We start from the raw sequence: 72,089 nt of genomic DNA on the forward strand, positions 1-72,089 counted from the left end.
TTTGTACGCTTACCTACCGTATTACTAACTATCCAATATATACATATTTATGTTTAGAGACAATATTCCTTATGGACCCATTGAGACTCTTGGGGATATACAAACTCCATCCATGCCATGCCCTCCTTCCGTTTGACCCCGGTTGGGACTTCGTTTGGCCCCGCCTCCTCTGCTCCCTGGCAGGACACTCGCTGCCGCCGTTTGGGAGCCTCACATGCCCTGGTCTTTGGCTATGTCCATTGGTGAGTATGGGGTTTTCCATATCAAGGACCACCCTTACCCTGTGTCCTTTATATCATACTACATACTTTATCCTTTCATTTTAGGTATACCATGAGCATCTACCCCTGAAGAGCAAGCTAAGCCTCGTGATACGCGTCGGGTATACACTTAATGCTTGTGTGTTTTAATATGGACAGTTACTTGCGATATCATTTTACCTATTTTCTGTATTCTGTATGAATTGGCTTATGTTCATGACATTAATGTATGTACTGCTTTTTACGTAAACATATACTGTAATTATTCCTGTTATTTTATTGGCTCCACAGTGCTCACCTCATTTAAAGTCCCAAGGGCGAATGTTTATTTTTTTGATCTATACAAGGGGGTCTCCAAATTTTCTAAACAAAGAGCTAGTTTACTGTCCTTCAGACTTTTGGAGGCCGGACTGTGGCCATCAAGAGTAGAAATTATCCTGGCATTTGGTACAATGCATCTTTGGTATTAGGGGGAAGAATAGTGCCCCATCATTGGTCTCAGTGGGAGGAATAGTGCCCCATCATTGGTCACAGTGGGAGGAATAGTGCTCCATCGTTGGTGTGCGGTTGAGTAATAGTGCCCCATCGTTGTCTTCAATGAGAGAAATAGTGCCCCATTGTTAATGTCAATAGCAGGAATATTGACCCTTTTTTGGTGTCAGTGGGAGGAATAGTGTCTTGTATCCATCGTTTAAATTTAAAACAAGATTGCTTTTTTTTAACCTATGGATAAATAACCGATGGAGCCCACACACGATCAGTTTGGTCCGATGAAAACGGTCCATCAGACCGTTCTCATCGGTTTGACCGATCGTGTGTACGCGGCATCACAGGTTTTCTTCTAAGATTGCTCTGTATTTGTCTCCATCCATCTTCCCATCAACTCTGACCAGCTTTCCTGTCCCTGCCGAAGAAAAGCATCCCCACAACATGATGCTGCCAGGGTGTGTTCAGGGTGGTGTACAGTGTTAGTTTTCAGCCACACATAGCATTTTGATTTTAGGCCAAAAAGTTTAATTTTGGTCTAATCTGTCCAGAGCACCTTCTTCCACATGTCTTCAACTTACTGCTTACACTAATATACAATGAGCTATAGGTATAATCATTTTAACCAGACTTCAATGGCATGCAATACCCCCTTGCGGCCACAGGTGGGGGGGGCGCCGGAGAGCCTTGGAAACAGCTGAAAAGGCCAGACGACAGCTCGTCTGACCTCGGCAAACCTCGGAAAGGCTCGAAAACAGAGTATTTCCGTGTCTTTACAAGCATTTCCGAACGGCGCAGATCGGCTGGGAACGGCACCCCCCACCTCAAGCCATATGCAGTACTACACACGATTTGGCCTGAATCCTGCTCGTGTTGGGAAACAACACCCGCAAACCAAGTTAGGATTTTTAAAAATACAGTGCTCGTATTGCAAAACGCTTGTTAACCGTGTTACTCGCAATCCGAGGTTCCACTGTATTGAAAAAAAAAAGCATTTGTGGGTTTACCCAATCATTTTTGCGTATTTATAAACTGAAGGGGAGGGCATTGCAGGGGGGAGGGAGGGGGATTTGCTTACTTTGAATTAAAATATATCCCCTTTCTCACTTCTATGAAATCTAGCTAATCTAGATAGCTCAAAAAAAAAAAAAAAAAAAACAGATACAAAAAAATGAACATCGAGCGCTACAGGATTGTGCTAGTTGTTTCCTGCCAGTGGTTAGGCAGGAAAAAGGCCAGTGCCTAACTTCTGTAAAATAGAGAATTGGTGCTAATTCACACTGGCCACATTAAGGGTGTGATCTTCAAAAGGGCAAAACTGCATTTATTTCACACAAGTTTATGTCTGATTTACTAACATCTTTCTCTAGCAATGAGAACCAGCAATGTCTATATACTGTGATATAGTGGTTTTGCACTCTTCAAGTGAGTCATGCCAGTCTGAACCGTGGTTAAGGATTTGTCAGCCCACTTTTATTGAAAAATGTAAAAGAAAAGTTCAAAACAGAGGTTGCCTACGCAGGGGTGTCAGCTTCATACAGCAAAACCGTCAATAGAAAATGCTAAGCCATCTGGCTCTCTTATCAGCAGCACCACTGCTCATATCACTGGTCTCTAAGACTGTCTCAACCAGCTTCTCCTGGCTTTCTTGGCTCCCTCAGCCTTTAGTCACAGCTCCCAGCTGTACGCCACAATAGGGTTTACTTGCTGCTCCCTGCAACCACTGTAATTCCAGGTGTCAGCTGGTCAGTGCAAACATGCACTTGCTCCCTGCAGCACAGACACGCTCCCTGGCCTCTTATTGGGTGTTCTCCTGACACTCCAGGCTCTCTCACTCCTCTGAGACTTATGCCGTGTACACACGATCGGAATTTCCGACAAGAAAAGTTTGATGTGAGCTTTTGGTCAGAAATTCCAATTGTGTGTAGGCTGTTGGAATTTCCAACAGCAATTATTTGAAAGCTGGTTCTCAAATTTTCCGACGGGAAAAGTTCTTATTGGCAATCCCGATCGTCTGTATGCAATTCTGATGCGCAAAAAAAACATGCATGCTCGGAATCAATTAGACGCATGCTCGGAATCATTGAAGTTAATTTTTCTCGGCTCGTTGTAGTGTTGTACGTCACCACGTTCTTGACGGACGGAATTATGTGTGACCGTGTGTATGCAACACAAGTTTGAGCCAAAATCACGTCTGAAAAAAACATGGTTTTCTTGTTAGAATTTCCAATCGTGTGTACGCGGCATTACAGATTCCCTCACTCCCCTGGACCCACCTAGTTGTCCTGACTTTCTCAGTCTCCCAGACTCTCTCTCAATATCCCAGGCTTGCGTAGCCACCTCAACTCTCTCAGTCCAATGGAAAATCAATCTCTCCAACATGGAGTACAGTTAGGGTTGCCACCTGTACTGGATTCACCCGGACAGTCCAGGTTTTTAATCATGTGTCCGGGTTTCAGTCCCTCTGAAACCCGGACACATTATTTAGAAAGGAATGTAGCTTCGAAACAGGGCCTGATAGGAGGGTGAGGGGACACTATGTGCCCCACATTACTATTCTCTTTGGAGCACCCAATGGTGTCCCAGGTCTTTTATCCCATAGTGCAGTGGTCCCCAACCTTTTTGGCACGGGGACCGGCTGCGTGGAAGAAAATTGTGCCAAGGCCCGGTTGGGGGGTTGCCACGTCACCTGCCACGCTGCCTGCCACAAGATTTAGAATTTCACTTGCCATGCTGCTTGCCATTGCATTGGTGGCAGCACTGGTCATTTAAGCACAGAGGGGTGCCCAGTGAAGGCAGGAGAGCGGTGATAGATGATGTCATACCTCCGACATTGAGGCTGACTGGGCAGGGGGCGGAGAAAGATGATGTCATCTCTACTTGCCGGCTCGCTTATGTCTCCTACCGGGCTCTCTCATGCCACCCGCACCCGCGGGCCGGCTGCAGAAAGACCATGGCCCGGAAGTGGGCCATGGGCTGGGGGTTGACGACCCCTGCCATAGTGTACACAAAGAAAAAAGAAATGTTGCTGTGCGCCGCTAAATGTTCGGGTTTGGCTTTAAGAAAATGTGGCGACCCTAAGTACAGTCTCCTGAGTAGAGATCTCTATCTCATTCCAAATGAAAGCACATAGCTTTATGCTGATGGGGGCCCTGAGCTTCAGCCAGTTCCTCCCTTATACACACACCTGCACACTCACACAACATGTAGGTAGGTCTCCAGTAAGACCTGGACACAGGATTGGAGACTTCTTCCCACCCAAATCTCTTTGACATTTCCAAGCTCCAGACCCTGATCCAGAACTTCTAAACCTAGGGAAAACTGAAATCCCAGTCTTCACTACTCAGAAACAATACTCTAGAGCAGGGGTAGGCAACCTCTGCCCACCAGCTGTGGTGAAGCTACAAATCCCATAATGCCTCTGTCTCTAGGAGTCATGCCTGTGATTGTCAGGGTCTTGCAATGTCTGATGGGTAGTTTCAAAATAGTTAGAGGACCGAGGTTACCTACCCCTGCTCTAGAGCTTTGCACTTAACGTTAGTGTGAACCTTATGTCACTTTTCCAACTATTTTCACAATGGCAGAGCCTCACGCTGTCACAACAGATAAAATGCCATTTTATATAGTTTTGTGTTCCTTTGAAAATATTTTGTGTTTTTACATACAACCTCCATAAGTATCAGAATCTGTGTTTGTATTAGCTTTAGTCATCCACTGCAAAACCCTTTTTCATAGGGGCATAAAGAAAAACCTCTTTTAGGCCTTATTCACACAGGCATACACCACTGTCAGGGCAGAGCGCAGGAGTCACCGCTGGCAGGAGAGAGGGCAGGAGTCAACATTGGCAGGAGAGGGGGCAGGAGTCAATACTGGCAAGAGAGGGGGCAGGGGTCAACACTGGCAAGAGAGGGGGCAGGGGTCAACACTGGCCAGAGAGGGGGCAGGGGTCAACACTGGCAGGAGAGGGGGCAGGGCTCACCACTGGCAGGAAAGGGGAAAGTGATCACTGCTGAAAGGAGAGAGGACAGGGGTCACTGCTGGAAAGATAGATGACAGGGGTCACCACTGGCAGGGCAGAGCATAGGGGTCACTGCTGTTAACAAAATGTTGTACCCAATAAATGTTATACTAATGCCCTGTACACACGATTCATTCAATCCGATGAGAACGGTCTGATGGATTTTTCCATCAGTTAACCGATGTGGCTGACTGATGGTCAGTCGTGCCTACACACCATCAGTTAAAAAAACAATCATAAAAAAAGGGGAGAAAACTCTGCACTAAACCCACTTACAAGTGAGGAAAAATTGATATATGACCTCTAAATAGAGGAAGGAATGAAAAATATGAGTGAAAAAATGAATTTAACCACTTGACCACTAGGCACGTAAACCCCCTTAATAACCAGACCAATTTTCAGCTTTCGGTGCTCTCACAATTTGAATGACAATTACTCAGTCATACAACACTGTACCCAAATGAAATTTTCGTCCTTTTTTTCACACAAATAGAGCTTTCTTTTGGTGGTATTTAATCACCGTTGGGTTTTTTATTTTTTGCGCTATAAAAGAAAAAAGACTGAAAATTCTGTAAAAAAAATAATTTTTCTTTGTTTCTGTTATAAAATTTGGCAAATTTAGTATTTTTTCTTCATTCTTTTGCATAAATGTGAAAGATGAAGTTACGCCGAGTAAATAGATACCCAACATGTCACCCTTCAAAATTGCACACGCTCGTGGAATGGCGCCAAACTTCGCTACTTAAAAATCCCCATAGACGACGTTGCAGGGTATTGCGGAGTATTGTGGGGTATTGCGGAGTATTGTGGGGTATTGCAGAGTATTGTGGGGTATTGCAGGGTATTGCGGAGTATTGCGGGGTATTGTGGGGTATTGTGGGGTATTGCGGAGTATTGCGGAGTATTGCGGGGTATTGTGGGGTATTGCGGAGTATTGCGGGGTATTGCGGGGTATTGCGGAGTATTGCGGGGTATTGCGGAGTATTGTGGGGTATTGTGGGGCATTGCGGGGTATTGCGGGGCATTGCGGAGTATTGCGGGGCATTGCGGAGTATTGCGGGGCATTGCGGAGTATTGCGGGCATTGCAGAGTATTTTGGGGTATTGCAGAGTATTTTGGGGTATTGCAGAGTGTGGGGGCATTGCAGAGTGTGGGGGCATTGCAGAGTATTTTGGGGTATTGCACAGTGTGGGGGTATTGCACAGTGTGGGGGCATTGCAGAGTGTGGGGCATTGCAGAGTGTGGGGGCATTGCAGAGTATGGCTGGTACTGCAGAGTATTGCACAGGGAGGGATCGATGGCTGGATCTGTGACTGCATGTGTCACAGATCCAGCCCGCAGCAGCAGCAGCGGGCTGGACGGAGCGATCACGTGGTAAACCGCCGCTATCAGCGGCGATTTACCGTGATCCGTGATCAGCCGGGTCCGGGAGCGTGCGGGAGCGCGATTCTGGGAGGACGTACATTGACGCCCTCCCAGAGTTAAGCAACCGCCTTGTAGACGTATTTCGTCTATAGGGCGGTTGCTAACTGGTTAAATAGGAGAGTGCTGCTGCCTATTCAAAGCTCAAATACTTAAACTTCAAAGACATACATACAAAAAAGAAATAAGTGCGCAACTCCAAACATTTAAATGTGCAATCACAAGGGAGTGAAATAATGTTATATCAAAACCATAAAGTGATGAAAAAATTGATGTGTTGATACACCCTGTACCAGGTGAACAAAAAAGATATAAATAAACCCAAAATTAATAAAGAAAGAGGTAATTGAGTGATCAAAGTCCTCCAAAAAATATATCAAAGAAAATCCTGACCACCAGATACTTCCAAGCAATAGTTCATTAATCGCTGCAGACTTTAACCCAACATCTTGAAGAAACTTGAATCTTTATATTCAGCTGAAGAAATATAAATACTGACTCTTACCCAATCGTTGGACCCCGGTTTTAAGGAGGTCAGATGAGCTTGTGCATTAGCCTGCCGGACCCAGGTGTATAATCAAATATCTTGGGGAGGAGTGCTTCTATCTTGCAGTATTCATTATTTTCGTTTATGTTATTTTCGTTTTTTTTTTTTGGGGGGAAATTCGAATAATTCGGGGTTTTTTTTTGTTTTTGTTTCATTCGTTTTTTTTTGCTTTATCTGTAAATTCATAAATTCGGGAAATTCGAAATTCGAAAATTCGGAATTCCGAATTTTCGGATTTCCGAAAAAGCCAAAAATGAATAAAACGGATTTTTTTTTTTACGAATTTTCGAAAAAAAAAACGATTGAAACGAAAACGAAAAAAATGAATTTTCGGAAATTCGGACATTTTAAAAATCCGGAAATTTCCCATTTTCGAATTTTAGATTTTTGAACTTCTTATATGCTATGAATTAGACATGTGCAATTCGTTTAGTTTCTAATTCGTTTTTTAACGAAAATAAGGAAATTCGTTCATTCCAAATTTTCGTATTTAATTAATTTTTTATTTCCGAATTTTCGGACTTACGAAAATTTTGAATTTACGAATTTTCGGATTTCCGAAAATTAGAATTTACGAATTTTCGCATTTCCCAATTTTAAAATTTCCAAATTTTCGGACTTCCGACATTTCGAATTTATGAATTAACGTATTTGCAAAAATTTTTAATTTCCGAATTTTCGGATTTCCGAATTTTCGGATTTCCAAATTTTCGGATTTCCGAATTTTATAATTTACGAATTTTCATATTTCCGAATTTCGGAAATTCGTAAATACGATTTTTTTTAAATTTTAGTATTTCGAATTTTCGAAATTCCGAAATTTCGATTTTTTTGAATTTTCAAATTTTTTAATTTTCGAATTTTCGGATTTTTCAATTTTCGAACTTTCGAATTTTTCAATTTTCGAAAATTCGAAATTCGGAAAAACGAAAATTCGGAAATACGAAAATTGAAAAATTCGAAATTTCGAATATGAAAAATTGGAAAAATAAAAAATTCGAAAATTCGATATTTCGAAAATGAAAAAAATAAGAATTTCGAAAAATGGAAAATTCGAAAAAAAACTAAAATGAAAAAATAAAAAAATAAAAAAAAATCGAAAATTAAAAAAATTCGAGATTTCGAAAATTTCTAAATTCGAAAAAATGTTGTATTGCCGAATTTCCGAAATTCAGATTTGATTTTTAATTTTCGAATTTTCGTTTTTCCGAATTTTTTCATTTCCGAATTTTCGTTTTTCGGAATTTCGAATTTTCGAAAATTGAAAAATTCGAAAAGTTCGAAAATTGAAAAATCCGAAAATTCGAAAATTAAAAAATTCGAAAATTCAAAAAAATCGAAATTTCGGAATTTCGAAAATTCGAAATACTAAAATTAAAAAAAAATCGTATTTACGAATTTCCGAAATTCAGAAATATGAAAATTCGTAAATTATAAAATTCGGAAATCCGAAAATTCAGAAATCCGAAAATTCGGAAATCCGAAAATTCGGAAATTAAAAAATTTTGCAAATACGAAAATTCGTAAATTTGAAATGTCGGAAGTCCGAAAATTCGGAAATTTTAAAATTCGGAAATGCGAAAATTCTAATTTTCGGAAATCCGAAAATTCGTAAATTCTAAATTCGGAAATAAAAAATTCATTAAATATGAAAATTTGGAATGAACGAATTTCCTTATTTTCGTTAAAAAACGAATTAGAAACTAAACGAATTGCACATGTCTAATTCATAGCATATAAGGTAAGTTAAGCAGATCACCTAAGTAACACTAATGCTCTGTACACATGAGCGGAATTCGTGTCGGGAAAAAAGTTGGATGGTTTTTCCGATGGAATTCTGCTCAAGCCTGCCTTGCATGCACACGGTCGCACAAAAGTTCTGTGAACTTTTTACTGCCAAGAACACGGTGACGTTAAAAGACTACGACAAGCTGAGAAAATGAAGTTCTATGCTTCTGAGCATCGATTTGTTTCTGAGCATGCGTCAGAATTTTGCGGGTCGGAATTTTGACACACGATAGGAAATTCGGATTGGATTTTTTCCTGATGGGAAAATAAAGAACCTGCTCTCTATCTTTTTCCAGCAGTTTTCCCGTTGGAAAAAGTCTGATGGAGCATACACACGGTCGGGATTCCCGACCAAAAGCTCTCATCGGACTTTTTTCAACGGGAAAACTGATCGTGTGTACGAGGCATAAGGGCTCATTTACACCCGGGTTGTCCAGTGCACTGCATGTACAATACTGTGCATTGCATTAAGGCAGCCCATTAATTTGAATGTGCAGCAACGGACTTGCAGCATTTTTTCTAGTGTAGGTTATGTCACTTGACATAACAACATACAACACATATTTTAGGCTTTTGCTAAAACAGGGCCAATGCAGGACACCACAAGGTTTCAATCTGTTAAAATTCATGAAAAATGTGTTTATTAACTCACAATGTCATACAACCCTATTCAAATTCTGTGACAAGAACACATATACAGAGGGCAAGTGTGCAAGTGTGCAAAATCTGGCGCAGCTCTGCATAAAACCAATCAGCTTCCAGATTATATAGTCAAAGATTCATTGAAAAAGCTGAAGTTAGAAGTCACAATTGCACAGCTGCACCAAATTCTGAGTGCTCCAGCTTTAGAAAATCTCCCCCAGTGTGTTTTCTGTAACGCTTATATGTCACTTTTTAGATTGTCATAATATAATATGTGAGTTTTCCCGTATATTTAAATCGCAAGCTGGCATCACTGTGTTGCCTGATATCTCAGGTATTGTGTTTCTAGCTGAACAGGATGTTTCTGTTTTGTATCCCTCGGTGTGCACTCAGTTTTTCTCTTCTATTTATTTATTTATTTATTCTTCAGAAATTTCGGAAAAAAGGACTGAAACTCAAATAAAATTTTACATTAAACTTCAGTCAAATTGTTATTAAAGTACCATTTCAAAATAATGCTGTTTTTGTTAAGCCAAAGGTGATTTAACCGCTTAACCCCCGGACCATATTGCTGCCCAAAGACCAGAGCACTTTTTGCGATTCGGGACTGCGTCGCTTTAACTGACAATTGCACGGTCGTGCGACGTGGCTCCCAAACAAAATTGGCGTCCTTTTTTTCCCACAAATAGAGCGTTCTTTTGGTGGTATTTGACCACCTCTGCGGTTTTTATTTTTTGCGCTATAAACAAAAATAGAGCGACAATTTTGAAAAAAATGAATATTTTTTACTCTTTGCTGTAATAAATATCCCCCAAAAATATATAAAAAAACATATTTTTTCCTCAGTTTAGGACAATACGTATTCTTCTACATATTTTTCGTAAAAAAAAAATTGCAATAAGCGTTTATTGATTGGTTTGCGCAAAAGTTATAGCGTTTACAAAATAGGGGGTATTTTTATGTCATTTTTATTAATATATTTTTTTTACTAGTAATGGCGGCGATCAGCAATTTTTTTCGGTACTGCGACATTATGACGGACACTTCGGACACTTTTGACACATTTTTGGGACCATTGGCCTTTTTATAGCCATCAGTGCTATATAAATGCATTGGATTACTATAAAAATGGCACTGGCAGTGAAGGGGTTAACACTAGGGGGCGGGGAAGGGGTTAAGTATGTTCCCTGGGTGTGTTCTTACTGTGGTGGGGGGTGACCTCACTAGGGGAAACACTGATCTTCTGGATCAGCGTTTCCCCCCCTGACAGCTCCCGTTCCCTGCTCTGTAACGAGCAATCGCGGGTGCCCGGCGGCGATCGTGCCCGCCGGGCACCCGCACGGGAGTCAAGGACGAGCGGGGGGCGCATGTGCCCCTAGTGGCCACTAAAAGAGCCGACATATAGCTACGGGCTCTCGCCCAGGAGAGCGGACCTGCCGCCATAGAATGACGGCGGCTGGTCGGCAACTAGTTAAAGAGTCATTGCAATAATTTGATGAAGATTTTTTTTTTTTTTTTTCACTTTGCTGCATTTAAATCAAAAACAATATAACATTTTCGTTTCGACTGATTAAAAAATGTATCGATTTGATCGCTTTGAAACTAAAAAAATCGGTAAATTCAAAGAAAAATCTAAAATTCCAAATACGAATTCCAAATACAAATTCCGAAAACGAATTTCGAAAACAAATTCAACGAATCAACCGAATTTACCGTATTTTCCAGCGTATAAGACGACTATTTGGATGCAAAAAAAATGCCTCAAAAGTCGGGGCTCGTCTTATACGCCGGTACCTGTCTCAGTCAGGCTGCAGGCATCCATATTCAAAAGCTACGCCTCCTCCTCAGAGTGTTCCGTGATAGGCGGAACACTCATTTTCCCAGCAGGGCCTCTGTTCAGTGTTCCGCCTATCACGGATGCCTTCTCATCCTCGGACGAAATAAGGCCTCATTTCCACTGGCGTTTTTACAGCCACGTTTCTGAGCGTTTTTTACAGCTTAAAAACGCCTGTCCATGTTATTCTATGGCTTCATTCCCACATAGGCGTTTTTGAGCTGCAAGTGGCATAGACGTTTTTGAGCTGTAAAAAAACGCGGGACCAGGGCGTTCTGAAGCTCCAGAGTAGAGCTGTAAAAACGCCAGACGTTAAAAAACGCTCAAAAACGCGGAAAACCGCTCAAAAACGCGACCGCGGCATTTTTAAAGCTGCAGCTCACAAAAAAATATATATATATTTTTTTTTTACAAAATAAACATGGACAGGCGTTTTTAAGCTGTAAAAAAGCCTAACAACAGTGGCTGTAAAAACGCCAGTGGAAATGAAGCCTAAATGCCCGCAGCCTGAAACCCAAAACCTGAAAACAAAATAAGGTAGGGCGATCGTCTTGGCCGGCACAGTGAGGCCGGCAATGGCACAGTGGAGGCGTGTAATGACACAGTGGAGGCATGTGATGGCACAGTGGAGGCATGTGATGGCACAGTGGAGGCATGTAATGGCACAGTGGAGGCATGTGATGGCACAGTGGAGGCGTGTGATGACACAGTGGAGGCATGTGATGGCACAGTGGAGGCATGTAATGGCACAGTGGAGGCATGTAATGTAATGGCACAGTGGAGGCATGTATTGTAATGGCACAGTGGAGGCATGTAATGTAATGGCACAGTGGAGGCATGTAATGGCACAGTGGAGGCATGTAATGTAATGGCACAGTGGAGGCATGTAATGGCACAGTGGAGGCATGTAATGGCACAGTGGAGGCATATAATGTAAAGGCACAGTGGAGGCATTTAATGTAATGTAATGTAATGGCACAGTGAGATTTGAAAAAAGCTGAAAAAAGCCTGTTTCTGTCAGCGGTTGTTCTGGCTCCCCCTCAGCTTCCAGACTGACTAGTAGGAAGGGGGTCGTCTTATACGGCAAGTATATCCCAAAACCAACATTTTTCCTGGAAAAATAGGGGGTTGTCTTATACGCCCAGTCGTCTTATATGACGGCAAATACGGTAACTAAACAAAATAACTAGATTAACGAATAGAAATTAAACAAATGTTTTCGTCATGCACATGTCTACACTGCATTCTGTGTGCAAGGACATATTGCTGATTTTTGTTAACCACTCTGGCGGTAGTCCCGAGTCTGGCTCAGGGTGGAAATCCAGTACCATAAGTGGTATCCCCAAGCCAGACTCAGGATCGCAGTATCCAGGCGGAGATTACTTACTTTGTCCCCTGGATCCTGTGATGTCTCCCTGCTGTGTGATCAAGCTGTCTCCTCGCTCGATTCACACAGTGCCCGTGTGCCGCTGAGCTCCTTTCCTGCGACGTTACGACGCACGGGGGCGGAGATCGGCGCCAAATTCAAAATAATGAAAACACAGTACACATACAATATACTGTAATCTTACAGATTACAGTACTGTATGAAGTAAATGCACACCCCCTTTGTCCCTAGTGGTCTGCCCAGTGACCTGCATGCACTTATATAATAAAGACTGTTCTTTCTGCCTGGAAACTGGAGATTGTCCATAGCAACCAAAAAGTGTCCCTGTATGTCTAAAGTGGTTTTAGAGCTAGAAAACAGCGATAATTAATTAGAATCACTTGCAGAATTGAGCGATAGCGATTTGTGGGGAAATTCGTCATCAAATACTGAAAGTAATCATTTTTATTATTATATTATTATTTGTTATAATTATTTATAGTTATTTATATATATTATAATTTATGATTTTGTGTTTAAAATTTATCATACCCGGGATGTCTACTAGACTCTTGTTTGGACAGATTTAAGTGAGTTATTCCTAAGAATTGCAAACCTACAATATAAAATGCCAAATTTCCATGCAAAATAATGGTACCGCTTTCAGCACCTAAAATCTGAAAGAATCATACCGCAAGGGAGGTTAATGGATGCCTTCGACATCAATCACTTGCCTGCTCCAGCTATCTAACATAAGAGCTGTACTATATGTTAGAACACACCCAGGGAACGTACTCAACCCCTTCCTCGCCCCCTAGTGTTAACCCCTTCCCTGCCAGTGGCATTTTTATAGTAATCAATGCATTTTTATAGAACTGATTGCTATAAAAATGCCAATGGTCCCAAAAATCGCTGATCGCCGCCATTACTAGTAAAAAAAATATATATTAATAAAAATGCCATAAAACTATCCCCTATTTTGTAAACGCTATAACTTTTGCACAAACCAATCAATAAACGTTTATTGCGATTTTCTTTTTACGAAAAATATGTAGACGAATACGTATCGGCCTAAACTGAGGAAAAAATTTTTTTTATATATTTTTGGGGGGATATTTATTATAGCAAAAAGTAAAAAATAAAAAAAAAATTCAAAATTGTCGCTCTATTTTTGTTTATAGCGCAAAAAATAAAAACCGCAGAGGTGATCAAATACCACCAAAAAAAGCTCTGTTTGTGGGATAAAAAGGACGCCAATTTTGTTTGGGAGCCACGTCGCACGACCGTGCAATTGTCAGTTAAAGTGACGCAGTGCCGAATCGCAAAAAGTGGCTTGGTCTTTGACCAGCAATATGGTCCGGGGCTGAAGTGGTTATATAAATGTTATATATTTTTGTTCTGTTCTATGTTGCTCATTATGAGGTGGATGTGCGAATTTGGATACATTCAGTTACTATTTGTATTTCAAACATGTATTGTCTGCAAATACTTAATAAAAAAGATTAAACATAATATACATAACCATTTGCTATAGACCAGTGAAAATGGGAAATGTTGGTCACTGTTATTTTGTTGAAACATTTTAAGATGGTAATTTGCCAGTCCAATACCAATACAAATGATTGTTTAGAGTCAGGGCTGGACTGGGACAAAAATTTGGCCCTGGACTTCATCCAGACTGGCCCACTTTGACAGGTCTCTCCCATGGCGGCTGGACAACTGCCGCACCCCCCCTGCCACCCAAGCCCCCTCTCCCCCTTCACTAGCCACTCTACTTTATTAGAGTAGAATGGCTGGTACTGGTACTCTTATAGGCAGTACCAGTGGGGAAGCTAGACATTATTTTACCCGGGGCAAAGAATCAGTTCCCGCCTGCCCTTAAGGGACAAGATTAGGCAGAAGTGAGAAACTCCCAGGCCATAGCTGTTGATTCAGCTGTCTGTCCCCTCCCCCATGCTCCTCTGTCGTCCCCCCTGCTCCTCTGGTCCTCCCCCTGCTTCTTTGTTCCCCCCAGGTAAGCGCTGTGGGGAGGGAGAGGAGGTGAGCGCTGCGGGAAGGGAGAGACAGAGGAGCAGAGGGGGGGCGGCGGTCTGCTGTCACTGAAGCCGGCCCACTGAGCCATCGGCCCACCGGGAAACTCCCTATAGTCCCAATGGCCAGTCCATCCCTGTTTAGAGTAAAGGCAGGGCCGCCATCAGGGGGGTACAGGCAGTACACCTGTAAGGAGCCCGGAGGTCCCCAGGGGCCCGCATGGCAACCCCCTTTTAGGGGTCCAGAGGATCCCAGGGGCCCGGAGGCCCACAGGGCCCCAGATGGCAACCCCCCTTTTTTTAACTTATTTTTTATAAAAAAATATATATATTTTTTAATATATTTTATTTTATTTTTTATTAAAGGGCCAATTTTTTGTTCTTTAGGGGTCAGGAGGTCCCCAGGGGCCCGGAGATCCCCAGGGCCCTGGATGACAACCCCCCTTTTTTATAAAAAAAAAAAAAAAAATTATATATTTTTTTATTTCTTTTATTTTTTATATATATATATTATATTATTATTATTATTATTAAAGGGCCCAGAGGGCCCCGGATGGCAACCCCCCTTTTTTTATAAAAATGTTTTATTTCTTTTTTATATTATTTTATTTCTTTTTTATATATATATATATATATATATATATATATATATATATATATATATATATATATATATATATATATATATATATATATATATATATATATATATATATATGTATATATGTGTATATATATATATATATTTTTTTATTAAATGGCTCAGAGGTCCCCAGGGCCCCATGTGGCAAACCCCCCTTTTTTTTATTTATTTTTTATTAAAGGGCCCAGAGGTCCCCAGGGCCCTGGATGACACCCCCCCCCCCTCTTTTTTTTATAAATGTTTTTTTTATAAATGTTTATTTATGTTTTTTTATTTATTTATTTTTTATTAAAGGGCCCAGAGGTTTCTTTTTTGTATTAAAGGGCCCATAGGTCCTGGATGGCAACCCCCCTTTTTTTGTAATTTATTGTTCTAAAAAAAAAAAAATTGTGTGTGTGTGTATATATATATATATATATATATATATATATATATATATATATATATATATATATATATACATATATATATGTGTGTATTTTATTAAAGGGCCCAGAGGTCCCCAGGGCCCCAGATGGCAACCCCCCTTTTTAAAAAAATAAATAAATTTAAATATATATTTTTTATATATATATTTTTCTTATTTTTAAAGGGCCCTGGATGGCTACCCCCCCCCCCCCCCCGCTTCTCAATTCGTGGCAGCCTCCCGCTTAATTTCAGGCGGCAGCACCCCCCCGGTTCTCTTCTCCAGGGGGCCCATGCCTGAAGCTGTGTAAGGGGCCCCATAATTCCTGATGGCGGCCCTGAGTAAAGGGCATTGACAATGTAGAAGATTTCCATTATTTGTTAAAGCGCAATAACATCCAAAAGCAACATATCAGCCTGTCTGCATAGGAATTGCAAAATGATTGCCAAAAGTTCTACTAATGGTGTTTTTCTTACGATCCCACTCTTTATTTGGAACTTCTGAAAAATGTTGGCTTCTTCCATTCCTCTTAAACAATACAGTGTGTAAATTCTTCTAACAAGGGAAGGTAGGTTATGTCCCTCCTGGATGGTGAAAGATCTGCCTGCTATAAGACTATGAAAAGATGAAAAGGTCCACCTTATATTAACATTAATCTTTCCAATCTATCACAGAATTAGGGCAGAGGAAGTAGTAGCCACACATTAGAGTTTCACCATTTGAAAATCAATTTATCAGAAAATAAAAATTGTAATTGTGTATCTTACCTTCTGATTGATGAAGTGCCAGGTATAACATGACAATAAATATCTTGAAATTCTGCATTTTCTCATTGATCGATAAAATTGTACAACACTAATAAATCAGTCCAAAGGCGATGACCTACATTTTGTTGGTTATTTTCAGTAATATCTGTGACAAAATGGAATGTGAAGTCACCACAACCTCAAGAGTAGATATGCAGATGCTTAGCTGGTCTTGCACCTCTGACTTCTCATTCTTCTTGTGTGATTGTAAAGAGGAAGTGTATTATATGAAAACCATGCTATAGAGAAGTAACTTATACACCGCTGTGGGTTACAGGCAGCCTTAAAGCATTTCTCACTTACTTCTGTAATTTACAAGAAATAAAAATATCTCTGTATTTTCTGTGTAGGAACAAAAGAAATGCTATTGTATTAAAACTAGGAAACTTTTATTTAGCAGTGACTGGTCCATAAGGGGGGCAGGGGCACCACACCCCTAATCTCAATGCGTTGCCCCCTAATCTCCATGTGGGGTACCGGACACAGATTTCTACAAGTTTTTTTTTCAAGCACATGATTAGAGCCATAGGCTGCTCTGATTGGCTTCAAAAAGGTTGGGCCCGGGGCACAATGCTCTGCCCACCCACCCACTTGTGACATTATCTGCCGTATTCAATCAGGACAGGAAGTGGGTGTCAAGTCTCTGGTGTGAGGCCGGATTGCTGAGAGGGCGCCCCTTGCGGCTAAGTGCACCGCACCCCTGGGGATGAGACAGGGAGTGCGGGGCCCAAAGGTGCATGGATTGCCGGTACTGCTGCTGACTGGGTAGGCAGAAGGTAGCTGGGGTGCGCTGGAAGAGCGGACTCAGTAGCCGTGCAAGGAAGGGTTCTGGTGTGGTACCATAGGTAAACCAAGAACGGAGTCTGGAGCCAGGCCAGGGGTCATACACAGGAATCAGTCCAAGGGAATTTACAGTAACAAGCCGGGTTATACACAGGAGCAGAAGATAATAGAGTATTCAGCCAAGCCAGGGTCAGATGCGAGGAGATGAGCAGAGTAGACATGTGCACAGCAAAAATTTTCGTTTATTTCTGTTTCGTTTCTGTTCGTTTATCGTGATTCGTAACGAGTCGTAATTTCGTAAGACGTTAGTTATCGTATTCGTACTCTTTAGTATTTTCGTAACACTCTTTTTTCCGTTTCCGTTTTTTTTTGTTAGTTTATTTTTCGTTGAATCGAGATTCGTATTTTCGTTATGTTTTGTATTCTGCTTCGTTCGTATTTTTTGAATGAATTTATTTGTTTATTCGTTTTTACGTTGGTATATTTTTCGTTTTTTTAGATTCGTATTTACATTATATTTACCATCGTGCCGCATTCGTATTTTCGTAAGAAATAGATCTTCGTTGTTTTATCATCATTCGTATTTTCGTGTCTTGTTTCATTCAATTGTAAAAACGTGCTTTAGTAGATCTTAGTGCATTCGTAATTCAGTTAAAATACATTTTACGTTGATTCAACACACTACTCATTGTAATTTTGTAAATCTAACTTGACTGCGATAGACTACTTGACGGTCTTACTGATACTGACTGATTATTACTTTCGTAAGATTGTTTTAGTAAATTTGTAATCGGGCCTTAATTCGTTATTTTACGCAATGTGTCAGAATTGCTCCGCTAACGCTGCTAATGTGTGTTGTAAATCATTCGTACTTTCGTAAGTACATCGCAGCAAATCTTAACCATTCGAAAATCTCATACTTTACTTTCGTTTTCGATGCGCGGCTTATAGCCTCCGCCCCTGGACTCCATTTTGAGACGGTGTATGAGTGCGTGGTTTGGCGAGGGAGGAACAGAGAGCAGGGCAGAGGTGGGCTTGTCGAATTTCGACTTGTTTTTGTGTGGTGGTTTCACTGGTTTGCTATCTTTTGGGCAATTAAAATCATGTATAGGAGTGAGAATGGACATGTGAGTGTTGAGACTGAGAGTGAGAATGTTGGTGTTAGTCAGTGTGTTGATGTGAGACTTGTTGGTGTGACTGAGAGTGAAGTGGAGGAGAGGTGTGGAGCAGATGAGATGAGTGTGGTGGAGGAGAGGCATGGAGGGGAGAAGAGGCATGGAGGGAAGAGGAGGCGTGGAGGGGAAGAGAGGAGTGGAGTGGAGGACAGGTGTGGAGGAGAGGAGAGGAGTAGAGTCGAGGAGAGGCATGGAGGGGAGAGTAGGCATGGAGGGAAGAGGAGGCATGGAGAGAAGAGGAGGCATGGAGAGAAGAGGAGGCATGGAGGGGAAGAGAGGAGTGGCGTGGAGGAGAGTAGTGGAGTGGAGGAGAGGAGCGTAGTGGAGGAAAGGCGTGGAGGAGAGAGGAGGCGTGAAAGGGAGGAGAGGAGGGTAGTAGAGGAAAGGCGTGGAGGAGAGAAGAGGCGTGAAAGGGAGGAGAGGAGGGTAGTGGAGGAAAGGCATGGAGGGGAGAGGAGGCGGGGAGGGGAGGATTGGTGTGGAGTGAAGCCGAGGCATGGAAGGGAATGTGGAGGTGTAGTGGAGCGGGAGCATGGCAAAGAAAGGAGACATGTGGCCCCTCCTATGTCAGATAGTGCGGACTCAGATGTGCAGCAGAACAAGCGAACCAAGAGACAGAAATCAAGGGGACCCATATATACCAAAGAGGAGAATGCTGCATTGGTTGCTGCAGTATCAAAAGAAAAAGTGACACTCTTCTGCCAATCCGTGCCAGCATCTGAGAAGTCAGCAGCCTGGGAACGAGTCCGGGACTCCGTGAATGCGGTCTCCAAGTTTCACAGGCCCACCAATGGCGTCAGACACAGGTAATTAATATTAAAATATTCTTTCACTCTTGTGTAAAAAATACACAGTTTTGTAGTCAATAACAAAAAAGTAACAGTTCAACGTAACCAAAAAATTTATTTGTCACAGCCACATGCTGAACAGTATACATATAACCATCACAATGTGAAAAGAAATGTGGTTTTCAAAAAACATTAATCTAAGTATTTGTTTTTTTATTAATGTAATTGTAATGTTTATGTACATTTGCAGGTTCTATGATTGTCGGGCAACGGTTACAAAGAAGATGCAGAGGCTTCGACTAGGACAAAACCGAGGAAAGCCTATCAAGTTGCGAGAGTGGGAGGCGGAGCTAAGAGATGTCCTTCTGGCAGAGGATGTCCCTGGATTCAGCAGCAGGGGTCAAAATCATAGAGCTGGTGGTGAGGAAAATTAAATATATCATTATAATTTATATATATTGCAGTTATAATATATTTGTAAAGCTATCTTATTGTTTATGATGACTACACATGTATGACTTTTATTTTTATTTTTTTACATTCATGTTTTCCAGATCAAGAAACATCATCCTTGGAAGGATCAGCTCCAACTCCAAGTACATCCTATCAACAACATTCTGGTGGTGAGTACCCAACACAAAGGATATCTAATGAACTGCTATTTACTACTTGGACCAAGTCACTGTGCCATGCAGACCGTCACAGTTGAGACAATTAGGTGCCGTTTCTGTCTCCCTGGCTACTCAGCTTTCACTATCACAGTCGAGAGCAGAAGGCTCGTTATGCACAGTGAGCCGAAAAAATAGCAATGCAAAATAGTGGGCAGCAATAGAGCAGCTGAAGAGAACTTTTTAAAATTAACCAGCAGGTGATTGGTTGGTTGCTATGCGGCCCTAACAAACAACATTATGCTGGATAACTTCAGCAACTTCTGCTCCACCCACTATAGTATTTATTGTGTCTACGGTTCTGTGTGCCCAAGCAAGGTAGCAAGGTCAGAGCTGTGGATGCTGAATTGTGACGGGGGCAGAGCTGCGGGGGGCTGTTAGGTGAAGGTGGGTCAAGTTGCAGGGTGGGACAGAGAACACAGCTGTTCACATGTGCTGTGAAGGTGGGTGAAATTTACCACTGTGAAGGGGGTTCAGATCAGAACATAATTGTGAAGGGGAAACTGTCATGTGAAGGTGGACTGAGGAAGCTGATGTAAGAAATGTGATTTTTAAATCAAAAGGTGGGTATAGTAGTAGTATGTATGCACCCTTCCAAATTCAAACTTGCCTGCTTTCATTTTGTGACTAGATTTTGAGGGATGCCGAGAAAGGGGTGAGAGCTCCGCCAACAGCATAGTTTGAAAGGGAGTCCTTCTCTCATCGATCACAGGGGGGGAAGAGAGAGGAGAACACATCGATAACAGCTTTGATTTGACATTGCCGTGTTCCCCGCCGCTTGCTGCCACATACATCCCCTCCTCCGGGACTTTTATCCTGTCCAATCCCAGGACGGGCGATCTGTAAATTAAAGTTTCCTGGCCATGGGGCAGGGCTGTTTAGTAGCGGGAAAACATCAATTGAAATGAAAGCGTTTATCGCTCTTTACCTGCAGCACATGTAGGCTGCATGGTGGGCACAGGGTGCATTGGTGGGCACAGGCTACATAGGTGGGCACAGGCAGGCTTCATTGGTGGTTTTGGATAAAGTTGGTGTTAATATTTTTTTTTAATATTTTATTCTGCATAAAACAATTTTGTGTCATTTAATGAGATAATTTATGAGGGCGTGTTTAGGGGTTGAATTAGGGGTGGGGCAAGCTAAGGGTTGGGTGTGGCAACTAACTGTTGGCTAGTAACCCTTGAGGCCTGGCTAGTAGCTAATTTAGCCCTGGTACTATGTATATGGGGGTTGTAGTAAATGATATGTAGATACTTGATAGCATATTTTACATATATTTTGTTAATCTTAAAAATTGCCAGAAATGTAACATCTGTTTTAACACATCAGCAACTTCTGATTATATTTTACATTTCCTCAGTCCATTTTTGGTTGAATATTTGATTTCATAGTAGAAAATATTGTAGTTATACGACATATCTCAGGCAAAAATTGTAAATACAGCTGTTGACTTTTTCATGAACATTACCTTGACTCTTCACTCTTTCTTCCGTCTTTAACAGAAAGCTGCATTCAAGACCCTCCAGCATCGGCTTCTGGCAGGACCATTGCTCCTCCTCAGGGTAAGTGCATGATCTGGGAAGAAACAGGACACAGCACTAACTCCATTATCATCATCATCATGTACCCTATTTACACATAGGCATTTTCATGTAATACACCTAAAAGTTCAATTTAAAAATTCGTACAAAAATGACACCTCATACCTTTAGAACGTGACTGTGAAAGGGACACTGTGATTTGAAGGGGGATTGATATATCAAGGAGGACTGCGCAAACTGTGGAAATAAATGAGAGTGGCTGTGATGTCAGAGATTCATTCCTATCACAAAGATTTTTTGCTGAACTCCACCGTGTTGAAATTTTTTTTCTGCCTTTGGTTCTTTTAATGATTTTGAATTTAGTAGCCCTTATTGAAAGGTGTTCAACAGCTCTTTTGCGCTTTTTTTTTAAACTACCGTTAAGCCTATAATATCTATACATAATATCTCTATAACCTGTATGGTTTAGAAGATATTCGCCCTGCAAACCTAGCACGGCACACTAAATTACTTACAAGGTTATTAGCTCATAATGAGCTAGTATGCTGTGCATACTAGCTCATTATGCATTTGCTTTACAGGTATTTTTTTTATCTTTTAGTGGGTATAAAAGCGCTACAAAGGTTTTTGCAGTAGGATATCAAAAGTACTACGATAATAAATTTAGAATACATATGCCCTTTTTACCTGCAACCTACTGGGACCCTTTAAGAACTTTATCTTCAACATTATCTTCACTCTTTCTTCCGTCTTTAACAGAAAGCTTTTCAGGAGTTAAATGTGCGTGTCATATGCTGATAAATATGTTATCTAATAAAGAAAAAAGATTTTCTGTTTAAGGCATTTTCTGTTTCTGCAATTTTTATATTGTATTTATTTACTTCTATAAAGGTTATTTTATTAAATAACCTTTTAAATTTTTTTAACTTTAGGATATAAATGCAATGTGTAGATTTACCTAAATAAGTTTAAATTGATTTTTTGTTTTCTCTCAATCATTAATACAACTTATCCCCCCTCCCCAACTCAATCTTTCATTTGCTCCATTATTCATTATTACTACTACATAAAAGTCTAATCTGAATAAATTCATTACTATGAACGCTTTCATCATTCATCAAACTTTGCCTATCTTATCTATTTCAGATCAGCAATACCACCCTGAGAGGAGAGTACAGTGCAGCCCGCACTCTCCTGTTCTTCTTTTGGAGAGGCTGGAGATTCAGCCAGAGATTACCCCTATCATTCCCCAGACTCCTGATTTCTCCCCCGGCCCAGAGGAGGAGCACAGAGGACAAGGTTCATTCATTCAGCCACCCCATGCCCTGATGCCACCTACTGCTGTACCGCCTTTCCCAACTGTGCAGGAGATCATTCTGAGGGAGCTTATAGAATTAAGGTGTGACAACCGAAAACTACAACGAAAGGTCAAAAGGCTTACCCGGCTTACCCATCAGTTGAGCAGGCAGCAAACTGAGAGTTTTGAAATAATTTTGGCCCGGGCAAGCCAACAACACAATTAGGCATTGGACCGAGTATATTTTGTTTACTTGAAGATATTTCCAGACACATTGCTCCAATGCCTGGGAGCTACGATGAACATATAACCAACAAAGACGTTTTGAAAAATGAAGGCTAGACCTTCCTCTGCCCATCTCATCGCAAATTATTATGCAGAATCGATCTTTTTACTGTTCCTTGATTTTGGTAGAAACGTTTTCTTATGCTGCCAAGTTACACCTACCCAGCATGTGTGTTTGTAATTTCTATGAAAATATTTTTTTTTTTGTGAATATAAAACTATTTTTGGTCTAATATTATTATTATTATTATTATTTATTTATATACATCATCACATTATCTGCTAAATTATTATGTATTCATTTCCCACACACAATAGTATTTTATTCCGAACTTCAAACTCTAAGGGCCAGATTCACAGAGTAGATACGACGGCGTATCTGCTGATTCGCCGTTGTATCTGTTGTTCTATCTATGCTATAGATAGCCATAAGATCCGACAGCTGTAATTGTTTTACACTGTCGGATCTTAAGATGCAATACCGCGGCCGCCGCTGGGGGGGAGTTTGCGTCGTAAACCAGCGCCGGGTATGCAAATTAGGAGTTACGGCGATCGACGGCGGTTTTTCGCGTTCGCTACGTCGCCGCTAGTCTAGTTTCACGTCGCAAAGTTAGTCGTTTTTTTTTGGTGCCCTAACTTTAGTCAGCAAGCGTATTGCTGTCTAAAAGTATGGCCGTCGTTCCCGAGTTGAAATTTTAAAAATAACGTCGTTTGCGTAAGCCGTCCAGTAATACGGAATTACGCTACGCGCGTCGCCGTTCGAAAAAATGACGTCACGGCGCGCAATGCACGACGGGAGTTCGGAAACGGAGCATGCGCGGTAGGTCCGGCGCGGGAGCGCGCCTAATTTAAATGGCACACGCCCATTTAAATTGTCCCGCCTTGCGCCGGAGGCCGCCGGCGTAGGTTTGCATCGCAAGTGCAAGTACTTGCGATGAAAAATTGCGGCGGTTTAACGTATCTATGATACGTTACGCCGCCGCTCTTCTATGTGAATCTGGCCCACACAGTCTACCTTAAACTATTCATTTATATTTTAATGTTTCCCCACTGTTAGTGGACACTGGACAGTAAAACAACACAGGAAGCAGGGGGGGGGGGGGGGATACTAACAGCAGTGGGAGTGTGGATACTGGAATAAGATAGCCAGGGTGAAAAATTATAGACCGAGGGGCTAGGGAGGTAGCGGAGGACAATATAAGTAGACATTAGGGAAAAACATGGATCCCACTATCACATCTTGTAAAGACACGTGGAGGCATTTTGCAATTTTGTATCTTCAAATGGTATGCAGCAGAGCTGAGTTAGGCAGAGAATGTACCCGATCGGCAGGGATGGACTGGGACAAAAATTTGGCCCTGGACTTCATCCAGACTGGCCCACTTTGACAGGACAACTCCCGCACCCCCCCCCCCCGGCCACCCAAGCCCCCTCTCCCCCTTCACTAGCCCCTAGCCGTTCTACTTTATTAGAGTAGAACGGCTGGTACTGGTACTCTTATAGGCAGTACCACTGGGGAAGCTAGACATTATTTCACCCGGGGCAAAGAATCAGTTTGGTGCCCCCCCCCTTATGGGACAAGATTAGGCAGAAGTGAGAAACTCCCAGGCCATAGCTGTTAAATCAGCTGTCCGTCCCCTCCCCCATGCTCCTCTGTCGTCCCCCCTTGCTCCTCTGGTCCTCCCTCTGCTTCTTTGTTCCCCCCCAGGTGAGCGCTGTGGGTAGGGAGAGACAGAGGAGCTGAGGGGGGCGGCGGTCTGCTGTCACTGAAGCCGGCCCACTGAGCCATCGGTCCACCGGGAAACTCCCTGTAGTCCCAATGGCCAGTCCATCCCTGCCGATCGGTAAACTAATGAGAAAATATCTGCTTTCGCTGCAATGGAATTTTAATCACTATTCCAAAAGATAATACAGTTCCCAGTCTCCCTGTTCTTACCTTGCATGGAGCTGAGCAGCATTCAGATCCCTGGTGGTCAGAATGGAATCAAAATACCAGGGCCAAGATAGAGCATGAGTTTAGATTTGTAGCTCTGGGAAGTGTGGAGGTGATACACTGACAATGGCATAGAAGAAATTATTTCGATGTCAAAAAACCTAAAATAAGTAACACAACTGTATTCCATATATACATCAAAATAACATTTTTGCACATTATGCATTCCATGACACACACCAATATACTTGCTCACACCCACTTAAAATATACATATACACAGTGACACACACTGACCCATAAAGACGACACACACTTTAACTGACAGACACACTGGCCAATAAATGAAGTGCCTTGTAAACAAAGCCAGACTGACCCAGACACTTAATCACAGAAAAACACAGACATACTCACATTGACCCTTAAACACACAGACTAACCCCATACTCACTCACACACAATGACAAATAAATGTGATTTATTTAAAAAAAAAAGTCATACAAGTATATCATTATAACATCCTAAGTGGGGTTTACTCTTATGCCGCGTACACACCATCGCTTTCTGCGATGGAAAAATGCGACGCTTTATGTGCTTTAAAAAAACGTCATTTTTCAAACTTCAATTTGAACAACGACGTAGCATACACACCATCGCATTTTCACAACGCTCTAGCACAGCGCAGTTCCGTCAATCACGCACGACGTCACTATAAAGGGTCGTTTCCATGCGGAAGACGGCCTCTTTTGCTGATATCGTGTTGCTGCGTGTTAGTAAAAGTTTGGTGAGATACGATTCGTGATTTTCAGTGACTGTGCTTTAAATTTCGTTTTCTGTCGTACAGTTTGTCTATTTGTTGTCGGATCTGTGATACAGTGCTTGTACTAAGGACGTATTTGTTTAGGCATTACGTTTTGTGTGCACGGTGCTGTTTAGCAGGTCGTTCTTCAAAGGCCATTCTTTACTTCAGGGCGTAATTTTTAGTCTGATCTGATTTGACGACCGTTTTCAAGCCATGTTGCGGGTACGAACTCGTCGCCGAGATCGTGCTGTGCTTGTTGTTAGGATGTGTGCTGCATCCCAGCGACGGTCCATGAACAGGGTGAGGAGGAGGTTGTGGACCAAGAACTGGTTGCTACGCAGGGACCAGTTCTCTCATATGCCTCTGCTGCGGGAGATCCGAGAAAATAACCCTGATGATTTCAGGAATTTTCTTAGGATGTCTGACCCCGTATTTCAGCAGCTTTTGGCTTTGGTGTCGCCATATATCACCAGGCAGGACACCGTTATGCGGGAAGCCATCACTGCTGAGCAGAGGCTAGTTGCTACGTTGCGCTACCTTGCAACAGGGAGAAGTCTGCAGGACTTGAAGTTCTCGACGGGCATCTCCCCCCAGGCTCTGGGCCTCATAATCCCGGAGACCTGTTCGGCCATCATTCAGGTCCTTCAGGAGGACTATGTTAAGGTAAGTGGTGTTCTTTCAATGGTCAAACTATGTCCCAAAAAAAGTAATAAAAAAATGTTTCTAATATGCTCAGAATGCTCACTTTGTCTCTATGTATGCTGTTCTACACAATTTGTAAAGCCCTACATGTTTATTTAATTTAGCCAACCTGTCCATCATTCTATGTTGTGGCCAAACCCACCTAGCATAGTCCCTATATCCCCGTTTATTTGTGGCCTCCATTGTAGTGCTGCATTTTGTGTGTCCCTATATCCCCGTTTATTTGTGGCCTCCATTGTCCAAACCCCCCCCCTCGATTTTTCAACTACATACTAATAATTATTTTTCTGAGTTTGAATTTTTTTGGGGGGTTGTTTCTCATGTGAGAAACTCATCTTGAGCCCCACTCCCCCTAAATCTTTTTTTGCAACATCAGAGGGGGGTGATTAATATGCTTAAGTGTTCACATGTTATTTTTTAATACTAACCTTTTTTGTGGAATTGTTGGTGGGATCCCTTGTAATTTTAGCTATATTCTGTTCAAAATCTTTGTTTTAATGTATTTTTTATTTTCTTTCTATCCAGTTCCCCACCACGCCACAGGAATGGCAGACTGTGGCAGCGGACTTCTCCCAGCGTTGGAACTTTCCGAACTGCGGAGGAGCCATTGATGGCAAGCACATCCGCATTGTGCCCCCACCCCATAGTGGATCCCATTTCTTCAATTACAAGGGGTTCCACAGCGTTGTTTTGATGGCGGTGGTCTCTGCAAATTACGAGTTCTTGTACGTGGATGTTGGGAAAAATGGCCGGATGTCGGACGGCGGTGTCTTTGTGGAGACGGAGTTCGCCCAACGGCTTCGGTTGGAGGACCTAGGATTGCCACCTGCGGAGGAGAACGAAGAGGGTCTGCCCTTCGTGTTTGTAGCAGATGAGGCTTTTGGTTTGGGTCCCCATCTCATGAGGCCATTTCCCGTACGCACCCTCACCCATGAGAGGAGGGTTTTTAATTATCGGCTGGCCAGAGCAAGACGTGTGGTAGAGAATGCCTTTGGAATCATGGCCAGCCGATTCAGATTGTTTTTAACAGCAATAAACATGGCGGAATACAAGTGGAATTACATCATCCTATCTTGTTGCATTTTGCACAATTTCTTGAAACGAAATTCACAAACTTACCTTACGGTATTGCCTGATGAGGCTGATGTTGTGGCTCCGGAGCCGGGACATCAGGCTAGCCATAGAGGCTTGGCCCCCCAAACCGCACGTGCAGTGCGTCAATCATATGTGGACTATTTTATGGGGAGGGGGGCCATTGAAATGCCTGATCTTGATTAAAGATTAAAATTTACTTTTTGTTTGATGAAACAGTGTTTATTTTTTTGATTTTAGTTATTTGTAAGTTTTGGGGGGTAATGTTTCTTTTTCCTAGGTTCTCATCCAGCCATGTGTTTGGTATGTCATAAATTCCCATGAGTGTTAAATCTTAATAACTCTACAAATATGCCTGAGTAATTGAATGAGTCTGCATTGATACCAATAACTACACACAAATTGTTTGGAGACCAAAATGTTATTTATTTCTTACTTTTTTCTTTTTGATTAGTACAACAAAAATTTTTTTTTTATATTTTTTTGGTCTTTTTTGATTATTACAAAATATCATTTTTTTATATTTTTTTGGTCTTTTTTGATTATTACAAAATATAATTTTTTTATATTTTTTTGGTCTTTTTTGATTAGTACAAAATATCATTTTTTTATATTTTTTTGGTCTTTTTTGATTAGTACAAAATATCATTTTTTTATATTTTTTTGGTCTTTTTTGATTATTACAAAATATCATTTTTTTATATTTTTTTGGTCTTTTTTGATTAGTACAAAATATCATTTTTTTTATTTTTTTGGTCTTTTTTGATTAGTACACCAATTTTTATATTTTTTTTTTTTTTTTTTTTTCAAATTCAAGGCAAAAAGAAAATACACAAACAATTAAACCCTCCCCAAAACATTAATAAAATTTTTAAGCTGCCGTTCCAGCGTCTTTGCTTTGTGGCGTATTTCACGGCAGGCCAGACGTATGTCCTCGACTTGGGCCCTGCAGGTGAGAACCTCGCCGATGAGGAGCTGGGCACTATACGTGTCCAGTCCCTGACCAGCCCGATTTCCTCCTGAAATGTGGAACCAAAACATGTGTTAAAAGATTGTATGCCTATATCTATATTCACAGAAAATGTGGTAGATGTTACTTTACCGGATGTTGAGGCAGGTTCCTCTTCCTCTACATCCCTCGGGGGTGTGGCTTGATTGGCTCGTGCCTCCTGCCTTTCTGCTTCATTGTGCCCTACAAGATTGAAGAAAGGGAAAACATGAGGTTCAACCATTACGAGCGGCATGAAATGACACCCAAAAATTAATACATGATAAACAAAAGGTCACTATTGTTGATTTTTAAACAATTATCAAGAAAATAGACCAGTATTTAATCCATTCACAAAGTAATGTCAAATCTGTTAACCCAAATTTTTTTTTTAGATATGTAAGCTAAACAAGTCTCCCCTGGATCTGCTCACCCCTGTGTGTGACCCAACATAGGTTGTGATTGTGACAAACAATTGTGCTACTGAGTACACATGTTCAATAAAAAAAGGAGTAGCAAACGCTCCTTTTTGTGAATCTCAAGGTATTTACGTTTCTTCTAAAATAAGCTGAAACACATTTCCATCTATTCCAGAATTGAATACACCTTTTTTTAAAGCCCCAAAAATGTCACAACTTTCATATTTGTGTCGACTAATTGGTCATAGGAGTCGTCGTTCATTCGCCCACAATTCATAAATTTACGATTTTTGTTCAGATACAGTGCTTCAACTCCCCTTTGCACATGCAAACTAGGCATGATGCCATTTCTCATTAATATGGTCTTGGATTATTGAAAGTCACCGAATGAACGACGACTGCATCATGCGTCCACATTCATAATATTCATTTTATGGTCAACCTGGCAAATAAAAAAATGGCACAAAGAACACACCAAAATAATTAAATACACATGGAAAAAACTTACTTCTTCTTCGAATCACCCTATTAATTCTGTAAAGTTGGTGGGGTTCCCTTTTTTTTAAATCCGACCACCTTTTGCGCAGGTGCTCTCTGCTCCTGGTTTTCCCAAACTTCCGCTGGAGCCTACGGATGACCTTCTCCATAATTTGGGCTTTTATTTTATTGGGATGCATGTAGGGGCCATGCTTGGCATCATAGTCCTCCCTCCTCAATATGGTGACCATCTCCACCATTTCTTGAAAACTCATATTGGAGGCTCTGCACCGGAATCTGCGGCGTGGTTGGGCCTGGCCTGCCTCCTGGCTTGAGCTAGAATACACCTCCATGTTGTCCATCTTTTCTCACTCACCAAACGACAGAGAAGGGGCGTGGAAAGGACGATACCGAACGTCAGGGGCGGGGTGTCGTGCGGAGCGTCACGCGTGCGTAGTGTAAAAGGGATGGGACGTGTTTGTAAACGGCGTGCATAGTCTGTGGAAGAAGGCGTAAATCACGATCTTTCCTAACGACGAGACGTAAGTTTTTTATTCCGACTTTATTATAGTGAATAGGGAATGAGTTTGTGGGCTAGTTAGGGGAAGTAAGCTAGTGCCTTTAATTACATTATGTTTTGGCTTCTGTTTCATGTGCAGAAAGAATGGATGCCTTCAAGGATGGGGAGTTCCTGACAGAATTCATCGAAAAATGGAAGGAACATCCAGTTCTGTGGCAAACCAAAAGCACAATAAATAAAAACAAAGATGCCAGGGAGAAAGCTAGACAGAGCATGCTTGTTTTTGTGAAAACAAGGGTCCCCAACGCCACAACAGCCACTGTGAAAAACAAAATCAATTCCATCAGGGGCACCTACAGGGCCCAACGGGTCCAAGTCCTGGCCTCAATGAGGTCTGGGGCTGCAGCTGACTCCATATACAAACCAACCCTGTGGTACTATAGTCAGCTGCAGTTCCTGGACGACCACATTGAGACCAGGACATCCATGTCTACCCTTCCCCCAAGAGGTAGCTCCCAGCTTCCCAGCAGCCAATCCTCCAGTGTTCCCTGCAGACAAGAGCAGGCAAGCTCGGAGGAAGAGGAAGAGTTCCTGGAGGACCCCAATTGTGAGCCATGGAGAATGGTATGTGTTTTTTGTCTGAATTTAGTTAGTATATGACAAGTATAGTAATAATGGTAAATGTATGTTACTATTGTTCTAAATTCTATGTGAATCTCGTAAGTTTAGGGATAGGATCAATAGTCAGTAGTGGGAAAACATGATGGTGTCAAAATGGGCAAATTAATAATGTTGATGAAGGAGTGGGTGGCATTTTCAGATAGGCCAGTAGGGGGGAGTAACGCAATACACCTGCAAGGGGTCCCAGATGGAAGACACCCTTTTTGAGTACTATCTAGTTGACACTAAATTGAATAAATTAATTTTTGGGGAAAAGGCCACTTATTTACTAAATTAGGCATGCAACAACCCACATAATTCCAGGGGGACCATGTCTGAAGGTGTTTAAGGGGCCACATAATTAAGGATGGCGACCCTGTGTGTAATATATATTGACATTCAATTTGCATCACTCATGATTGTAAAAATGTGTGTGATTAATGACAAACACTAATAACATATGTTCCTTTTTTTGATACACAGGCAGACCCAAGCCAGGAAGAGCCAGGGCCCACAGGGAGCCAGGAAGAGCCAGGGCCCACAGGGAGCCAGGAAGAGACAGGGCCCACAGGGAGCCAGGAGGAGCCAGGGCCAACTGCAAGGCAGGAGGTGGCAGAGCCCACTGGGAGCCAGGAGGTGGCAGGCCCCAGTGGGACCCAGGAGGCACGCCGGCGGGATACCATCTCCCGGATCCCTCCATTCCGCAATCCCAATAAACGGCTCAGGAGTATGCGACAAATGGAGGAGGAGACCCAGGGCCTGCTTCGCCAAGCTACTGCAGCCATCCGAGAGCCACCCAGTGAAGTTGAGGGGTTCGCAGCGCTCATTGCAGCCAAGATGTACAATCTGGAGCAGAGCCAGCGTGTGCGCTGCGAACTCCTCATCTTCCAAGCCATAACCATGGCATCCCTGGGGCAGCTCGATGACGACACCCACATTGTGCGGATTGCTCCTCCTGTCCTTGCTGCTCCTCCTGCTCCTGCTCCTGCTCCTGCTCCTGCACCTGCTCCTGCTCCTCCACCTCATGAGGCTGCTCTGGCTCCTGCCACCTCATCTCCTCCAGGAACCCAGCCCCCAAGGACTCGGGCTACCGGGAAGGCTGCAGGGAAGACTGCAGGGAAGGCTGCTGGGAAGAAAAGGGCGAAGAAATAATACGGTGCCCCTGATGGAATTTTAATGTGGACTCACAGGCTGTATTTGTGGCTTCGGGGACCCTTGTTTTCAGAAAAAATCAAGCATGCTCTAAAGTGCTGCCTACCTTGGCATCTTTGTTTTTATTATGTTGTGTTTTTGGGTTGCCACTTTTTTTTTTTTTAAATTTTGATGAAGACTAAAATAAATATATTTTTTTCTGCCAAATTTCAACATGTTTCTTTATTGTAGATTTGAGAGATCAGTATTGAGTGGGCAGACCCATTACAAAATAAATAATGCAAACATTAACAAGGTAAAAAAACATGCTTGTGGGTGAGTTAACTAAAAAATTAGGTTGTTGCAGACACTTCACACACTCCTAAATAAAAACAAAATAGAGATTACTAATCAAATTGGTGACAAAAAAAAAAAAAAGGTGGACCAATATATATATTTAAAATGTTTAAGATGGAAGATACAACTAAATAACAGAACACAAACATAAACATTATCAAACAAGAAAGAAACTAATTAAAAGCTTGTCATAACTATGTAACAAGATCAGCCGCAACAAACGTCCATTTCTGGGTAGCAGTTAAAAGCAGGGCTTAAAGAAGCGCTTTATTTTCTTGTCTATAAGCTGAAAAACACCTTAACGAATGTGCTGATTCCATTCTGAACAGTCGTTTTACATGAATGAGCGCTGCCGTCTCCTAACTTGCTTCTGAGCATGCGCGGGCTTAAATCGACGTTTTTACGTACACACGGTCAATGTTTAGAACACAGAAAACGACGTCGGCCAAAAACGACACATAAAATTGAAGCATGCTTCATTTTTTTTCTGTCGTTTTTTAGAAGACATAAAACGACGTTTTTGCCCACACACGGTCAATTAAATTGACGTTTTTGAAAATGACGTTTTTTTCCATCGCAGAAAGCGATGGTGTGTACGCGGCATTAGTCTTAATACTTACTATGAAGTGCTGAAAAAACCTCATGTGTTTTTCTATTTGCTTCCTCCTCATCCACATCCAGGTCCAATGTTAGGCATGCATGTGAGACATGACGTCAGTAAATTGCAACTGCAAAAAAAGAGAGAGGGATATAAATTAGAAGAAATAATTAATGGAATGATGGAAGGTGAGTAGGGGAAAATTGATAAGCCACTCACGTGTTTAAGGGTGCCACAGGCAACATACTTAACCAGGATTAAATCCATAGTGTGGTGAGATGTCTTCCAAACGTGAACTGTAATATTTCTTCTTTGAGGGCAGGTGGCAGCAGTCTGCACTGCAGCAAGAGCACAGTAGGAGGAGAGCCCCAGTGTTTGTGGGAGTATTGCGAGCCGTGGAATTGTGGAGTAGGTTTCTTTATGGAATGGTAGCTTTTTTTTTTTTGTGGCTTAATTTTAGAGCCAAGGAGTCAAAACATTACTCCAAAAACGAATGAAAAATAAACAAACTAACCCCAGCTTGGGTTGATAACATTCTTGCAAACGGTGGTAGTAGATATTGGATTTGTGAATGTAAACAAAAACTATTATTATTTATTAATTATTATTATTATTATTATTATTATTATTATTATTATTATTATTATTACCCTTATGCATAGATCTACTTCAATTCAAACTTTTGCAAGTTGTAAGATGTGATGGGAAATAATAAAATCAACAAAAACAAACATAGTGCATGTCAGGATTCAAAATAGATATATCAACAGAAATGAATAAATATATAGTACTTTTAGCTACCTGGAAGACTATATTAATGCTTACCTGTATGTAGGTGCTTGAAATACCTCCATTCATGGTTTAGGGGATAATTTAGAACGATCGTGCATTTTCTTAAGGTGGTCATGCCAGGACTGGCAGACCTGCGTGCATAGCATAGAAGCTGATTATGTAATACTCACCTGCGATCAAAGCCCCCGCTGCAGTGGCCGACACATCATCGGGCAGCAGCATGTAGGCCCGGAGTTACTTCCGGGTTTTGCGCTGTGATTGCCCAGAGACGCTAAACCTGCACGTTTAACAGCGGGATTACATGTCGCCAGCCGTTGTGTCGGCCACCGCAGCGAGGTTTTCGCCGATCAGTGGTATTACATAATGAGCTAGTATGCTATGCATACTAGCTCATTATGATATAGTATGCAGGTATTTGCCTTTGTCTTGCACGTATTTTATTTTTGTATTTTATTTAAAGTGGGCTTGCAACCACATTATTAAATATTTGTATTTCAAAAGCTAAAATCTCAAAGTTAGAGATTGAGAGCCTAACAAGCTAGGATCACCCTTACAGTATAAACTCTTTTTTCATGTTTACAACCTCTGAATTATTTGGGGGGGGGGCCTGGGGTCAGGAAATTATAAAAAAAAATAGTAAATAAAATGTTGAGGTAATCAATGTTGCCCACCCAACAAAAAATAAATCTTTGAATTATATAGACTGTGGCTGATCACAGCTTCTCATGCTTGCTGTATCTACATTGTGATTGATACTTTATCGTATATTGTATTCATGTAACATTACTTTTGGTACATACAGTATATCATGACATGCACTATATTTGGTTTTGTTGTATTTATTTTTTGGCATCGCCATCTATACTTGGAACAGGTAAATTATTAACAATATCTTTATCGATTTGATAAACATAAGAACTTAAGAAGTAGTATAATTAGAATTATTCTGTTGTAAAGCTTAGTTCTGGGTAGCCCAGCTTTGGAAGATTGACTTTCAGAAATGCCATCTGCTCCATCAGCTGTGGGGCCAGCTGGGACCTCTGTGGGCACAGAATATTTCCTGTGATAGAAAATACACGCTCACTTTGCACAGAGGTCGGGGGGCAAGAAAGTAGCTCTTGTGCCACCACAGAAAGAGCAGGCCAAATACCCCTTTTCTCATCCCAATACTCTAATGGATCTGTAGTGGAGGCCAAATGGGGTTCAGACAAGTATAATTTAACATGATCTGACACAATGCTTCTTTTCATGGTGGGCATTTTTGTGGGTCCAACTAAAGTATGTAATGCCAAACTCCAAACGTCAGGTCTTCTAGTGGAATGCTCAGCAGTGGTTGTACTAATAACAGTAGGTGATGGTGGCACAATGTCACTATCAGGCTCCTCCTGATCTTCTTCCTCTTCACCCTCTGCCGGCCTAAACAATTTTCGGTGACTGTCAAACACCCTCTGAATTAATAGATCCCTATAGGTGGTAAGGGAACTCTGAATTATTGCCATTTTTCCTTTAATGCGTGGATCGCACATAGAGGCAAGCATTAGCTCAGGGCATGCCTCTATGAGCTCGTTCATCCTTCTATTCAATTGTCCCCTCAGTCTCTTTATAATTGCAGCTACATCTTGAACTATGCCGCCAGGCAAGGGCTCGCTTTTGTTTAGAAAGCCATCCATCTTAGTGATAAGATAGATGTAGAGAGGGATTACTTGAGCCAGACTTGCATTCTCTAGGCTCAATTTTTCTGTTACATCTCGGAAGTGGCTAAGCACAGCCACCACCTGACTAATTATTTTCCACTCCTCCCTGCTTATTGGCCTTGCTACACCAATAACATGTTCATTTGACATGGCGTGTATTGGCTTTTGCTGTTCCATGATACGTTCGAGCATCTCCAAAGTGGAGTTCCAACGGGTGGCTACATCTACCTTCAAGCGGTGCTGTGGAACGCAAGCCTTACTCTGCTCAAGTCTGAGTATGTGACTGTCTTTCACACTACGATGAAAATGGGCTGCTATTTTTCTACAACTGTCTAAGATAGCAGACAATTTTGATGTTTCACTTTCATCGTCCAAAGCAGACTTCACAACGAGATGCAGGGCGTGTGCAGAGCAACGAATGCCAACAAATCTGCCATCTCGCACTGCCTTGAGCATGTTTGCTGCAGCATCAGTGACTATAAAGCCCATCTTTGCCCGTGTGCCTGACTCCTCCCCAAGCCACTGCGCCACCATTTTCTGAAGTGCACGTAAAATATTTACAGCAGTGTGCTGGTCGTCCATGACTGCAGCATGCAACAAGAATGTGCGTTGCCCATGCTCAGGAGGTTCTGCTGCCTTAGCACCTGTGCTTCTCATTCCTGCTTTTGGTTTGTTTGGTTGTGACTCCTTGGGCTGCCACCAGTGAGCCGTCAATGACAAAAAGGCATGTTGCCCACTGGGAGCGCTCCACAAGTCTGTAGTAAAATGGACAGACTGGCCAGCTGCTCTGCCCAGCTCCTCTTTCAGTAATCCAACACAGGAATTATATAAAGAGGGTACAATTTTCCTACTAAAGGTAGTACGGCAGGGGAGAACATAGTGAGGTGCAACCACCTTCATGAGGTTTTTAAATGTATGTCCTTCAACTATATTAAAGGGTGCTCCCCCAACTGCTATAAGTTCCCCTATCAGACGGGTGATTTTAAGGGACTGTTGACGAGACATACCCCTTGATTGGAAACTGGGAAATTGTTGCAGCGTGGGCTGCTGTAAAGGAATGGGGCGACATGTGTCAACTACACAAGAAGTCCCTTCATCTTCCTGCCCCTTGTTGAGCCTTTTGGGGTTAATGGCAGCAGTAGTGTTGCTGCTTCCTCTCTTTTTACTAGGTGGAGCTGCAACTCCACTTTCTTCTCTCAGCAGCACCGGTGTATGGTGTGCACGGAAATGGTAATTCATCCCGGCATTGGTTAAATGGGCTATGTCTCTCCCACGGCTCACTTCCCTGCCACATAATTTGCATTTCACCATGCGCCCGTCACCAACAGTAACAAAATGTTCCCATATTTTTGATCTGCGGTTCCCAGTGGCCGGTGAGGATTGTTTTACAATTGCCTCTGGCTGATGGGTATGTGCAGCTTCCGGGTCTTTGGAGGAATTTGGTGGGCTAACAATGGTGGCAGTTGCACTACTTGGATATGAAAGACATTTAGGCAAAACAACTAAGCCTGAAGGGGTTTGTAATGGTGCAGGCAATTTTTTTTTTGAAGGTGAGGAGTCGGGAAATAACAGAGGGGACTCAGGGGCAGAGGAGTAAGGACTCATAGATATAATATCCTCATGAATTTGGTTTACAAGTTGTGCATTATCCTCTATATTAAAATCTAAATCAATTCCTTCAAGGTCAAGGCCTTCAAGGGTCAGACTCTCAGGTAATTCTACTTTAGCAGCATCCTGTTCTGCCAGGTGCCTACTTGGATTAGGATTAGATAGTGAACTATGAGAATGAAAAAAGATGCTGCTATTATCTGTTTCCAATATATTGTGTGCTGTTTTTACATCTGGAGGCTGAGCAATTTGCTCCTCCTCAAGCTGTAAAATTTCAAGTTTTGGCTGCCTAAAATTATGGACACTAGCAACAACCTTTGCAGGAACTGCCCGTGACCGGCATGTCTTGTAAAAAACATCTGGGGTTACAGTTGGCCTATATTCAGAAGTTGTTGCTGTGTCACACTCAACTTTTTCCTCTGTTGCTTTCCTCATGGTGAGAATGTGAGAATAAGTGGGAAAAGTACAAAAATTTTTTATATTAGAAATATTATTATTGTGGTTTTTTTCAGAAAAAAATACAAATGATAATGTATTCTGAAAAATAAAGGTATTGAGGACGGAGTATGATTGTTGATTTATCAGGCCTTACACAATTGGTCAGGATTAAAATGCAACAAAGCTCTACTAATCAACTTCTACCACCACCATTTATATCTTAGTAGAGTACTGGCTGCTGCCTGGGCTGGCCTAGTACTAGACTATAATGGCACTGGTGGCTATGCTAAAGTAAAAAAAATATATAGGCAAGATAATAAAACACAGTCCTACACTGTCTCACAAAAGGGGAAAAAATAACTGCAGAAAATATGAGAAAAAATGAATAGTAATCAGTGAGCACTGCATAATAAGTATAAATGTATAATTTCTAAGTGTCACCAATGAGTGAGTCACTGAGTCACAAATCCAACACCACACACACCCTGTCTAGAATGCAGTCTGACGTAGGAGAAAACTAAAATATGTCAGAGATATTACAATTACAAATCTAGGAATGAGAATCTAGAGTATGCTTAAGAAGTTCTCTATAACAACTACAAATTAGCTCTAAGATCCACAAAACCGGTGCAACCTACCCAAAGACACCCTATCTGGACTCTGGATGGAATGAAATGCAGTCTAGCCTAGAAAAAGACACAAGGTCAAGGAGCCACTAGATAATGAGAAAGAAGCTCATTGGGGGAAGGAACAAACCTCTTCAGGGGAAGGGACAGGGCTGAGTGGCTATTGGTCAATGTCCAGAAGTATTTTAGGAGAAACGAAACTGAAATTACCTTATTTATTAAAATTCGTTGTTTTCATTTACGTTTTACGAAGATTCGTAAGTTATTTTTCGTTAGATTCGATTTTCGTATTTTATTCTTTGTTCGGCATTTTAGTTGTTTTCATTTCGTTATTCGACTATTAGTAATAGTAAGTTTGCATTTTCGTTTATTTTTTCGTAATTATGATTTTATGGGGGGTGTTCGGTGTTTTCGTTAATTCTGTGTTTTCGTTCATTTTTTCTTTCGTTGTTTCTGCTTTTTTACATTTAACAGTTTCGTATATTCGTTGTTTTCCATATTCGTTAACTAGGGAAATATCGTTATTCGTTATAATTTTAGCTAAGCCGTTCGTTCATTCGTTGGTTACCGAATCAACGAAAATAACGAAAAATAACGGAAAACTTATTCGTAACTTAAAAAATTGCACATGTCTAGAGCAGAGTCACAGGTTCAGATGTAAGCCAAGGGTCAAGCCAGAGATTCAGGATACACAGGATACAGGAGACACAGGAGACACAGGAAGCTGATGATAATCCAGCAACCTGTATGCGCCAGTGACAGGTTTACATAGGCCAGGAGGTGTGTCCACACAGTCACAGCATGCATGCGCGCCTGTGTGAGTCTGTGCGCGCCATCCGGCGTGCGTATCTGCGCAATGGAGTAAGTCTGGCGCGGCCATGATGGACACTGGCAGGAATGCCAATAACTCGGCTATTTCCCTGACAGTGGGTCTTAAGACTGGATTGGCTGGGAGGAGAATCCAGGGAAGCCAGGGACCTGGATAGGGTAAGTGCGGACATGGCGGGGGAGGGTTGTTTGCCATCCCCCCAAAAAATTTAGCCGCCACTGCTTTTATTTAGACTATTCATGACTAAAGGTCCATGATGCCTACAACAATTCTAACAGAAAAAATTTAGCACTAAACATTCACCACTGCAGGCACATCTTCCTGGTGCATATGTTTTATAAGACCGTGGGTGATTCACTGACAATGAATGTTTGTTGAATGTCACATTCACTGCTTTATACATATGTTCATATGACTAATTTACATATTTATATGTCACATACAGTATAAACTGTATATATATATATTGTGATGGAATGCGAGGTGAGATACATGATAATCGCTACATCTCACCTCGCATTCGTTCCATTGTAAGAGACTAAACCGGAATCCGGCCCGGTTTTTCCAGCCTCTGTGGCAGGCTGGGTTCCGGTCCGGATGTTCGGGTCCACTGGAGTCCACAATCAGGTGGACTTAATGGGGCAGATTCACGTAGAGCCGCGTAAAATTGTGCGGGCGTAACGTATCTGATTTACGTTACGCCTCCGCAACTTACACGGGCAAGTGCTGTAGTCTCAAAGCACTTGCTCCGTAAGTTGCGGCGGCGTACCATAAATCGGCCGGCGTAAGCCCGCCTTATTCAAATTTGGATCAGGGGGGCGTGTTTTATGCAAAACTACTCTGACCCGACGTGATTGATGTTTTTTCGGAACGGCGCATGCGCTGTCCGTTGAATTTTCCAGTGTGCATTGCTCCAAAGTACACCGCAAGGACGTCATTGGTTTTGACGTGAACGTAAATGACGTCCAGCCCCATTCACGGACGACTTACGCAAACGACGTAACTTTTTCGACGCGGGAACGACGGCCATACTTAACATTGGCTGCGCCTCATATAGCAGGGGCAACTTTACGCCGGGAAAAGCCTAACGTAAACGTCGTAACTTTACTGCGTCGGCCGCGTGTACATTCGGGAATTCGCATATCTAGCTAATTTGCATACTCAACGCGGAATTAGACGGAAGCGCCACCTAGCGGTAAGAAAAAAATGCAGTTTAGATCCGACGGCGTAAGAGACTTACGCCTGTCGGATCTAATGGATATCTATGCGTAACTGATTCTAAGAATCAGGCGCATAGATACGACGGCCCTACTCAGAGATACGACGGCGTATCTGGAGATACGCGGTCGTATCTCGGTTGAGAATCTGGGCCTAAATATCCAGGAAGAGAGCAAAACAGGGCTCTGGCTGGAGACTCAGGGAGGAACCTGAGTGAGAGGAGCTTTGTGTGTTACTGAAAGATTTGCTTACCTTCATGTTCTGGGTGATGGGGACCAGCCCCGCACTGAATAGAGAGGAGAATTTTGTTTAGTTTAGCACCGGACGGCAAGGATTTAATTTACTGTTTTGTTTATTTTTATTTGCAAACCTCCTTTAAATAAACCTGACATCCGCCAGATTTTAAAGAAAGTGCCTGTTTGCTGACCGTCATTCAGAAAAGGTGATCCCTCACAAGCTAATCCCCCACTATATATATATATATATATATATATATATATATATATATATATATATATATATATATATATATATATATATATATATACAGTATCTCACAAAAGTGAGTACACCCCTCAAATTTTTGTAAATATTTTATTATATCTTTTCATGTGACAACACTGAAGAAATGACACTTTGCTACAATGTAAAGTAGTGAGTGTACAGCTTGTATAACAGTGTAAATTTTCTGTCCCCTCAAAATAACTCAACACACAGCCATTAATGTCTAAACTGCTGGCAACAAAAGTGAGTACACTCCTAAGTGAAAATGTCCAAATTGGGCCCAATTAGCCATTTCCCCTACTCGGGGTCATGTGACTTGTTAGTGTTACGGTCTTAGGTGTGAATAGGGTGCAGGTGTGTTCAATTTGGTGTTATCGCTCTCACTCTCTCATACTGGTCAAGGGAAGTTCAACATGGCACCTCATGGCAAAGAACCCTCTGAGGATCTGAAAAAAAGAATTGTTGCTCTACATAAAGATGGCCTAGGCTATAAAAAGATCCTGAAACTGAGCTGCAGCTCGGTGGCCAAGACCGTACAGCCGTTTAACAGGACATGTTCCATTCAGAACAGACCTCCCCATGGTCGACCGAAGAAATTGAGTGCACATGCTCAGAATCATATCCAGAGGTTGTCTTTGGGAAATAGACGTATGAGTGCTGCCAGCATTGCTGCAGAGGTTGAAGGGGTGGGGGGTCAGCCTGTCAGTGCTCAGACCATACGCTGCACACTGCATCAAATTGATCTGCATGGCTGTTGTCCCAGAAGGAAGCCACTTCTAAAGGTGATGCTCAAGAAAGCCTGCAAACAGTTTGCTGAATTAAAGCAGACTAAGGACATGGATTACTGGAACAGTGTCCTATGGGCTGATGAGACCAAGATAAACGTATATGATTCAGATGGTATCAAGCGTGTGTGGCGGCAACCAGATGAGGAGTACAAAGACAAGTGTGTCTTGCCTACAGTCAAGCATGGTAGTGGGAGTGTAATGGTCTAGCGCTGCCTAAGTGCTGTGCAATGTACTCCATATGCATTCACATAGGGGGGGCATGATTTGGGGGATCTTTCGCCCCCCCCCATTTTGAGGGGGACCCCCACGTCATTTTTTTGGGCACGGAGTTCCCCTTAACCACTTTAAAACACGGTGTTATTTAAGATACACTGCCTGCATTGACTGAATATAGAGTCTACACTGAATATATAGGCTACACTGAATGCAGAGTATATATATATATATATATATACAGTTGTGCTCATAAGTTTACATACCCTGGCAGAATTTATGATTTCTTGGCCATTTTTCATAGAATATAAATGATAACACAAAAACATTTCTTTCACTCATGGTTAGTGTTTGGCTCAAGCCATTTATTATCAATCAACTGTGTTTACTCTTTTTAAATCATAATCACAACAGAAACTACCTAGTAGTAACTAATGACGCTGATCAAAAGTTTACATACCCTGGTGATTTTGGCCTGATAACATGCACACAAGTTGACACAAAGGTGTTTGAATGGCTATTAAATGTAACCATCCTCACCTGTGATCTGTTTGCTTGTAATTACTGTGTGTGTATAAAAGGTCAATGCATTTCTGGACTCCTGACAGACCCTTGCATCTTTCATCCAGTGCTGCACTGACATTTCCGGATTCTGAGTCATGGGGAAAGCAAAAGAATTGTCAAAGGATCTGCGGGAAAAGATAGTTGAACTGTATAAAATATGAAAGGGATATAAAAATATATCCAAGGAATTGAGAATGCCAATCAGCAGTGTTCAAACTCTAATCAAGAAGTGGAAAATGAGGGGTTCTGTTGAAACCAAACCGTGGTCAGGTAGACCAACTAAAATTTCAGGAAAATTGTTTGAGGTGCAAAGAAAAACAACTTCAGGTGAAATACAGGACTCTCTGAAAATGTGTGGTATGGCTGTTTCAAGATCCACAATAAGGAGGCACTTGAAGAAAGATGGGCTGCATGGTTGAGTCACCAGAATAAAGCCATTACTACGCAAATGCCACAAAGTATCCTGCTTACAATGCGCCAAACAGCACAGAGACCACCCCCCAACTTTCTGGCACCAAGTCATTTGGATTGATGAGACCAAAATGTAGCTTTTTGGCCACAACCATAAACACTTCATATGGAGAGGAGTCAACAAGGCCTATGATGAAAGGTACACCATCCCTACTGTTAAACACGGAGGTGGGTTGCTGATGTTTAGGGGATGTGTGATCTACAAAGCACAGGAAATTTGGTCAAAATTGTTGGAAAGATGAATGCAGTTTGTTATAAAAAAAATACTGGAGAAACATTTGCATTCATCAGCCAGGAAGCTACGCACTTGGACATTCCAACATGACAATGATCCAAAACACAAGGCCAAGTTGACATGTCATTGGCTACAGCAGATTAAAGGTTCTGGAGTGGCCATCTCAGTCTCCTGACCTCATTATCATTGAGCCACTCTGTGGTGATCTCAAACGTGCCGTTCATGCAAGACAGCCAGAGAATTTACAGGAACTGGAGGCTTTTTGCCAAGAGGAATGGGCAGCTTTACCATCTGAGAAGATAAAGATCCTCATCCACAAATACCACAAAAGACTTCAAGCTGTCATTGATGTTAAAGGGGGCAATACACGGTATTAAGAACTGGGGTATGTAAACTTTTGATCAGGGTCATTTGGGCAGCTTCTGTTGTGATTATGATTTAAAAAGAGTAAACACAGTTGATTGATAATAAATGGCTTTGGCCTAAGACTGCATTCACACCTGAGCGTAGCGTTTTGCCGCGATTTTGCGGCGTTTTTTACCGTGTGTTGCCGCAATATTTGCAGAGTTTTTTACCGCGATTTGCCTCGATTTGATGCACAGGTCTAGGGTCACCAGTGTTAAAATAAAAAAAACGCCCAAATACGCTCAATTCGAGCGAAAAAAAAGGGTCCAGAACTTGTTTGAGCTTCAGGCGTTCGGCGTCAGGCATTTTGGAGTGGAGATGTGAACCATCTCCATTGAGAATAATGTATTTTTTCCCCTCTAGTGTTTTGGAGCTTCATGCTTCAGGCGACAAAACACTCAGGTGTGAATGCAGCCTCAGGCCTCGTACACACGACCGAGAAACTTGACGGGCGAAACACATCGTTTTGCTCGTCGAGTTCCTTGTGAAGCCGTCGAGAAACTCGACAAACCAATTTTCTCCATTCCCGTCAAGGAAATAGAGAACATGTTTTCTTTTTGTCTCGTCGAGTTTCTCGACAGTTTCCTCGACGAAAATGTACACATAACCGGTTTCCTCGGCAAAAAAATATCTCCCAGCAAGTTTCTTGCTGTTTTTTGCAGAGAAACTCGGTCGTGTGTACGAGGCCTAACACTAACCATGAGTGAAAGAATTTTTTTTGGGTTTGATGTGGCAAAGCCGTCGAGAAACTCGACAAACCAATTTTCTCCATTCCCGTCAAGGAAATAGAGAACATGCTTTCTTTTTGTCTCGTCGAGTTTCTCGACAGTTTCCTCGACGAAAATGTACACATAACCGGTTTCCTCGGCAAAAAAATATCTCCCAGCAAGTTTCTTGCTGTTTTTTGCAGAGAAACTCGGTCGTGTGTACGAGGCCTAACACTAACCATGAGTGAAAGAATTTTTTTTGGGTTTGATGTGGCAAAATTGGTTGTATGCAGATCACACCGCCACTCTGCCTGTGCTTGTAATCACACACTTCATCTTAGTAAAATAATCCATCTCTAAGCTAAAAGTTTCACTCACCATGCATTCGGTCTGCCATTCATTCAAGTCAAGAGACCTCACCAACTGTTCTAATCATAGCTCCCAGGCACCCCTGCCTAGGAAAGCCTGCTCTCTTTTATTTATAGTGTCAACATGAGTAACAAAAGAAGGTGGTGGCTTCACAAAACAGCCAATCAAATTTTGTATTCTTTCAAAAGAACCAATTCCAGACATGTATATATTCAAATAGAATGCTAGCGGTGATGTGTGCAAACGGCTGGGTGCAAGGGTCAGGCTCTCTGTGAGACAAAAGAACTAGAAAGCACACGGCTTTGTACAAAACCGTGCGCAAACCAACTCACTGCTGCCATTGCCGCAAACCATACTTAATCATGGATCAGATAACCATAATTTTCGTATAGTTATGCTATAGTTCTCATGTATGCAGATTATTCTTTTTTTTCTTTTCTTTTCTTTTGTTGCCAGTCTGACCTAACTACTTTGATGTGTAACACTGCAGGGGCTTGATGTGTTGCTTTTGTCCTCTAATATATTTATATATAAATATTTTTTTATTATACACGTTTGGAACACATTATCGCATATTTTGGAAGTATTTGCAATTTATATTGGAGATATTTACAAGTTATATTGAAAAAATGTATTTCTCACATTTATTATTTACACATTTTATTAATATTACTTTTCATAATGGAGGAATTTGCAATTTACATAGTAGTAATCTACTTCTTATATTTCCTCTAAGGTGTAACACATGTTAGGAAGATTATTCTAAATATTTGTGGTTTGTAACACTCACTAATTATCACTTCACCATAACAGAGGTTCAGGAGGGACATCTAGGGGCTAATTTGGCCTAGATATAAACGCCCCCTGCCTATCACTGTTCACACACAAATATTCTTCAGCCCACTGGAGGGCGCACAGCATTCCCTAATATATATTGTATATATGTATTATATATCAAATATTGGTATCTGATTACCAACACTCAATAAAAAGGGGACCTAACCATCATTGGAGACTCTCTATATGAGCTTACCACATTTAGGTGCCCGACATCACAATATTTATACAACATTATTTTTGACCCTACTGAAGACTCATCAACATTACATCCAAGCAGCGCCAATACCCTGAATACAAACTGAGTCAATGCTTGCAGATTCAGGCTGGGGTCCCAAAAGGCAGAGTCTGTCCACACACATACTTTTTATTACCTCTCCCAGCATTCTGTTCTACTTCCCCAGACGGTTGGGATTTGTAGTCCATAATAGTCTGGTTAAATGTAAATATTGGCTTCCTGGACTACATGTACCAAGACGCTTCGCTCCACTCTTAAATCTCAGTCACTCTATCTTCAGGATGTGATGACACAGAGTCCGGGCTGAGCACTAGAAGAGAGCAGCCTCACTGTAGCAATGCTGTAGAGGGTCCCCTGATAATGCAGGCAATATTAGCCAGCTCTTGGCTGCACAAGGATGACTCCATTGCTCCGCCTTAGAATGCAGACAATCTACGACAAGAAGTGTGTTACTGGATGGAGCATCAGGTGAAAATAAAGGAAAATATATATATGTAAAAAAATTATAAATAAAAGAATTTATCTCCTACTTAACAATGTGCATGCCAATCCAAACTGATACGCAAACACAAATAAGTGCATAGCACCCTCTTTTGGTTATAAAAGGGAGGTGTTTCTTTCTTGAAATGTCAGATCATTTTAGATATCATTTCATTCGGTCAATTAAGTTATAGGAGAAAATTAGCTAATTCAAATGCTTATTCCAATCCAGGGGATTCATTAATAATGATCACTTATTTGTGCAAGAGCAAGCAGATTTTATGAAGTCAAGTAACTGTCTGCAGTTTTGCTTTTAGTAAAAAACAAACAGATTTTACTAAAGGAAGTAATTGGTGAGAGAGGCAATAAATAGGGGAATTTTCAGGAGGACCCCTAATCTTACTGTCCACTAATACACCCAATGGGTGTGGATCACTGTATCCAACATTCTATACAACCACTTCAGCCCCAGAAGGTTTACCCTCCTTCATGACCGGGCCATTTTTTGCGATATGGCACCGTGTTACACAGTAATTGCACAGTTGTGCGACGCTGTACCCAAATAGTTGATGTCCTTTTTTTCCCACAAATGGAGCTTTCGTTTGGTGGTATTTGATCACCTCTGCTTTTTATTGTTTGCACTATAAACAAAAAAAGACAATTTTGAAAAAAATATATATATTTTTTACTTTCTGCTATAAAACATACCCAATAAAAAAATTTAAAAAATCGAATTTCTTCATCAGTTTAGACCAATATGTATTCTGCTACATATTTTTTGGTAAAAAATCCTAATAAGCGTATATTGATTGGTTTGCTCAAAATGTATAACATCTACAAACTATGGAATATTTTTATGGATTTTTTTTTACTAGTATGGCAGCGATCAGCGATTTTTAGCGGGGACAGTGGACAAATCTGACACTACAGGTGATACTCGAAAAATTTGAATATCATGCAAAAGTTCATTTATTTCACGAATGCAACTTAAAAGGTGAAACTAATATATGAAATAGACTCATTACATGCAAAGTAAGATAGTTCAAGCCCTGATTTGTCATTATTGTGATGGATGAATGAATGAGTAACTTGTATAGCGCTACAAACGCAAACTAAATCGCCTCAAGCGAGATGATTAAGGCTTACAGCTCATGAAAACCCCAAATCCACAATCTCCAAAAATTAATTCAGCATTCCCATAGAACTTGTCTGAGGAAGGAAGCATGAAGTGCTCCAGAATCTCCTGGTAGATGGCTGCGGTGACCCCGGACTTAATGAAGCACAGTGGACCAACACCAGCAGATGACATGGCTCCCCAAATCAACACAGACTGTGGAAACTTCACACTGGTCTTTAAGAATCTTGCAGTGTGTGCCTCTCCATTCTTCCTCCATACTCCGGCTCCTTGGTTTACAAATGTGATGCAAAATTTGCTCTCATCAGAAAAGAGGACTTTGGACCACTGAGCAACAGACCAGATGAGTTTTTCTTTAGCCCAGGTAAGACACTTCTGATGTTGTTTGTTGTTCTTGACAAGAGGAATACGACATTTGAAGCCCATGTCCAGGATCCGTCTTTGTGTGGTGGCTCTTGATGCACTGACTCCAGCCTCAGTCCACTGTGTTTTAATTAGGGATGAGCTTTGTATTTGAGTCAAACTCATGTTCGACTCGAACATCGTATGTTCGATCGATCGTCGAAATACGAACAAAACGGGTCGTTTGCGCCAAATTAGAGTTACGTTTCACAGACCATAATTCACTGCGGCATCGCTGGCTGATGATTGGCCAAGCATGCACATGACCCGCATGCTTGGCCAATCACAGCTTGCAAAAAACGGAGAGCCATAATTGGCCAAAGCCAGGGTGACTTTGACCAATTATGGCTCAGGGGGTTTAGTTCACGCCCCACACTATAAAAAGCCGCCTGCAGGTCAGGCTTGTGTAGTGTGTTGCGGTGGTTAAGAGAGGACAGAGAGAGACAGAGGGAGTGTCATTTTTAGCAGGTAGATAGAGCAGGCAGTCAGGCAGGCTAGTCAGTTAATGTTACAGTGTGTAGAGGATATATATACATCCCAGGAGTTGTACATATATTTATACACTGTATAGTTTAGCTAGATCAGTTCTTCCTAATTTACTGGCAGGCAGGTGATTGTGCTAGCTGAAGTATTCTTACGTGGTTTATTGCCTGTGTCCTCTGTAGTTTGCACCTAAAGCTACTTGGTGTGTACTGGCCGTGTGCTCTGTAGTTTGCACACATTTGTCATGTAATTTTTATGGGGGGGAGTGGGGGCTTCAGGAGGAGTGGGACTTCCTGTCCCACTTCCTCCTTCTGCCCAGGGACCGCTTAGGCAATTCGTCATATCGCCTACGGCGGCCCCTCCCTCGCCTGGGACACGTGACAGGTCCCAGGCGATCGCCTGTCCAATTAAGGTATATGATAATATGCCTGTACATCAAAAAATCTTTTTGATGTATAGTTTTGTAGCAATCAGCTGGTAACTTTTATACAAATTGTAAATATGTCTTTTTCACTTTAGATTTATTTCCAAACCCCCTAAGGATTCTGCACCCACTTCTCAAGCTGCTTTATTGCTTTTGGATTATTTCCTATGTAAGTAGGGATTTGTTTTTGACAACAATTTGTGTCCATTAAATTCCCCTAGTACAGTCACTTTAATATATTTTATAATTTTGGATTTCATAGTTACCTAGTGCACCCCCGTTTCCACACGTGCTGCCTTGGTGGGTGTCGAGTGGTGGCGGTCTACCTCCAGTTTTCATTGGGGGGTGTCTTCCGCACTGTGTAGAGAAAGGGCAACTGCTAACATTCTCCATTTGCACCAATTTATTTTGGTGAGTGTCACAAGTTTCATGCAGGTTTGATGCTCATATGTATTATCGTGTATTGTATGTTTCATTTTATAATTGAATCATGTTCTTTCAAAATAGCCCCTGAAGAAGCGACATTTCTGGTCGCGAAACATGTAGAGCCAAATTTTAATTTCTCGAGGACCCCATGGTGGATATACCCCAGGAGATACCTTTTACTCAGCATTGGGCTTCGTCTCCTACAGTTTTGCAGCAAGTCTAACCACAATTATACTAAGTAATCTCTCTGGGAAACCACTCAGCCTTTTCTATTTGCTATATTTGTAAATTTTTTCCATTTAATAGATGCATCATGTGCATACGTGATACCTTGTGATTATTAAAAATTGCTATCATTTTATTTATGCCTACAAAGTCAATTTTTTCACAAAATTCAATTCCAATTACTATTAGAATGTGGCACTTCGTTAAGTAGGGTGTTGATTACCACCCAAGGGCACCTGTAATCATTTCATATCTATAGTGTGGCATAGACGTAGGTAGTAAATTGCTAACTTATTATGGAAGTGACAGGTAGGCAATCCATTGTAGATTAGTTAGACCACCTTGGTTATGTTTAACTGAATGGGATTGACCCCAGGGATGTATTGTGTGCGAGTCCAAACAGTAGTTTAGTTTAATCACAAATAAATTGTCTCTTACTCTGTCTCTCTGAGGTCATATTCTCTGTGTTAGCCCTTTGGAAACATCTATTAAGCAAAACAAATGCCCAAGGATGATGATGGTGCACCTCACCTCTGAATAATTTTGTTGACACTGTCACAGAGTACCTAGGGACCCAGCCTTGAGTCACAGAAGATAGATAGAAATGTAGAGGGGCCCCAGGAAGAAGATATGCAGAAGTGTGTTTCCTGTGTCCATTAGCAACATGTAGAATATCATCACTGGGAGTGAGGTGATGGGACTGCTGAGTTGGTGAAGACCAGTTCATGCTCCACAGTCCTGGCTCAGAAATGCTACACACTGGGAGGGAGTGGTGTTGTTTAACAGAAGTTGGGTCTGAAGTGCTTAGTGTTAACAGTGTAAGAAGTATGGCCACGGATTTCACAGAGTTAAAGTGGTTGTAAAATCTCTGTTTTTTCTTTCAAAAAAATAACAAATATGTCATACTTACCTGCCCTGTGCAGTGGATTTGCACAGAGCAGCCCAGATTCTCCTCTTCTCAGGTCCCTCTTCGGCTCTTCTGGCCCCTCCCTCCTGTCGAGTGCATTAGGGTGAAAAACCTTCTGTGCTGCAGCCGCCCCCAGACCACCCCTTTTTCTTACCTTAGCCGGATCCAATCCAGCGATATGCACAAGTGCAGTGGCTCCAGCCCCTTTCTCTCTCCTCATTGGACAGATTGATAGCAGCAGGAGCCATTGGCTCCCACTGTTGTCAATCAAATCCAGTGATGCGGGGGCGAGTCCCGCTGTCTGTCACAATGGGCGCAGCAGCGAGACTTGATAGTGAACCCGCACGGGTGCCTCCTATGAAAGCGGCTTTCTGTGGGGGCACCTGATGAAGATTATGGGCCTGGAGCACCGGCAAGGCACCCCAGAAGAAGAGGATCAGGACTGCTCTGTGCAAAACTATTGCACAGAGCAGTTAAGTATAGGCTTGTTTGTTATTTTAATTTTTTTTAAAACAAGGGTTTTCAACCCCTTTAATGTTAAATTTACATGACTGTGGCTCTGGCACTTGTCCTGTGCTGTGAAGTGATGGAGTTCTGCTTTAACATGGACCATCTGTAATCCTAACTCGCTTTCATATGGACTGTAATACTATCCTGTTTCACCAGAAATTTACTGGCGCATCTTTTTACATTTCCGATTATTGCCTAAGTGATCTACACTGAGGTTAAATGTCAGCCCACCCTGTCTCTGGGGGTAACCTCCTGAGGTTAGGGGGGTGTTACATAAAAAAGGCCTAAAAAAATAAAATCAATGCAGCTACCACATTTGAGGTTTTCTAAGCTGCAATATATAATACCTCTGATTGGATGAATGCTGTAAAGACCTAATCAACAAAAGCCGATCCCTATTAATATCTTTCAGGACAGTTGACCATTACCATCACATATTTCCCAGGACGCTGGTAGTTTATAGAGTTCCTCATATACTATGTGAGTACACAATAATATTTTTATGCATAGACTCAGTTTCTAGTCATATTATAAGTCATCTATATTTATATCTAAGTTGATTTGTTTGATCTGTAGATTATTGTCTCTAGCAGTATACCCCATATTTGCCTTGGTGCTCACTGTCGTTGTCTCCACCCACCACCTACAGTATATAGCTTTTTATTTGGATTTTATGTAAGTTTTTCACACTTTTATATCCTTATCTTATTCCTCTAGAAAATATTTCCAAGCTCCTGAAGAAGCGATCACTGGCGAAACATGTAGAGCAGAGCACCACCAGGCTGTCTTGCCCAACACCTTTGACTTGGGTCCTATTACAGCTCAAGCATCTTTGTTGCTTTAATGTGGCCTTCTACTGGGGCTTAGATGACCCACAGCTACTAATTACCATTAAGCCTGAAGGTTTGACTGTATTAATATAATCTCAAACAATGTCTTAAGATCTAACTCAACAAAATGTGTTAACTTTTGTATATTGGTGCCTATAAAGTCCACTAAACACTCTGAGGTTAAATGTCAGCCCACCCGGTCTCTGGAGGTAACCTCCTGAGGTTAGGGGGGTGTTACATAAGCTGCAAAAATATTACATTGTGTGGTGGAAGTAAAAATAAAATGAATATTTTATTCTATGTTACGTAGTGTTAAAATCACTTAAATGTTGCCAAATATTGCTTTTCTTATATTCTTATATATTGTTTTTATATTCCTTTATTTCTTGATCGATATATGGTATAATACATATGTATGTGAGTGTATTAGAAAATTATTTTCCTTGATAAAATTTGTCAGATATGAAATTAAGTTTTAAAAGTTATGAACTCAGCATTGAAAATATGAAGAACAAAAGACTGAAGATGGGAGCAGATGCCATTTCTTCTCCATTATGTTTCAAATGTGTTCAACCTTCCCTCCACTCCATTTCCCCTTCCCCCTACTGCATTCCTAGATGGCTTCATTCCAAAATCCCCTTCTCGTTCCTTGCTCTGTATGGACTCAGTTGTAAGAGGAAAACCGCCCCTCCCCCCCTCTGTGTGACTTTTGGAAGAAAACTCTTGCAGAACTGAAGGATCTTTTTATGCTTGTATCTGAACAGTGCACAAAAGACTTACACGTGGACTTTGAAATGTGCCATGTGCTATAAAACAGACGTCACAGGGGGTGTATAATAAGGGGGCTGGGAAATTTGTAAGCAACCAATCAAATGCATGTATTTGTGATTCTATGTTGGAAATAAAAGAGCTGTGCAGTCCCTTCTGGGACCTCTTTGCTGGCTGAGACGCTGAAGGGTGAGATGCAGATTTTTTGGTCCACATATTTCACCTTATTAATTTGAATCAAACGGCAGAATGGGTAATCCTGAGATTGTATCAGGGCCTCATCCTCATCAATTGTGTTTCTCATTTAATACCTCTATTAAAAAAGACATGCACTGTATTTTTATGTTTCAATCACCAGATATTCATACAACACACAGTATATGTAAAAAAGAGATATAACGTAAACAAAAAAAACAAAAATAATAATAATAATGTTGCTTTATTCGTTAGAATATTTAAGGACGCAGGGGAGGAGCAGATATACTGTCCTCAAGGGCGGGGACAGACACACCCCTTGTAGCTCCAGCCTTATGTGATTGATTATTTATTTCTGCTTTTGACATCAAAGATCACCAATGATGTTTAGCTTGCAAGACTTTGGGGGTTATTTACGAAAAGCAAATCCACTTTGCACTACAAGGGCAAACTACAAGTGCAACGTGCAGTTGAAATTGCACTGAAAGTGCACTTGAAAGTGCAGTCGCTGTAAATCTGAGGGGTAGATCTGAAATGAGGGGAAGCCCTGCTGATTTTATTATCCAATCATGTGCAAGCTAAAATGCTGTTTTTTATTTTCCTTGCATGTCCCCCTCGGATCTACAGCGAGTGCACTTCCTAGTGCACTTTCATTGCAATTTCAAGTGCACTTTGCACTTGTAGTTCGCACTTGTAGTGCAAAGTGGATTTGCCTTTAGTAGATAACCCCCTTTGTCTCATTACTGAATTTTTATAGCTGCGTATGTGATCACATCCTCCGTGTGTCTGGTTCCTGTATGCCGAGTTGCCTTCTTTGTCAGGATTTCTGCATAATGAAGTCTCTGATGATCCTCTGTCTTCTCCTCCTCATTAACCTATCACGGATAAAAGAAACAGAAAATACCTTATTCACTTATTTACTGTGCTTTCACTTTGATAACATTTCAGTAAAAATGTAACACTTTTCTACAAAGTTTTGCCTATAGGTAGATTGCATCGGTGTCAATGAGGAAAGGGAAATTATGTTGGTTTGAGGTCGTTAATGGTCTTGAATGTGACTTGTATGTCACAAAATGTCTATTTTTGTATGTTACAGGATACAATTTTGTGTTGGCTGAGATGTTCTTAACAATAGGTGTAAAAAAAATTATCTTACAAAATTTAAATACACGGCACGCTGTAGTTTTTTTTTTTAGCAATTTACTGTTATTTACCCTTGTGTGCCAATTGAGGCCTAGATGCCCAGGCCAAATTAACCTCCCTGGCGGTATCCCCGAGCGTGACTCGGGGTGGGTTTTTCTTGCTGCGATCGGTATCCCCGAGTCACGCTCGGGGTAGACATGCAGAGCCTGCAGCGCGCGCTGGCTTACCTTCTCCTGGATCCAGCGATGTCACCACGCTGTGTGAGCGAGCGGGACCTCGCTCGATTCACACAGCGTCCTCCTGTGCCGCCGATCTCCGTTCCCTGCGACGTTACGATGCACGGGAGTGGAGATCGGCGCCAAATTCAAAAAAGTAAACAAACACTATACATACAGTATACTGTGATCGTATAGATTACAGTACTGTATGTAAAAAAAACACTCCCCCTTGTCCCTAGTGGTCTGCCCAGTGCCCTACGTGTCATTTTATATAATAAAAACCTTTCTTTCTGCCTGAAAACTGTAGATTGTCCATAGCAACCAAAAGTGTCTTTTTATGTCAAAAATGGTTTTAGATCAGCTAGAAAACAGCGATAATAAATTATAATCACTTGCAGAATTGTGCGATAGCGATTTGCGGGGAAATTCGTCATAAAAAAAAAAAATAATGACAGCAACAATTCTGCAACTGAAACAATTTCAGTGATTTTGATTTGATTACATTATTGAATCATTTTTATTTTAATTATATTATTACTTGCTATAATTATTTATAATTATTTATTATATTATAATTTAAAATTTTGTTTTTAAAAAAATGTCATACCCGGGATGCCTATTAGATTCGTGTTTGGTCAGATTTAAGTGAGTTATTCCTAAAAATCACAGGCCTACAGTATAAAACGCCAAATTTCCTTGCAAATAATTGTACCGCTTTCAGCATGTTTTTTCAGACAGAATCATATCGCCAGGGAGGTTAAAGAGCATCAGGATGCTTTGCCAATAACTCTAAGACTATTTTGTCTAATAACTCTAAGACAATTGCCCAACAATTGCTGACAGCAATTGTTGGGCTGAGCAATACCAGGACACCATAGTTAATGCCCCCTTTAAGCAAGGCTGACTCTAACATGGGATAGCAGTAGCACACAATCTCAGGGATCTCTCACACCAGTCTGTCCTCACTAATATCCTTGGATAATTGGACACCTCCTCCCGATATCTTCCAGACACCTACTCCTGTGATCCAAGACCAGAACCTCAAATGTAAATTTCTCGGTCAGTTCCAATTGACTTCAGCAGAATAGCCTATCCCTCAGCTAGCCTATGGGACTTCGATGAGCAGCCGACATATGGCAGGCCTGCCCAGAAGGGCAGCAGCCCTCCAGGTTGGGATCTCCTTCTCTAGGACAAGAACCTCTCTGCTCTATGACTGAGAGAATTTATGTGTAGCATCCTCTACTTTAGGTAGGTGCTAGAAGTAGGTTTTTGTAAGTGCAGGTAAATTTAATCAGACCTAGCTGTAAGCTAGACCTTTTTGTTTTGATCTGTGTGGGCTGGGAGTGGCCTAGAGTATCAGCAGGTGACTCACATGCAGCATCACTTCTCACTTACCACCCTCTGGCATCTAGAGGATTCTAGAAGGGAGGAGGGGAAGAGAGGTGGAGCTGCCTGGTGTGTTCTAAAGGAGCCCTGACCAATCCCCAACTTGGATTGTTAGGGGGCAGGCCTCCTTAAATACCTAGATTCAGCCCTGCTGGGGAGGAGTTGTGGGGTGGAAGAAGCTGGAAATGGAGCACCAGGTTGTCGGGGCCTTTGAGGGGGGGTGACCTTGGGCCTGTGGGGTTCGGGTACAAGTTGGAGCCTCGCTGAGAAACAAATAAGGATCTGGACAGGAGGCACAGAGAGGAAACGAGAATAACAATGAGTGCTAGTGTTGCCGGGCAAGTCTCCAGGAGGGATCCACCGGAGTGCAGCTGAGATGGATTGAAAGCCAGCTGGAGAGACTGTGGTGTCATGGGCAGTGAAGTCAGGCAGCTGCAGCCAGGAGGTCTGGAAGGGTCTGAAGAGGACTAACTGGGAGCAATAGTCCACCATGATCAGCTAGCACTAAAGATTTTCCTATTTGTTGCTACACTAATGGTGCCCAATGTCCCTGCCTGCAAATAGCAGTTGCAAAGGCCTGACAGAGTCAGAGTTGGGACTCTAGAAGTGTAAATAGAGGTTCCAACTGATCATTTTATTGATTCCATAATTGATTCTGGGCATCCCATAATTTCCCTTACCCTATCCAAGGTCAAAACCCCTCAATAAAATACAAAACAAACATATGGACTGTTCATTGTCTCAAGAGTGACTGGGAAGTGAATGCCAGGCTTGACAGGGTGACAGGTGGACCACAATATCCAACAGTCCCTACGGGGGTTAGAAGAGGGAAGGTCTGGACAGCCGCACTCCAATAAAAATGCCTTAATTGTCAAAAATGACAAAAGTACAAACCACAGCCTGGTTGGTATACCCCCTACAGGGGTACCACTACATATGCTTCCTCCCAGACACCATCTGGGCACCTTTACCCAGGGATTGGCCAAGGCTGTATAAATATTCAGCTGTTGATTTGACCTGCCTGCCCACTACCTTCCAGAACTTTTCCAGACAGACGGTGGGAAGCAGTCAACCCTGCAGCCAGTGAAATGCAGAACAGACCAAAGTAATCACACGCATCACAATGAGCCAGCAAGTAAATTTACCTAACCTAAAACCTATCTACCAGCACACTTTGGGGTTGATTTACTAAAGGCAAATAGACGGTGCACTTCTACACCTTATTTACCTAGCTGAAAGTGAACATTTCATTTGAATGTTCTTTTAGAAATCAACCCCATTGGTTTCTGTAAATAACAGGCTTCTTTTAGTATAACTTAGGGTTTGATTAACTAATGGCAATAGACTGTGTACTTTGCAAAGTGGAGTTGCTCCAGAGCTTAGTAAGGCCCCCTTTCATATTGGAGCGGGAGCCGCGGTGGCGGTATTAACCCCCGCTAGCGGCCAATAAAGGGTTAATACCGCCCGCAATGCGCCTCTGCAGAGGCGCATTGCGGGCGGTATTGCCGCGGTTTCCCATTGTTTTAAATTGGAAAGAGCGGTATACACGCCGCTCCTCTCACCGCTCCAAAGATGCTGCTGGCAGGAGATTTTTTTCTCCCCCGCCAGCGCATTGCCTCAGTGTGAAAGCCCTCGGGCAGTGAAGGAGTTTTTTCAGGCGGTATAGCAGCGCTATTTTTAGCCCTGTACGGCCTGAAAAACTCCTCACTGTGAAAGGGGTCTTAATGAGTAGAAGCTCTGCTGAGTTCCATCATCCAATCATGTGCAAGCAAAATGCTTTTTTTTTTTCATCCATTGCTAATGATGGGGTATTCTTTGCAAAGTCAAGTTTCACCTCATTCACTAAGCCCTGGAGCAACTGCATTTGCAAAGTTGCACTATTTGCCTTTAGTAAATCAACCCTATTGGCTTTGTGCAAAGGACGTATACCAACTTCGGAGGCTGCAGGAGTTTAGCTCAGCGGTAGGGGTTTAGTAATATAGAAAGATACTATTTATTGTTTAAATATTTATAATCCAAAAAAAGGAAAACATGTTTTATGTAACATACCTTATCCTTAGTGGCATGGGTACCTGTAAAAAATAACGAAGGTCATTTACATTAATAAATACATGATACAGCTAAAAAAAAACTTATATCCAGATACAGTACATATACAGTAGAATAGAAAAACAAATTAGTTTTTTGTTCAGCGTATAACCATGTATATACAAAAGCAGGAGGCTTGCAGGTCTAGAAACTCTAAAATGAATACTGAGAGGAAGGGGTTACATTCCAGCCAATCATCGTTATCCACTGTTATCATTGTATCTTTCACTGAATTACATAATCCACATCTATGGTGTGCTGCAAATGCCTGTGTTTTGCCTTCAGATATTGAATTTATTCCTCTGGGGGCTGATTTGCAGGAACTGGAGCAATTGTTCATCAGGTAAATCCAAAAGGGGTATTTTAGTTAGTGAATATATCTGGGGAGCTGAGCCAGTCTCCTACTCCAATAGTAAGTTCCACCTTCCATAAAATCCATGGTTGCTTGTGCTAACTCCTTCTCACAAGATGACATCAATACGTCATAAAAGTTTTATGGAACCATGGACAGTATTTGCTGGGAAAAGGGGACTCTATGAAGGGGGCACTGATGTATGTAGCACCCTCTAGTGCTAGATTAGTGTAGTAAAATGTATTCTTTGAATCATGGTAGTTGTGTGAGTCTGTTAATTGGGTTTGGTTATTGAAGGTCGGTCTGGAGGACTCTACAGGTCAGGCCTCTGGTACCTCCCCCTGGTTCTAGAAGCTTAGAGAAGTTTCTAGAAGCTAGTGGGTGTAGGCAAGGAGGTACTGATCTGCATATTTATGGGAATCTGACCCATATACAGGCAGGAGGCCTGGCAGGCTGGCTTGATCAGCTCCTAAATATTGCAGAGCCTGGGCAGCAGGGGAGTCGGGTGGAAGATGGAGTCAAAGGAGGAAGCTGTGTTGTGTAGCTAGGGAGGGCACCCCAGGGCTGAGTGGGTCTCTGTCTCCATGCTGGGAGCTGAGGAGAGACGGAGGACAGAGGGATCCCCACTACTCTAGAGTCTCTGCTAGGAGACCCCTTGCTTACATGGAAGGACCTGGACAGCAGGAGGCCTGAACATTAATCTCTTCTGTAGGAGGATTTCCAGGTACAGTGTGAGTACCTCTATACCCCAATAGCCTAAAAGGGCTAAAGCTGCCATATGCAATATCCAGCAAGCTTTTCTGGGACTGTGCTAACAAGCTATTACCCTGGTTGTTCTGGGACATTTCACCAAGCAGCTAGGTGGGCTGATATTTTTCATGAGAGGGGACATAGAGCTCATACTAGCTGGGCCTCTTTCACCAAGCAGCCAGGTGGGCTAGTATTTTCAAGAAAGGGGACATAGAGCTCCTGCAAGTTGGGACTTTTGCTAAAATTACACTTACCATTGCCAAGTCCATATAGACTGTTGCTGTTCCAGGGGGAATGCAGTCAAAGATTTGTTCACTTTTGTGGAGTACATATAGAAGAAAGTTGTCCCCATTATTGTTCCTCAAGTCATGTTTGGCATCCCATAATCCCTATACCTGTTCCAAGTTATTTTCCCTAAAAAAATAACAAAAACCAGCCCATGGGCTGATTCCTTGTCTCTGAATGAGAGTGAAAAAGGTGTGTTGTCTGGCTGTGCAGGAATAGCGGGACCCAAAATCCAGTGGCTCCTTAAGAGGATGCGCTACATTTAAAAGGTGGAACTCTAAGGGAATGGGTGGGCTTTTGATAAGATAAAACAATTCTGTGATGGAGGGACTCTGACATGAAGGATGGACTCTAATGTGAAAGGGGGACCTCTGATGTGATAGGGGGACCTCTAAAGTGAAGGGGTGGTTGTGTGCATCATCCAAGGCTCAGGCTTGCCATTGATGGTAAGAAACATTTGAATTGTTGATGCTGTTAACCAATTGCTGACCAGTGTACATAGATACACATCCATAACAGCAAGTGGTTATACCCTATTTTGAAGCCTATTAGAGCCTCTGGTGCTAATCAAGTGCTTCAAACCCCCCCCTCCATTGGAATCCATGCACCCGGCACCCTGCAAAAGGGTCCGACGCAAGGATGGGGGGCAGCGCTCGTGTGCCCTTAATGGACGGCCACCCCTGTCAGCTTTGGTCTCTGTGGCATAGCAGTGATCTCTTTGCAGAGGTCCATCACACACCCTGATGAGTCAGAGCCAGAGCTATACAGTCAGTGGGAGCATTAGCTTTGCTGATTGCAGACCTGTAGGACTGGCTCAGTAGTTTGTGTGTCAGACCTCTGCAGAGAGACCACTGTTTTAAAAAAAGCAATGGTGTCTCTTTGCAGCATGCCAGCAGGAGACAGGCTTTTTATCCAGTAAGAAAATGAACTTTTTGTTTTGATGCACCTGGAATAAAGTAGTGTATTACCAATTAGATTATTATTAATATTAATATTACTATTATTATTATTATTATTGTTATTATTATAATAAAATGTTCTTAAATTCAGACAAACCCAGACAGATCCTACCTGGGTGGCAATATTTAATGAGTGCAGTCAGCAGCACAATTATAACACACAACTCAAACCCTGCAATGCTGCCAAGGATGATCACTTTTGTGTGCTGGTCTCCATATGTACCTAAAACAGGAGATTTATGTTAAAGCAGACATAATACAAAGACCATTAAAGTTTAAATATCAAGTATATGATAACATCCTGGAGTGCTAATTTAAAGTGCATCTTATGCCCCATACACACAAGCAGAATTTCTGCCAGCAAAAGTCTTATGTGAGCTTTTCATCGGAAATTCCGACCGTGTGTATGCTCCATCAGACTTTTGCTGTTGCAATTTGCGCCAGCAAAAGTTTGAGAGCAGGTTCACAATATTTCGGACAGAAAAAATTCCTATCGGAAACAATTCGACGCATGCTTGGATGCATTGAACTTCTTTTTCTCCCCTCGTCGTAGTGTTGTACATCACTGTGTTCTTAACACTCGAAAGTTCAGAGAACTTTTGTGTGACTGTGTGTTTGCAAGCCAAGCTTGAGCGGAATTCCGTCGGAAAAACCATCCAACTGTTTTCCGACGGAAATTCCGCTTGTGTGTACATAAAGCCTAAATATGTATCTTTTTTTTTTTATTGTTTTTAGTTTTAAATACAGTAAGGAATGGTTAAAGATTCATTTTTGTGGTCTACATCCCATTCTTTAATTACTGGCCTGGAGCTGCAATGGAAAATTAGAGGAAATCTCCAAGAAGTAAAGAAAAAACCCTCTTAGCCCAGGTTCACACCGCAGGATTGAAATCATGTGAGTTCAGCTGAACTTGCAAGATATCATTCCTACGTGTCAGTCCAACAATTTCAGAGACATCTCTAAAATCGCCAAACTACTTTTGGGAATCGGTGCAGTGCCGCAAAGTTGGCATTGCACCGATTTGGACAGTTCCATTGCAGGCAATAGCCGCTGATTTGGCATACGATTTGACAACTAATTTAAACTCATAGCGACCGTTACCGTGGGGGGCGCCGGAGATAGCCAGGTTTTGCTGGACGAAGCCAAAGAGATGTCAGAGAGGAGGGGGGTGGGGGAAGTCGACCAATGCCGGAAAAGGACAAGCCGGAGGTGGCCAAAGATGTGTGGTGTTCGGAAAAAGCCAAGTGGAGGTGGAAAGAGCTGTGCTGCTTCCAGAAGCTCGATACCTAGCAATGAGCAGTACAGCGGTGCTCAAATTAATGGCTGCGCAGTAATTCATTTGACAGGCTGTCACTGAAACCGGCCCACCGAGCCATCAGCCCACCGAGAAACTCCCGGTAGTCCCGATGGCCAGTTTCCTCCATATGGCATAAGCACCCTGGAGCCCCTCACCCACCCTGGATGAGAACTATGGATGACACAACCGTGTCAAAAAAAAGATTGCTCTCTATCAAGTCCGAACTCAATTCAGTTGTTTTCCTTTTGATGTCTGTATCCCAGAGGTGAGATTGCATTACATTTCCTGCCCTGATGTAAGCTGAATCTCTAGAAATAAAAGTTCTATTATTGTAGAAGAACTTACATAGTGTAAGTGAAATTGTTTTGCATTTATTTGGAAAAAATATTCTACAAATGTTAGTGAAGAGTTTACTCCAGGTCAATCGTGACTACAGCCGGACCTCAGAGACCCAGAAGCGGTTGCTGCACTTGTATTTACCCCCTAGGCTCTACTACCCCCTGGTCCCTTACCTTGCTGAGCTGGTTTCTCAATCACCTGCAGCTTTGTTTCCTCTAATGTCTGTTTTTTTCCGTAATCAATCCGACAGTGGTAAATTCCTGAGTCCTCTTCAGTCAGAGTGGCAATTGTAACTTCTAATTTATCTTTACTTAAAGTCACCCTGTTTTTATTTGGGCCTTGTCCAAGAGAATTGTTTCCGCAGTCCGCAGTCCAAGTGACTGAGAAGGTTCCATCTTCCCGGTTAACTGAGCAGTTTAAGGTCACCGTCTGTCCAATTTCTGCTTTAACATGCTTCAACGGTTTCACTGTTGTTTTACCCTTTACTGTTGTAGAAAATAAATTAAAAAATAAATTAAATAAAACGATGAACAACTCAACCTTCCTCGATATATGGCTCCAGCTAGAATCATAAGAATCAATCATATAAGTAACTGGTCTAAATAATATTTAAAGGGGATCTCTAGCTAAAACTTTTTTTAAGCTTAAAGTATATGTTCGCTTTAGAAAAAGTTAGAGGTAAACACCCCCCCCCCCCCAGACTGTACTTACCTCTGTAGGTGATGAGCTGTCAGTGCACATGCAACCAGTGTAGCGATCTGGGTAATTGAAATCTCCACTCTTCTTTCCATTCTTTTTGTAGGGTTTCCGGGACGCATGAGAACAAGTCTGATTAGTTACCCACTTAAGGGCTGGAATGATTTACCCCCTTAAGGACCAGGCCATTTTTTGTTATACTGTCTGCACTGCGTCGCTTTAACTGACAATTGCACGTCGTGCAATGCTGTACGCAAACAACATTCGACGTCCCTTTTCCCCACAAATACAGCTTTTTTGATTGCTTTGATTGCTTTGATTGCTTCTGCAATTTTATTTTTTTGCGCTATAAACAAACAAAATGCGACAATTTACGAATGATATATCCCCCAAAAAATATGTTAAAAAATCGCAATAGGCGTCTATTGATTGGTTTGCGTTAAAGTTATCACATCTACAAACTATGGGATAGATTTGGGGACTTTTATTTTTATTGTTTTTACTGGAAATGGTGGCGATCTGTGATTTTTAGTGGGACTGCATTGCGGCAGACAAATCTGATCCAAATGACACTTTTTGGGGACCAGCGACATTATTACATTGATCAGTGCTATAAAAATGCACTGATTAATGTAAAAATGACACTGACAGGGAAGGGGTTTACACTAGGGGCGATCAAGGGGTTAACTGTGTTCCCTAGGTGTGTTCAAACTGTGGGGGGGGGGGTCTGCTTGGGACATGACAGAGATCATTGTTCCCATACCTCCCAACTGTCCCTGATTTCGAGGGACTGTCCCTGATTTGGATCAATGTCCCTCTGTCCCTCATTCTCCTCATTTGTCCCTCATTTTGATCTGATCTATATAGATGTATATAAAATTCACTTTTTATCTATCAAAAAGTGTTTCCCAGCGCTAAACCTTTCATCTGATTTCTAAATTGCTGCATTTGTAAATTCCAAAAGCCAATATAAAGAAATAGTAGTGGTAAAAAAAGCACTTGTGGGTTTAACCAATCTTATTTCTTTGTACAATTCTCCTTTAAGTGGGCGTGCCAAGGGGTGTGTCCTATGCCTGCATACTTTGCTGATAGGTGTCCCTCATTCCCATCTCAGAAAGTTGGGAGGTATGTTGTTCCTGATCACTGGAAACAGAACATCTCTGACATGTCCCCTGTCAGAATGGGGATTCGCCTTGTTTACAAAGGCAGATCCTCATTCTGCCTCTGTATTAGGCAATCACATGCCGCCGGCGGACATCGATCCATCTTTCCTTGGCTTTGTCATGCACATTAATACAAATTTTTACCAGGGGTGCCCAAACTTTCGATCCCCACTGTATACACAAGGAAAAGCCCCGCAATACCTCTGCGAAAAAATAGAGCACTACACCCCAAGTCGCCCCCTCCGGTCAACTAACCATAACCTCCTCCACATTCCCAAGACCCGCTACAAATCAAAAGTCGAACAAAGATTCGCAGTCCAAGGACCCCGACTATGGAACGCTCTACCCGCAGACATCCGCTTGGAAGAAAACCATCTGGCCTTCAGTAAGAAGCTTAAGACCCATCTCTTCTGAAGACACAGGCAGACACTGGCTGCAAAAGCGCTTTGAGGCGATTTAGTTTGCGTTTATAGCACTATAGAAGTTACTCATTCATTCATGCATGTTACCCTAAGTATATGGCGATATGGTCTCCTTGGATGGAGTTTTTGGGCTCTGATATTTTGGGATCTGTCTTATAAAAAGTTTTTACTTCATGACACAACTCTGACTTAAAATAGCGTCTCTCCAGATAAATTGTGAGAGAAATAGATTGATTTGCTTGTGAAATTCTCCCCCCTTTTTTTTTCTTTATCCTTTGCTATGTCCTTTCTATATATATATTTTTTTCTCTTTATCCTTTGCTATGTCCTTTCAATTTTTTTTCTCTTTATCCTTTGCTATGTCCTATCTTTATGTCCTTTGCTAGTTTTGCCTTTGGGTAGATTATTGCCCAAGTGAAATAATGGTTACTTAGCCACTTGCTGCCAGCCGTAAAACTTTCTATGACCGCAGTGAGGATCCAAATTGCCGGGAGGCCATCTATATACAGCCTCCGTCCTCCAGCCACTGAGATGCCGATGCGCGTGCCTGACGGCCGCGATGTCCACCAGGCACCCGCGATCGGTGGTTACAGAGACAAGGACGTGGATCTGTGTGTGTAAACACACAGATCCACGTCCTGTCAGGGAGAGAGGAGACCAATGCTGTGTCCCTTGTACATAGGGACACAGATCGGTCACCTCCCCCAGTCAGTCCCCTTCCCCCACAGTTAAAAACACTATGCAGGGTACACATTTAACCCCTTCCTCGCCCCCTAGTGTTAACCCCTTCCCTGCCAGTCACATTTATACAGTAATTAGTGCATATTTATAGCACTGATCGCAATATAAATGTGAATGGTGCCAAAAATGTGTCAAAGGTGTCCGATGTGTCCTCCATAATGTCACAGTCCAAATAAAAATCGCCGCCATTACTAGTAAAAAAAAAATAATAAAAAATAATAATAATTCTGTCCCTTATTTTGTAGGCGCTATAAATTTTGCGCAAAACCAGTCGCTTATTGCAATTTTTTTTTTTTACCAAAAATATGTCGAAGAATACGTATCGACCTAGACTGAGAATTTTTTTTTTTTTTTAATTGGACTATTTATTATAACTACAATTTTTTTTTTTCAAAATTTACGCTCTTTTTTTGTTTATAGCGCAAAAAATACCACCAAAAGAAAGCTCTATTTGTGGGGGAAAAAGGACGTCAATTTTGTTTGGGAGCCACGTCGCACGACTGCGTAATTGTAAGTGACGGAAGCTGAAATTTCACCTGGGCAGGAGGGGGGTATATGTGCCCAGTAAGCAAGTGGTTAAGTGTAGTTTTTTTCTGTTTAACAGGTGATAAGATATATTCATATTGATCTTCAAAATATTAGAAAGGATTGTCCTTCTCAAGCTTCACCAATTGTGTTATATATGCGATCAAGGCAATCCAGACGATGGGCTTTTAGAATGTAACCTTGCAAACTATTTAATAAAATCAATATAAAAAAAAAAAATAGCAATAAATAGTGTAGTGCTGCCACCAGAAATAAAAATTATAACATCAGAAAATTAACAAATCTAAAGAAAACAAAGCTAATTTTTTAGTCATGTCTACCTACAATCCTTTAACTTGTCAACACTCAGTTCACCCCATTGAGACAGTAGCGGCCTCATTATGAGGATTAATCTGCCTATATGCTGACTGTTGGAGTATCAATTTTTTGTAAATTAGGACTTCTGTAACCTTATATAATATCATGTCATAATGTTTTGCTACTTATTGTATGTTCTGGTTACTATGCTTCCTACCCTGTATGGAGCAGTGTTGCCAACCTACCAGATTGAAATTTACTGACACAACACCCAAATTTTACTGGCACAGCCAAGTTTTTACTGGCATTTCCAAAAGTTACAAAATTACAGTTTTAAGTGCAAATTAGGCTGGATTCACACATATGCATTTTTTGTGCTTTTTGCATATTGAAGATTTGCACTACAGCCCATTTAACATGGATTCCTATGGAACACATTCTGTAGTGCAAATCTTCAAAATGCAAAAAGCAAAAACAAATGCATAGGTGTGAATCCAGCCTTAGAGTATTTAGGCTACACACAAATACAATATGCACTTAGCAATATGATTTGATAGTAAGGCAAAAAACATATTTGTTATTTTATTTTTGATATAGTAAGTAAGTAGCTGAGGGACAAGAGACAGGAAGGCAAGAAATTAGAATGGGCGCACACACACATGAAATTGAGTCTCACAGTGACACTGACAGCAGTGTGCAGCAGCACAGATGATGATGAGACCTCCCCGACACAACACATCCCAGTGACAGTCTCTCTTCAAGCCAAGTGGTCCCTCCAGTCCACTCTGGTCTAAACAGCACTGACGGTCCCGGTCCCAGCCTGCATTGCTCCTATACCGCAGACCCGCACGAGGCTCTGGCCGCTACAGTTTGGCTCAATGCGGTACAAATTATTTTCGTTTCCATTGACTTCAATGGGGAAACTCGCTTTGATATGCGAGTACTTTGGATTACGAGCATACTCCTGGAACGGATTATGCTGGTAAAAGTTATATGGTTCAATTAAAACATAGTTAGTAAGCTCAAAAAATAAATCAAAGAAATAAAAAAAAATATCTAATAGACTTTTAAGACACCCAAAGTGTTAAAAAAGTATAATTTTATTGATGTACATTTCATAAAAATAAAGGATAAAAATGACAGCGCATATTACATTTAATATTGAATGTAAATTAGACTCATCTGGAGGGTGTGTGGCACCCCCAGTATATATAAGCATATAAACAATTTGTATGCATACATAAAGGTACTTAGTATGAAAATATTGGTATTTGTTGCATATTAAACTGGAGGAGAGGAGAGAGTAGCCCTTGGCTCAACACGTTTCCCAGAATCAAATTATGCTTCTTCAGGATAATGGATGAGATGTATGATATGACATTTTTAAATGTGCTGGAAGCCACTGCCATTATATGTCTGCCGGGCAAGCGCCAAGACTCTCCATATAAATCACAGAAAGGGAAAAAGCCCCAATGCTCTACACAAGGGATTTTTGGTATATATAGAGGTACTCCTTGGTATCCCTCTTTTGGGTGTATGCGTTTATGGTTTACACCTGCCTAATTAACATTCCGTTACTTGTAGTTGGTCCCTACTTCATTCTTATGTTGACCTATGTGCTTAGAAATTTGTACATGTGTAGAGCATTGGTGCTGTTTTCACCTTATGTGATTTATCTGGAGGCTCTCTTCGCTCACCCATGTGATAGCAGTGGCTTCCAGCACATTTATAAATTTCATATCATACATCTCATATTTTCACCTGATGAAGCAGCGCTTGATTCTAGGAACCACATTGAGCCAAGGGCTGGTCTTACTTCCAGTTTTTATATGTCCCAAATGCCAATATTTCCATACTAAGTACCTTCACAGATGAATATAAATTGTTTATATATACTGGGGGTGTAACACACCTTCCAGATGAGTGTAATTTACCTCTGATATTGGATATAATATGTGGTGTACATTTTATCCTTTATTTTAATGAAGTGTACATCAATAAAATTATATGTTTTTAACATAAAACGGTTTGGGTGCCTTAAAAATCAATTTTTGTTTAGTTGTCCTCTTGAATTCAGATGCATTGCCCTGCTTATGTTTAATTTTTTTTTTTCTTATGCTATTACCAAAAATTAATCCCAAAAAGCTAAACCTTATGCTTAGTTTAATCAGACAGAAAGAGGGGGAAAAAAAATTCCACTAGACTAGAATGACAGTTTGATAAATATAAAACCCTGCTACGCTATGCTCTATTCATTTTTGTTATTATTAAAATGTAAAAAAAATCATCTTCTGCATTAAAATGTTATATGAATTTTTTGTTTTTAACATATTATAAAGTTAACATGAAGTTCGCTAAGAAATGATGTTGACATGTGCAAAATAAAATATGTGTTTTTAATTAGCAATAATGTAAATCCATTAATTTGCAGAGTAGCAATTTGTTGTGTCTACAATATAATTTTTTTGTTATATTAGAATCAACTAGCTATCTGTCTTAATAATTACATTTTGTATATGTTTTTGTAGATGACAAATATAGTTTTTGCACACTGAAATTTAAAAAAAGAAATAATAAAAAAATTGCCACGGGTTAATTTTGTAAAAAGTTAGTTTCTATCAGCCAATCAGGATAAAGAGAAATTGTAATATTTGTTTGTTTTCCATGGATTTTTTCCACTGGCAGACCTTTCATAAAGAACTCAACTGACCATTAACATAGTCAATTACATGCTACAAAAAAAACTTTCCAGATTTAGAAAGTAAATTAATCAAATTAGGAAGCCAAATTTAAAAGTAGGTGTGTGAAGACTGTCACTTGTAAATATAAACAGACTTTGAAGAGGGGTGTTTATAAAGCAGTCAATATGATTTTCACCAAATATTCACTGGTGATGAATTAATTACTGTCTTTTAAATGCATATACCAAGAAGATTCACTCTCAGTTCATGTTCTGTCAATGTAATATTCACTGCTTCTTAAATACGCCTTGTAAGAACACATTGATACATTTCTTAAGCTTTACTTTACTGAGCAAATGTAAGAGTTTGGATTATTTTTAAAATGTCCATCCATCCAATACTTTTACGGAGTATAAAATGTAAACACTTCACAAAATTATGCTTTTATGAATTTTGACTTTATAGCTTACAAGCAAGTTTCTAAAAAGGTGTTAACATATAAAACAGCTCAAAATGTGCTATCAAAACCTACCCAATAATTATTAATTTTAAACAAATGCCTGCAATTCAAAAATGTTCATATTATAAAAGTACTCCAGTATATTCAGAGCATGCAAGTTCACAGTCAATACAGAAAATATGCAAGTATCATGTTTTGTAACCCTTGTTTTAAATCATCCCTCTAATAGGAAAACCCATCCTTACCAGTTAGCAGAATCGGATAGAAGAGAATTAGAGAATGTATGTAACAATACAACAGAACCTTCATTTTGTTGGTCATAAAATTAACTAAAGAGCTATACTCTGGTGATTTTACTCTTAAAATCATGTTACAAATGTCCTCCCAAAGCCACTCCCCATCCTCTTTGCTTCATAAGTCGTGGAAAGTGTGAATAAACTCACAGCTCAGAGTGCAAATTTTCACAAACATATTATGAATATTTGTGATTGCTAAAAATGCAACGGAAATACTGTCTGTGACGATTCTCATTTATCCAGGTCACTAAATATTTAGTATTCGTTAGTCACATTCAACTGGTCTTGCTCTGTAATTTGAAGACATCCCATAGATTGTCCAAGACACCTTTTCAGTTGTGTTAAGAAAATACCCAGCACATTCCTGTTTCATTCAAGCAAATAAACTTGGCATATGCAAGTGCAGCTTGGTGAGGCTGAACAATCTCTCAGCAAATGAATGTCCCAACATAGGTCAAGACAGTTTTTCTAAACCTTAGGGAAAATGGACATTATTTCGAAGCCAATGATGTGCACCTTCTGAACAGAGGAAAGAGGCCATCCACATCAAACTGGAACAACCATCTCTGAATAGGGTGGGAACCTTCAACACCACAAATCTTCCACATATGTTGCCATTTTCACATCTCTATCCTGGCATTCTGCCAACAATCCACACTTTCATCCTTTAAAATCAATAGAGACCCTTGTCAAGGATAAGGAATTGGTATAGATTTTTGAGGGTCCCCAAGCCATTTTTTACCACAGCAAAAAAAAAGCAGGCACATCTTTCTAATTTTCTTTTGCTGTATTACATCCTACAAGTGCACCACCTCAGGTGCAGCCATGCCCTAAGCATGGGCATCCGCATTGGTTGGCAAGAGGGAGAAAGGTGTCCACACACGGACACTCAAGGCTGATTCTGGACGGGGGCCCAGGGTGCACCATGCCCAGGCGCTGCAAGCTGCCGCAAAGGGGGTGCCAAAGCTGTGGCAGTCACTTACTGATACATTCAGTGACGCCCCGACTCCCTAGACTCTCTTATTGCACTGTCCGCTGGCCTCTCTGATTCACGCTGCTCTGGTTGCTAGACTCCCCTGCCACCTGGCGTCTAGCAACCAGTGACATCATGTCATGAGGTCGAGGCAAGGCCCTAGCATTCAGAGTGGAGGAGGAACTTCTTCCTCCTTCACACTTAGTCAATTTTGGCTCCAACCACATCCTTCATTTTTTCTAGGCTGCGCGGCCCAGAGCCTAAGGGAAGGAAGGGAGCACGCCTGAAGAGCTGACTGTGAGCTGTCCACCTGCACCAGCACCTGCCTGAGGAAGCCTGTGTCCATATTCTGGAGCTTATCTAACAGCACTGGTTGTATAATTGGGGTCAAGGTGTTAAATTAATTATTTCATAATAGATATGCAGGGGATATCATTTGCTGGCTGTAATGCTGACACGTGTGTCTGAATGCTTTCTAAGCCAGAGCCTGTATGCACATCAGAAAAGTTTAGGGAAAGTTAAAAATTCTTATCTGCATACCTCCTCCGAGTTAATATATATAATATATAGAGTGCCTCATGGGGGGTCCTCTTGCAAATGCCAGGGCTCCTATATCGCATTGTGATGCTCTACTGTATCGGCAAGATGTGCTGCGAGGGACTTCATAATTTCCATGTCTTTAATCCTGGTGTACAGCTCAATGGAGGTCTGTGATCTTTGCCACTTCCACTGAAGAGCTACTAGACATCTAGCAGCTGTCAAGGTATGAGACATCAATTTCTTAGCCAGCCTGAGTGACTTGGGGGGACGTAGCCCTAACAGGAATGTTTTGGGACAAAAGGAAAAGTCTACATCAAACATCTGCCTTTCTATGGTGATTGGTTAAAGTGTCTGTGCTACCTGTGCGGATGGTAATGCTGGGGTATTTTCTCAACTAAAATATTACTTTAAGAAGCAATGAAACATCTTCCATATTACAAAACAAGCCCAGTTATTGAGACTAACTACTACTAGATAATGGAATTTCTAAAGAGAAGGAAAACATTTTTATTTGGAGATCAACATTTTGTGCATTAAACAATCTACTATTTGTAATGCATTTGCCTTTAATGTATTTTAATTTGTAGGCGTGGTAGCTACTAATAAATAAATATGATACATGGACTTGTTTGATAGTAGCACAAATAACAATACATGTCAACTCACCCAGGAAAACTGAAAGGCAGACAGCTGTTAGGGTTCCCTATCCATCTTCTGGTGGTCGACGCAAGTCTTACAGTGTCTAAGATCATGCATTGCAGCTTCCAAAGACTTTCAAGACTTGTATCTGCAGGTTGCACGAAGGCACAGAAGTGATGTCAATAAAGATAAAATAAAGTGTCCAGTAGATGAGGGACCAGTGGACAGCTGATCAACAGAGGATTCCCCATGGGCCATCTCCACTGGCCAGCCAACCAAAAGACAAACAGCCAGAAAATAAGCAACCATCAGTTGGAGGAAGGACCAAAAACTGCCCAACAAATGAAAGACCAACAGCCAAATGACTAATGGAGATAAACGTTCCAACCAACTGTCCAATAAACTTGGTTCTCATACATTCACGAAGTGCACACATTATGCTGTACAGTTTAGGCTGCTTGTGTTGGTACTTTGTAAAGGTGATTAGGCTGGCACATAGCTGCCCAGAACACGTCTGCTGATAGTGGAGAGGCCACTGCTTCATTTGTAAAACAAGGTCATAGATGCTACCACAAGCTTGGTTAAGCCCTTTTTTTGTCACTTGGCAGTCAGACAGCAAAATTGTGTTTTTTACCTAATTCGATGAAAAAATATAATAAGATTCTAAGAAAGCAGGACGAAGTAATCGCCCAACATCACACTAATATTTTTTTAACCACAAGTATTTGACCAAAGTCACTCTACTCTAGTGGCTATAAACCTATAACAGCTGTTTAAATGTACTTCAAAGAAAAATTATTTTGAAAAGAGCAAGCAAATATTTTGAGATTCATAATATAATCAGTAACTCCTTCCCTCATAAAAGCTGACCTTTGAGCAGATATACAAGACACAATTTAATGCTGCCGTGTATTTGCTTAAAAAAAAATGTCTTAGCAGCATAAGGAAACAATAAGGTGTATTGCAAGTTTCATGCTGATGTACTGAAGTGCAAGTATACTGCTGATAGGAGGTGAGATCAAAGTGACAGAAACATGAGCTCACCAGTCTGATGCTTCATCCTTCATTGTCCAGTCAGAAGCTGGGGGCAGCATGTAGACCTGCAAGTGAAAGACAAACTGCAGCAGAGAAAGATCAGGTCTTCTGCCCTGCCAGGTACATCGGATTCCTTATACTGTATGTGTTTTCTCTGTATTTAGCTGCCTGGAGTTTGGCTTTAATTAATTATCTAATCTAATCTAGTAACAACAATGACAAAAGTGATTCATTAAAACTGATTTTGGCTATATTAGAAACTCCTTGCCCTGCTTAGGCGTAAGTTACCTGAAAACACAGAACATCATTATTTATTTGAGGGGTGTTTCTTTTTGCAGAAAAAAATATTGAATTAATTTAGTGTATTGTAGTTTATTTGTGTACTGTTAAGCCTCGTATACACGATAGGTTAACCAGAGGATAACGGTCTGAAGGACCGTTGTCCTACGTTAACTGATGAAGCTGACTGATGGTCCGTCACGCCTACACACCATAGGTTAAATAACCGATCGTGTTAGAACGCGGTGACGTAAAACACAACGACGTGCTGAAAAAAACGAAGTTCAATGCTTCCAAGCATGCGTCGACTTGATTCTGAGCATGCGTGGATTTTTAACCGATGGTTGTGCCTACTAACGATTGGTTTTGTCCTATCGGTTAGGAATCCATAGGTTAATTTTAAAGCAAGTTGTCTTTTTTTTAACCTATGGTTAAATAACCTATGGGGCCCACACACGATCGGTTTTGACCGATGAAAACGGTCCTTCAGACCGTTGTCCTCTGGTTAACCTATCGTGTGTACGAGGCCTTACTTTCCTTCTTCTTTTTTTTTTTAAATCCACTTTTGTTTTCCTCATCAGTGGAAAAAGAAATTAGGCTAATGGCAAAAATAGTGAATTTTTGCTGAAACTTTTTACCCACAACAAGTAAATCCAGTCAAATACAATTCAGAAATGACATGATCCTCCGGGGACTGGACAAAGCTCCACAGACATAAG

General features: G+C 41.4%; 1 protein-coding gene and 1 long non-coding RNA gene across 6 annotated transcripts; one reads left to right on the plus strand and one right to left on the minus strand.

The window, feature by feature from the left end:
• Positions 1–18,625: 18,625 nt before the first annotated feature.
• On the plus strand, positions 18,626–23,018 carry LOC120913279. Its single transcript, XM_040323118.1, has 5 exons — positions 18,626–19,012; positions 19,245–19,414; positions 19,549–19,617; positions 21,165–21,224; positions 22,350–23,018. The coding sequence occupies exons 1-5, from the start codon at positions 18,771–18,773 to the stop codon at positions 22,724–22,726; spliced, it is 918 nt and encodes a 305-aa protein (XP_040179052.1). The 5' UTR covers positions 18,626–18,770; the 3' UTR covers positions 22,727–23,018.
• Positions 19,084–33,069, minus strand: LOC120913280. 5 transcript variants are annotated; one of them, XR_005743493.1, is made up of 6 exons: positions 32,684–33,069; positions 32,487–32,594; positions 24,722–24,879; positions 21,891–22,013; positions 21,131–21,440; positions 19,084–19,408 (listed from the first exon to the last, which is right to left on the minus strand). It is a non-coding gene; the product is annotated as an uncharacterized LOC120913280 (long non-coding RNA). The 5 variants fall into 5 exon arrangements; XR_005743491.1 differs by having other exon boundaries at positions 21,131–21,237; positions 21,369–21,440; positions 32,487–33,069; XR_005743490.1 differs by having other exon boundaries at positions 32,487–33,069.
• Between the last annotated feature and the right edge of the window lie 39,020 nt (positions 33,070–72,089).

The sequence above is a fragment of the Rana temporaria genome, chromosome 9 (assembly GCF_905171775.1).
Source record: "Rana temporaria chromosome 9, aRanTem1.1, whole genome shotgun sequence".
Lineage (NCBI taxonomy): Eukaryota > Metazoa > Chordata > Amphibia > Anura > Ranidae > Rana > Rana temporaria.

Coding starts and splice junctions, on each gene's coding strand:
- LOC120913279 (XM_040323118.1), top strand. CDS start 18,771: ATGTCAGATAGTGCGGACTCAGATGTGCAGCAGAACAAGCGAACCAAG. Junction 19,013..19,244: donor ACCAATGGCGTCAGACACAG/GTAATTAATATT, acceptor GTACATTTGCAG/GTTCTATGATTGTCGGGCAA. Junction 19,618..21,164: donor CTATCAACAACATTCTGGTG/GTGAGTACCCAA, acceptor CGTCTTTAACAG/AAAGCTGCATTCAAGACCCT.